The sequence below is a fragment of the Salmo salar genome, chromosome 03 (genome assembly GCF_965601325.2).
Source record: "Salmo salar chromosome 03, fSalSal1, whole genome shotgun sequence".
NCBI lineage: Eukaryota > Metazoa > Chordata > Actinopteri > Salmoniformes > Salmonidae > Salmo > Salmo salar.
This window is the reverse complement of record NC_138293.1, coordinates 13,815,573-13,879,123: the sequence shown is the minus strand read 5'-3', so window position 1 is coordinate 13,879,123 and position 63,551 is coordinate 13,815,573. Positions and strand designations below refer to the sequence as shown.

The window sequence follows — 63,551 nt, the reverse complement described above, 5'->3', positions numbered from 1 at the left end:
AACTTGCCTGACTGCTCAGTTGACTTGGCCCAGGCAATAGGGCAACCCTTAAGGTCCCTGCTACAACTAGGTTTCAGAGTTTTACCTGGTTACCATCAGGAGAAAAAAATGACCCCATCACTCTGGGACCTGTGGTGCCACCTTTGACTCACAAAAAGCATTATACTGCATACTCTGTTCTCGAAGATCCTTTGTAGGAGAAATAATATATAAAATGCTACCATATGTAAAAATCCACTGAAAATCTTATTGGTAATTCATCCCATACACAGACGCAAACCAGTTGATTTCTTGGCAGTGTCTCCCTCAGAGCATCCCAAACATAGACTTCCCTCAATTACTGGGGTGACAGTGACAGACAGACAGACAGACAGACAGACAGACAGTCATGCCCATACACATGTATGCACACACACACACACACACACACATGAAAGGAAGGACACCAACACCAACAATTTTTTATCAGCATATCGAATGCGCGATCCGGGCTGGCAAAACCCTAGATCATTGTTATTCTAACTTCCGCGACGCATATAAAGCCCTCCCCCGCCCTCCTTTCGTAAAATCTGACCACGACTCCATTTTGTTGCTCCCAGCCTATAGACAGAAACTAAAACAAGAAGTGCCCGTGTTCAGGTCTGTTCATCGTGGATTGATGACAGCATTCGCGCAAAAATGAAAGCGCGAACCACTGCTTTTAATCAGGGCAAGGTGACCGGAAACATGACCGAATACAAACAGTGTAGCTATTCCTTCCGCAAGGCAATCAAACAAGCTAAGCATCAGTATAGAGACAAAGTAGAGTCGCAATTCAACGGCTCAGACATGAGAGGTATGTAGCAGAGTCTACAGTCAATCACGGACTACAAAAGGAAAACCAGCCCGTCGCGGACCACGATGTCTTGCTCCCAGACAAACTAAACAACTTCTTTACAGTGCCACTGACACAGCCCGCTACCAAAACCTGCGGGCTCTCCTTCACTGCAGCCAACGTGAGTAAAACATTTAAACGTGTTAACTCTCGCAAGGCTGCCGGCCCAGACGGCATCCCCAGCCGTGTCCTCAGAGCATGCGCAGACCAGCTGGCTGGTGTGTTTACAGACATATTCAATCAATCCTTATCCCAGTCTGCTGTTCCCACATACTTCAAGAGGGCCACCATTGTTCCTGTTCCCAAGAAAGCTAAGGTAACTGAGCTAAATGACTATCGCCCCGTAGCACTCACTTCCGTCATCACGAAGTGCTTTGGCAGACAAGTCAAGGACCATATCACCTCCACCCTACCTGACACCCTAGAACCACTCCAATTTGCTTACCGCCCCAATAGGTCCACAGACGACGCAATCACACTGCACACTGCCCTAACCCATCTGAACAAGAGGAATACCTATGTAAGAATGCTGTTCATCGACTACAGCTCAGCATTTAACACCATAGTACCCTCCAAACTTGTCATTAAGCTCGAGACCCTGGGCCTCGACCCTGCCCTGTGCAACTGGGTCCTGGACTTCCTGACGGGCCGCCCCCAGGTGGTGAGTGTAGGTAACAACATCTCCACCCCGCTGATCCTCAACACTGGGGCCCCACAAGGGTGCGTTCTCAGCCCTCTCCTGTACTCCCTGTTCACCCATGACTGCGTGGCCATGCACGCCTCCAACTCAATCATCAAGTCTGCAGACGACACTACAGTGGTAGGCTTGATTACCAACAACGACAAGACGGCCTACAGGGAGGAGGTGAGGGCCCTCGGAGTGTGGTGTCAGGAAAATAACCTCACACTCAATGTCAACAAAACAAAGGAGATGATCGTAGACTTCAGGAAACAGCAGAGGGTGCACCCCCCTATCTACATCGACAGGACTGCAGTGGAGAAGGTGGAAAGTTCCTCGGCGTACACATCACTGACAAACTAAAATGGTCCACCCACACAGACAGCGTGGTGAAGAAGGCGCAGCAGCGCCTCTTCAACCTCAGGAGGCTGAAGAAATTCGGCTTATCACCAAAAACACTCACAAACTTTTACAGATGCACAATCAACAGCATCCTGTCGGGCTGTATCACCGCCTGGTACGGCAGCTGCTCCGCCCATAACCGGAAGGCTCTCCAGAGGGTAGTGAGGTCTGCACAACGCATCACCGGGGGCAACCTACCTGCCCTCCAGGACACCTACACCACCCGATGTCACAGGAAGGCCAAAAAGATCATCAAGGACAACAACCACCTGAGCCACTGCCTGTTCACCCTGCTATCATCCAGAAGGTGAGGTCAGTACAGGTGCATCAAAGCTGGGACTGAGAGACTGAAAAACAGCTTCTATCTCAAGGCCATCAGACTGTTAAACAGCCATCACTAACATTGAGTGGCTGTTGCCAAAATACTGACATCTCTAGCCACTTTAATAATGAAACAATGTATGTAATAAATGTATCACTAGCCACTTTAAACAATGCCACTTTATATAATGTTTACATACCCTACATTACTCATCTCATATGTATATACTGTACTCTATACCATCTACTGCATCTTGCCTATGCCATTCGGCCATCACTCATTCATATATTTTTATGTACATATTCTTATTCATTCCTTTACAGTTGTGTGTATAAGGTAGTTGTTGTGAAATTGTTAGATTACTTGTTAGATATTACTGCATGGTCGGAACTAGAAGCACAAGCATTTCGCTACACTCGCATTAACATCTGCTAACCATGTGTATGTGACAAATAAAATTTGATTTGATTTGACCTGACACATAGGCACTACAAGTAGCCTGGCAGAGGAAGTGGAAGATGGTTTTCTGGATTTGAAGTCATTTGTATGTGTTTGCCAGGAACTATACTATGACTAAACAAAAACTGGTCAAACAAGATTGTTTAATTATGTCACGAGTACAGAGCTACTGCTAAATACCTACGGGCCCTGCCACATACCTGTATATTCAAGGCAGAAGAGAAACCTAAGTCCAAATGCTGATGTGGATACTTTTCTAAGAGCAATGGGGGATACATATCAACAGCGCACCTATTGACTTTGATGGGAGTTTGTTTGAAAAATAAATATTTATCTTGCCACAAAATGTTATCAGAGAACAAATCCGATTGAGTAAGAGGTTAGACCTGAGAAAATGAGCCTGATAGGTGTAACGTTAACCAAGAGGTGAAGGCCTAACATAAAAATAATAGGGGAGACACTCAGTGCAGCTTTATCTTAACCCTTTTTGGATGGCTGAAATGGTCTCAGGGGGCTCCTTCCACTTTAGCCGTGATGCAACCAAACCAGCTTGTTTGACTGTTATATAACTAACTGCCAAATGTTCCAACAAACTCGCTTGGTTGCATAGCAGCTACTTCCACTAGACCCCAATTGACAGCTCTCTAACGTTACTTCTCTCTATTTTTCAAAGATATGTTGCAGTAACTGGGTTGCTGTCAAATGGTAATTTTGTTTGATTTAAAGTTAGTTTATCTTGTTGTGAATTAAGGGCAAAACAAAATATTAATTCCACAATCTGTAGAATTGTAGCTGTAGGCTAAAACTTTTATTTGCAAAACGTCCTGGCTAGGCTACATGTTATGTTACTGTAGCAACGATTCCTCTCAATCTGTGACTGTAGTCTACAGTGTAACATTCTGAATAACCTACAATGTAGCTGGAAACACCATGAAACAACACAATGTTACAACATAATAATGTAGCTAACAATAATGTAACAACATTGTACATACAATGTAACGACATAAGCTATAAGACTTGCAGATAAGCTTCATTACCTTATTAACTTCTTTAGAAGTGTAACGTTACTTGCTGGCGCGCAATCTTGACCCAAACGTGTTCAGAATGAAGGTAAACACAGTCGCAACTTTACCTGTAGAATTCAATTGGAGAGGTGAGCGGTGAGAGGTGAGAGGTGAGCGGGGGAATATGATGACGACACCTCATTCGAATAAGTGTCTCTCACTCTCCTTGTCCAACTCTAGCAGACTTCTGGCAGAAAGACTTGATAGTTGCCCCATTTCTCGGTCCAATGTGGTCTCAGAGCATTTCGTATTATTCTGTATGTACATTTCGAGACATTTCATTTGTATGATACGTTACCCTTTGTATGGTATGTATTCATTTGTAGATGTACATCATCCATTTTATATGATATGTTACGACTTACAATTCGTATATATGTTTCAAATTGAAATTCGTACACTATGTTACGAATTTGCTATAGTGTATGATATGTTCTGAATTCCAATTTGTTGGGGCTAATGTTAGCAAGAGGTGGCTAACGCTAACGTTACCTAGCTGGCTAATGTTAGCTAGGTTAGGGTTAAGGTTAGAAGACAGGGTTAGGACAAGAGATTTCTACCATGCTAAGTAGTTGCAAAGTAAAGTTACTAAAAAGTAGTAAATAGTTGCATAGTTGCGAAATAGGTAAAATTCTAAAGTTGTCCGTGATGAGATTTGAACATGCAACCTTTGGGTTGCTAGACGGTCACGCTTTTGCCTTAAGTAACCTTCTGTCTTATGTAAACATACCAAACGTAACATATCATACTAATTTGAGTGTCCCGGATTTATATTTACCATGTTACGTCTAGTCTGAGACCAGTCTGCTCTGTCAACAGAGATGCAAATGTAGAGAGAGGTTCTTTATGTACACTTGGCTCAAACTACCTGCCCCTCAAGTAGTCAGAAGTAAATTGCCAATGGCACTGCCCATACTCTCACAGACACCATAATGGGACAGATACAATGGTGTGATGTCTATGGTTTCAGTCAACTTTTTCTTCATATTGTTTTGGAACTTGAGCCTCAATAAAACTTTAAATTGATTTACACCTGCTGGATCGGCATGTTAACATTGACTGTCTGTCTGCAGTGTAGCAGAGTCTCTTACACTAGGCCTATGTCATCCTGAAGTCTAATCCCTGCTCTCTACACATTTTTTCACCAGTGGATTTTACATATATACTGAACAAAAATATAAACACAACATGTAAAGTGTTGGTCCCATGTTTCATGAGCTGAAATAAAATATCCCAGAAATGTTCCAATTTTGCTTCCGTCCCTCTCCTCGCCCCTACCTGGGCTCAAACAAGGGACCCTCTGCACACATCAACAACTGCCTCCCACGAAGAATCGTTACCTATCGCTCCACAAAAGCCGCAGCCCTTGTAGAGCAAGGAAACAACTACTTCAAAGTCTCAGAGCAAATGACGTCACGAATTGAAACGCTATTAGCGTGCACCTCGCTAACTAGCTAGCCATTGGATGCATATCTGTATTCCCAGTCATGTGAAATCCATAGATTAGGGCCTGATTAACTTATTTCAATTGCCTGATTTCCGTATTTGAACTGTAACTCAGTAAAGTCTTTGAAATTGTTACATGTTGTGTTTATTTTTGCACATTGTAGTTTCCAGAAGATACCGACCCCAGTACTATTATGCTTGTTTACACTGAGCTGCACTGGGGTCTGACCGCAATCAGAGTTACATTAAGACACCATGGAGCCAGAACGAGATATGGGTCAAAAAACAAACCTCAATGTAGTTATGGGATATGCTACTGTACTAAATGTTACCTTTATCCACACTGCTCCATCGAGAAGATTGAAATACTGCTACTTCTTGCCTCAGTGCTAGCCTCTTTTACAACCCGAGAGTGAAAGACTTACACCATCTTCTCTAACATGGAGGCTCAGCATTCCCGAACAGTCCCGTTACAAGTCAGAGTGTTGAATAAACTTCATTTTAACTTACTGTTTTACCGCTGGGTTTTGTCCTTATGTTGGAGGTAATCTGAGACACAATATCCACCGGGAAGTGTTATTAACCCAACTTTCAGTATGCTGGTTTTTATAATTGGTTTATATTTCTGGTTTATATTTTCAACAGTCACACAATTCACACATTACAAACACTTGCACAATATGTAAACAATGGCCAAGCTTAACCAAACCACAGAGCGAATGTTGTCCTACACAATCAGCTGGAAAATTTCACCAGCACTTCCAGCTGATTGCAAAGGGAATGTGCTTTGATTGACAACGTTCGCTTACATTCAGCTATTGTTTACATATTGTGCATCTGGTGCAATATGTCAGGAAATTGAAAATACAAGTGACAGAACCTACCTGCGTCGCAAAAAGTCAGGTAAACAATACTTTCCTGTAGATATTTTCTCTCCACTTCCTATCCTCAAAAGGACCAACCGGTAAAGTGTAAATATATTTTTATTTAACATTCTTCCTTGTAGCGACTCTTGCATGTTTTTTAACACTTCTTTCAGACTGAATATCCATGGGGTAGCCATGGTAACAGTCTGATGTTTAAGCAACCTAGGTGCTTGTTTACTAGGCTGATAAATCAGACTGTGGTTCCAGCTTTCTGTTTACACAGCCTGAAACTAAGCACTGCAAAAACTTTCCTTACAAGCCAGAATGTTGAATAAAATGACATTTGAACTTCCCCTACCCGTTGTCTGTGCAGTTGGTCCTTCTGCTGGTTGAAATTTGAGATATAATATCTACAGGAAAGCATTGTTTACCTGACTTTTTAGAGCGCCGGTACTGCCATTGAGATTTCTATCAGCTGGCACATGCGCAAAACCATGTAAACACACAACTTAAATTAGTATGCATGCATCGTGTGCATGTATTTCTGTCTTGTGCATGTGCCTTAGGTCAGTTTTTCAAAACTCCAGTCCTTGAGTACCACCAACAGCACACAATATTGTTGTTACCCAGGACAAGCACACAGACTGAACTTAAACTAATAAACTAATCATCAAGCCCTCAATGAGTTGAATTAGATAAGTTTTGCAACAACAAACGTGTGCCGTTGATGGTACTCAAGGAGTTGGGAAACACTGCCTTAAGTGATGAGCAAACAAATCTTGATTGCCAGACACAGAGACCTGCGTTTTAAAGTCGGTTTGTTTTTAATAATACTTCCTGTGGATATTTTGTCTCAAATTTCGACCCGAATAAGAACCGACCCCATGGATAATCGACAGTAAGTTCAAATAAAATTGTATTCAACATTCATGACAGACAAGGGATGTTTTGTTATTTTTCCATATAAAAATGCGTGACTATGCTATACAGGCAATGGAAAGCATAGTCACATTCGGGACTAGTTGTTTACCTGCAGTCTCCACAGGTACAATAATCTGAGCCATAACATCAGAGAGCTTGCTCAAAAGATCTGTGATCTGGATGAAAAGGATGGCTTCAGAGCCCACAGCACAGGTAAACTACTTGAGAAACAGTATCACTGTGACCTACTAAATTCGAACTCAGGTCCCCTTGCACCCATAGGAAACTGTCTGTCATCTAAAATGAACGTGTGGTAACACAGTTTTACTACAGAGTGATGATGGTGTCTAACATTTGCATCTCTTCTTAAGTACGGCACTGGGCTGATCCCTACCAAACAGAACTTGACTCTCACAGAGAAAGTCACAGCCTCTTCATTCTGCTGGTGAATGAACCCATTCCATCTCTCAATACCAAAAGTAGATTTAGATCACGTTATTCATCAATTGTACACAAGGTCCAACGGAAATTTGACTTCTGCTTTATCCCAATCCTTCTGGAAGACACATACTTACACAGGTTGGAGCAGGGGGCTGCCACACTGGGCACCCATGAAACAGTTATGGGGAAGGTTAAGCAGTGGTGTAAAGTACTTAAGTAAAAATACTTTAAAGTACTACTTAAGTAGTTTTCTGTACTTTAATATTCATATTTTTGACTACTTTTACTTCACTACATTCCTAAAGAAAAGAATGTTCTTTTTACTCCATACATTTTCCCTGACACCCAAAAGAACTTAGCAGGACAGGAAAATTGTCTATATCTCCATCTGATTTCAAGGTGGTGGCTGCCCACCATAACGGTTAGCTTACAAATGGCTCAGAACCTGAACATGAATGATGAATGTACATGAACGATGTAGAGCTGTGTGTACGTGTGCTGTGGCAATGTGTTTTTCAACCTTCTGAAATGTCAATTAGATTGTGCTTCTGTGATTATCTACAGTATTTAGTGTTTGTGGCATTGACTGTACCTTAGATGTGCATGTGGGACCAGAGATTGTCACAGACCTAGCTCTCCTTGTCACTAGGTAAGTGTTGGGTTTCGATTTTGTCTTGACTACTTTTTTACTTTCTAACATCTTGTCATTGCTCAAACCAGCTGCACTGTCCCCAAATCCTACATTATTTATTTAATCAGAAATATGATATATGTGATATATATGATAAATATAATATGATATATGTGATAAATATATAATATGACTTTGTAACCTGGATTGACTCTTCAAAGATTAACTGCATGTTTGACCTACAATGATGTGAGATCACTATCAACATAAACTGCACTTTGTCACACTTACCTTGACAATATGTTTGAAAGCTCAAAAGTTCCAGGCATACGTTTGGATGAAATAGTCTACGATGGTAAATAGTGTTGTACAAATGGGGATTCTGATGGACTCATTGGTGCCTTTTGTTTTCCAGAGGGAGAATCTTGTGGTGCAGACCCATTGACCGACTGGGTCATTGAATAGGCTTGCATGCTTATGTGTGCATTTCAAGTATGAGCATGTGTGTGCGTTTAACCATGCGACTATTTTTTTGGAGTGTTATTTCTAATTTCATCATGTAGTGTTCCACATTTTTATTTTTTCAATCTGATAAACATTGAGAAGATAGTAAATATACCTTTCAACAAATAATTACTTACAATTATGTATGTCTTGTAAACAAACTCAAGGTAACAAGTTGTTTCACACTTAAGACCATTTACATATAGAATTTTCCTTCAGAGACATGGTAAAAAAAAAAAAAAACACCTCGTAATGTAAACATTGATAACGCATTTTCAATCCCTTTTATACTCCAGCGAATGGGATTATACAAACACTATGAATGCACAGAAAGCTACACCTCGCTCACATTAGCAACCACAGGTCAGTATGTGTCCATACAGGTATGCGACATGACACACAGCTGAAACAGACATGAGTCCCACCCTCCCCCTAAGGCACCCATGTACAAGGTCCCACCCTCCCCCTAAGGCACCCATGTACAAGGTCCCACCCTCCCCCTAAGGCACCCATGTACAAGGTCCCACCCTCCCCCTAAGGCACCCATGTACAAGGTCCCACCCTCCCCCTAAGGCACCCATGTACAAGGTCCCACCCTCCCCCTAAGGCACCCATGTACAAGGTCCCACCCTCCCCCTAAGGCACCCATGTAGGAACTTAAGCTTTGCTGTTAACAGAAACCATTAATATATTACAATTGACAGTTTGAATATTTGGTTACAAAGGGAACCCAGACTATCTCCTCTTTCACAGTCCTTATGCATCAGATCCACCAGAAACGCACATAGACGATAAGTGTAATGAAGAAGACTGCCCCGGCTGCTATCTTGGCATAGGTGGATCGGGTGTTGAGGTACTTGGCATCGCTGCGGTACTTCTTTGAAAGGCTAGACAGATTGCTGGCTTTGGTGTCGAGAGCTGGAGGGGAAAAAAATGTCTGATTAATATTTAGGACCATAATGTAACCAATAGCTGCATTATATCTAACCGTGAATGTATGCAGGCTTCAATAATAAATTAATAGGAAAGATGTGCAATTCCTGACATCAAAATACAATTAAAAGTAGAAAACTGATATTTTCAAAATGTGCAACAAGTTTCTAATACAAGAGAGAGTATATATAACTGCGAATCTCAGTGTTTGGAAAATCACTGTTTTAACTTTCATGTCATCAGATAGAACTTAAAAAAAAAAAAAAGGATTCTACAAAACTTAGAAATAATAACTCATGTATGAAAGTGATGGTTGCCATTTAATAGATATTGCAATTCAACAACTGATGTCACTGAATATGGGACCAGCTCCATGTTAGACAACTATACAGTTGAAGTCGGAAGTTTACATACACCTTAGCCAAATACATTTAAACTCAGTTTTTCACAATTCCTGACATTTAATCCTAGTAAAAATTCCCTGTCTTAAGTCAGGTAGGATCCCCACTTTATTTTAAGAATGTGAAATGTCAGAATAATAGTAGAGAGAATGATTTATTGCAGCTTTTATTTCTTTCATCACATTCCCAGTGGGTCAGAAGTTTCCATACACTCAATTAGTATTTGGTAGCATTGCCTTTAAATTGTTTAACTTGGGTCAAACGTTTCAGGTAGCCTTCCACAAGCTTCCCACAATAAGTTGGGTGAATTTTGGCCCATTCCTCCTGACAGAGCTGGTGTTACTGAGTCAGGTTTATAGGTCTTCTTGTTTGCACACACTTTTTCAGTTCTGCCCACAAATTGTTTATGGGTTTGAGGTCAGTGCTGCGTGATGGCCACTCCAATACCTTGACTTTGTTGTCCTTAAGCCATTTTGCCACAACTTTGGAAGTATGCTTGGGGTCATTGTCCATTTGGAAGACCCATTTGCGACCAAGCTTTAACTTCCTGACTCATGTCTTGAGATGTTGCTTCAATATATCCACATAATTTCTCTTCCTCATGATGCCATCTGTTTTGTGAAGTGCACCAGTCCCTCAAGCAGCAATGCACCCCCACAACATGATGCTGCCACCCCGTGCTTCACGGTTTGGATGGTGTTCTTCGGCTTGCAAGCCTCTCCCTTTTTCCTCCAAACATAACAATGGTCATTATGGCCAAACAGTTCTATTTTTGTTTCATCAGACCAGAGGACATTTCTCCAAAAAGTACAAACTTTGTCCCCCATGTGCAGTTGCAAACCGTAGTATGGCTTTTTTTTAAATGGAGGTTTTGGAGCAGTGGATTCTTCCTCGCTGAGCGGCCTTTCAGGTTATGTCGATATCAGACTCGTTTTACTGTGGATATAGATTGTTTTGTACATGTTTCCTCCAGCATCTTCACAAGGTCCTTTGCTGTTGTTCTGGGATTGATTTGCACTTTTCGCACCAAAGTACATTAATCTCTAGGAGACAGAACGCATCTCCTTCCTGAGCGGTATGACGGCTGCGTGGTCCCATGGTGTTTTATACTTGCGTACTATTGTTTGTACAGATGAACGTGGAACCTTCAGGTGTTTGGAAATTGCTCCCAAGGATGAACCAGACTTGTGGAGGTCTCACATTTTTTTCTGAGGTCTTGGCTGATTTCTTGATTTTCCCATTGATGTCAAGCAAAGAGGCACTGAGTTTGAAGGTAGGCCTTGAAATACATCCACAGGTACACCTCCAATTGACTCAAATTATGTCAATTAGCCTATCAGAAGCTTCTAAAGCCATGACATCATTTTCTGGAATTTTCCAAGCTGTTTAAAGGCACAGTCAACTTAGAGTATGTAAACTTCTGACCCACTGGAATTGTGATACAGTGATTTATGAGTGAAATAATCTGTCTGTAAACAATTGTTGGAGAAATTACTTGTGTCATGCACAAAGTTTGCCAAAACTATAGTTTGTTAACAAGAAATTTGTGGAGTGGCTGAAAAACAAGTTCTAATGACTCCAACCTAAGTGTATGTAAACTTCTGACTTCAACTGTATGTATGAAAACATCTGATAAACTATCCCTTTTAAATGAATGACGTGTATTTTATGTCTGTATGGTGGGTTTGATGCCAGGGCTGTGTACTGTACGAGGTATGAGTATTATAAATTACCCGATAGGGCCTCTCCTCGTTGCAGGACCTCTTCAATGTTTGCCACCATGATCCGCTGGACATCCTGCAGTTCTGTGTTGATGCTGCCCAGGTTCCTCCGTGCCCTGCTGTCAATGTAGTTTCTTTTGGTTTTCTGGATGTATGTGTCTGAGGATAGAGGAAGGATGAGACGCAATTACACACCAAGTGTTGGTTTATGGTGCATCTCAATTACATTAAGTCATTTAGCAGACCCTCTTATCCAGAGCGACTTACAGGAGCAATTAGGGTTAAGTGCCTTCCTCAAGGGCACCAACAGATTTTTCACCTTGTTGGCTAGGGATTCGAACCAGCGACCTTCAGGTTACTGGTCCAACGCTCTTACCTCTAGGTTACCTGACACCCTACTCTAATGTGGCATCCTGTAGTTGTCTACTTGTCTCTGCACTGAATCAAAAAACATGGAATGGGGGAAAGCAATATAGCAGGGAATTTGCTTTTGCCAGACTTATTTAGTTGTTGGTTTTTACATCAGTGTGGATTAAGGAAAGGAATTATGAAGGAAAGGAATTATGAAGGAAAGGACATTTCCCAAATGCTTTTTGTTTGCCTGGGATGTCTTAACGGGACGATAATGAGTGAAAAAAGAAAACCTCTCACCAAACTCAATGAAAGAGTACGGCCTGGAGACTGTGGGGACTTTCTTTCCATGCTGCTCATGGAATTCTGTCTGGAGGTCTTCCAGGTAACCAAAGACCAGCTTCTTGGGAAACACAGCTTCACACAAGGCCAAGTAGCACACACCATGTTCTAATACATAGCTGGGGAGACAGACATTAGTATGTTAGTGGAAAGTAACAGAGTTATAGTGAAGCTTGATTGAGATTTCCACATAGACCCGTCCAGTGACAGGTTAGGGAGTTATCGTAAAAGGGTAGTCGTCTCCAGAGTTACTCCTGACCACGTAACCAGACTTGCCTAGTTTACTCACAACAACACTCTGGGCCCTGAATGACACAGCAGACACACTGCAGTGCATACTAAATGAACGGCGAGGACAATCGGAACATCACGTTAACTTCCTTAATACCACCAAATACACCAAGATAATAATGAAAGTATTATAAACACAGATTTAGGAGGAGGTCCTAGAGAGTTCCACCTTTGATTATCACACAAGACTGCTACTTGACTGGTAAATATAGAATGGTGGGTAGGCTGTATGCAAAATTTAAATTACAATTGTGCATAGAAGATTAATCATGTTACTAAGTGTTAGTGTTTTCAGTATGCTGGTTATTCAAATGTAAACAAGGATGTGTTCTTAAGGCCTCATCAGCCTGGTTATTAGTTGGTTATTATCAGTTAGTCAATAGTTAATTAATAAGTCACTTTTTTGGTATAATTTTGCATGTTCAGCCTAGTAGAGCCTGTAGTGTGTGTGTGTCTAGTCCATCCAACTACGATCCTATTGGCTGTGTGTGTGAAAGAGAAATTCATCTTCATTAGCTTATCATACTGAACAAAAATATAAACAACAATTTCTAAGACTTTACTGAGTTACAGTTCATATAAAAGAAATCACTAAATTGACAAATTGTTTAGGCCCTAATCTATGGATTTCACATGACTGGGCAGGGGTGCAGCCTTGGAGGGCATAGGCCCACCAACTTGGCAGTCAGGCCCACCCACTGGGGAGCCAGACTCAGCCAATGAAAATGAGTTTTTCCCCACAAAAGGGATTTATTACAGACAGAAATACTCCTCAGTAACCCCCCTCAGACGCTGCCGCACGTGAAGAAGCCTGATGTGGAGGTCCTGGGTTGGCGTGGTTACGTGTGGTTTGCGGTTCTGAGGCTGGTTGGACATACTGCCAAATTCTCCAAAACGACATTGGAGGCAGTTTATGGTAGAGAAATTAACATTAAATTATGTGGTAACAGCTCTGGTGGACATTTCTGCAGTCAGCATGCCAATTGCACACGCCCTCAAAACTTGAGACATCTGTGGCATTGTGTTGTGTGACAAAACTGTACATTTTCAAGTGGCCTTTTATTGTCCCCAGCAAAAGGTGCACCTGTGTAATGATCATGCTGTTTAATCAGCTTCTTGATATGCCACCTGTCAGGATTATCTTCGCGAAGGAGAAATGCTCACTAACTGGGATGCAAACAAATTTGTGCACAAAACTTGACAAAAATAAGCTTTTTGTGCATATGGAACTTTTCTGGGATTTTTTATTTCAGCTCATGACACCAACACTTTACATGTTGCGTTGATATTTTTGTTCAGTGTAGTATCCTTCCTCAACAATATCACTCTGGATGCAGTAGTGACTATGATATTATTTAAGACAAATGTAAAAGATAAATAAAATAATATATTAAGAAAATCCACTTCTAACAATACTTACTGGAAAGACATGACCCCAGCCTCCAGGGTACATCGGTTGGGGCTCTGGGCATTGAGTTTGCGGCAGAGCTGCTTAGCCTGGCTCTGGTAGTGTTGCAAGTCTCTTCCTGACTAAATATAGGTGAGATAAAGCGGTATAAAATAACACGTTAGCAGTTATAACAAACAGCTACACTATATCTGATAGAACGCAAATGGGAAAAATAAAATGTTTGCTAGTAGTATTCAGCAGAATATGATACAACTTAGCCTTGCTAACTTTACAAAAACGATTTAGCCTTCTAACAAGCTAGCTAGTTAAGTTAGGAAGTACGCTACATGACCAAAAGTATGTGTACACCTGCTCATCGAACATCTGCACACACTTCATCAGTCTCTCATTCACAATTTGACAACCACTTGATAATATACTCAGACTATTCTCAATTTAATCTGGTCTTTACCTATAGCCTACTAAAATACACTACATGACCAATGTGGACACCTGCTTATCGACCACCTCGTTCCAAAATCAAGGGCATTAATATGGAGTTGGTCCCCCTTTGCTTCTATAACTGTCTTCCTGAGAAGGTTTTCCAATAGATGTTGGAACTTTGCTGCCATTCAACCACTAAGAGCATTAGTGAGGTTGGGCACTGATGTTGGTCGATTAGGCCTATCTCGCAGTCACCGTTCCAATTCATCCCAAAGGTGTTAGATGGAGTTGAGGTCTGGGCTCTGCCAGTCAAGTTCTTCCACATCGATCAACAAACCATTTCTGTATGGACCTCGGTTTGTGCATGGGGGCATTGTCATGCTGAAAGAGCAAAAGGCCTTCCCCAAACTGTTACAACAAAGTTGGGAGCACAGAATTGGATGAAATGTAATTTTATGCTGTAGCATTAAGAGTTCCCTTCACTGGAACTAAGGGGCCTAGCCCAAACCATGAAAAACAACCCCAGACCATTATTCCTCCGCCACTAAACTTTACAGTTGGCACTATGTACTGGGGCAGGTAGTGTTCTCCTGGCATCCCTCAAAACCAGATTCATTCTGTCGCACTGCCAGATGGTGATGCTGATTCATCACTCCAGAGAATGCGTTTCCCCCTGCTCCAGAGTCCAATGGTGGCGAGCTTTACACCACTCCAGCCGACGCTTGGCATTGTGTATGGTGATCTTAGGCTTGTGTGCGGCTGCTCGGCAACGGAAACCCATTTTATTAAGTTCCAGACGAACGCTGCTTCCAGAGGCAGGTTGGAACTCAGTAGTGAGTGTTGTAACCGAGAACAGATGCTTTTTACACGCTTCAACACTCGGCGGTCCCGCTCTGTGAGCTTGTGTGGCCTACCACGTTGCGGCTGAACCGTTGTTGCTCCTTGACATTTCCACTTCACAATAACAGCCCTTACAGTTGACCAGGGCAGCTCTAGCAGGGGAGAAAATTGACTAACTGACTTGTTGGAAAGGTGGCATCCTATGACGGTGCCACGTTGAAAGGCATGGAGCTCTTCAGTAAGGTCATTCTACTGTCAATGTTTGACTATGGAGATTGCATGGCTGTGAGCTCAAACAACTGTCAGCAACAGGTGTGGCTGAAATAACCAAATCCCCTCATTTAAAAGGGTGGTGTCCACATACTTTTGTATATACAGTGCATTCGGGAAAGTTCAGACCCCTTCACCTTTTCAACTTTTTGTTAAGTTACAGCCTTATTCTAAAATGGATCAAATCGTCTCCGCCATCAATCTACATAATACTCCATAATGACAAAGCAAAAAGAGCTTTTAGAACTTTTTGCTAATTTATTAAAAATAAAAAAAACGAATCACATTTACATAACTATTCAGACTATTCAGTACTTTTTTGAAGCATCTTTGGCAGCAATTACAGCCTCGAGTCGTCTTGGGTATGACGCTACAAGCTTGGCACCTGTATTTGGGGAGTTTCTTCGTAGGTTCCTGCCTTTCTAGGGAGTTTTCCTAGCCACCGTGCTTCTACATCTGCATTGCTTACTGTTTGGGGTTTTAGGCTGGGTTTCTGTATAGCACTTTGTGACATCAGCTGATGTAAAAAAAGCTTTATAAATACATTTGATTGATTAATTTCTCCCATTCTTCTCTGCAGATCATCTCAAGCTCTGTCAGGTTGGATGGGGAGCGTCGCTGCACAGCTATTTTCAGGTCTTTCCAGAGATCAAGTTCACTTCCCTGACCAAGGCCCTTCTCTCCCGATTGCTCAGTTTGGCCGGACGGCCAGGTCTTGGAAGAGTCTTGATGATTCCAAACTTCACCCATTTAAGAATGATGGAGGGCACTGTGTTCTTGGGGACCTTCAACGCTGCAGACATTTTTTGGTACCCTTGCCCAGATCTGTCTCGAGAAACAATCCTGTCTCGGCGCTCTACAGACAATTCCTTCGACCTCATGGCTTGGTTTTTGCTCTGAGGGTATACTTATGTAAATAAGGTATTTCTGCTTTTTCTTTTTTTATAAATAAAAAAATGTCTAATAACCTGTTTTTACTTTGTCTTTATGAGGTATTGTGTGTAGATTGATGAGGGGAAACAATTACTTGATCCATTTCAGAATAAGGCTGGAACGTAACGTGGAAAAAGTGAAGTGTCTGAATACTTTCCGAATGCACTGTAGTATAGTGTAGCTCTCAAACTCCAGGTATTACTCTGACTTCTCCCTAGAGTTCTCAGCCATTAGCTTCACCGAAGACTGATTCAGGTTAACTACAATCCCAACACTGTGATTTAACACTTAGAAACATCAATAATCATTGCTTGTAATATGGCTTTTGAAACATATGGCCCTTATCTTTCAACAGCGAGAAAGAATCCTTCAAATAAATAAAAAAAAGACACTTACGGTCTCAGTGATGCACAGATGCATACTAGAGGACGACTGATTAATCGGCATGGCCGATAATCAGTAATTGGCCTTTTTGGACGCCGATTATGGCCGATTACATTGCAATCCATGAGAAAACTGCGTGGCAGGCTGACCACCTATTACGTGAGTGCAGCGTCAAAAGGCCCTTGTGGCTGCAATGAGCCAAGGTAAGTTGCTAGCTAGCATTAAACTTTTCTTATAAAACAACAATCAATCTTCACATAATCACTAGTTAACTACACATGGTTGATGTTACTAGGTTAACTAGCTTGTCCTGCGCTGCATATAATCAATGCGGTGCCTGTCAATTTATCATCGAATCACAGCATACTTCAACTTTTCCAAAAGGGTGATGGTTTAACAAAAGCGCATTTGTGAAAAAAGCACATTTGTTGCACAAATGTACCTAACCATAAACATCAATGCCTTTCTTAAAATCAATACACAGTAAATATTTTAAACCTGCATATTTAGTTAAGATAAATGCATGTTAGCAGGCAATATTAACTAGGGAAATTGTGTCACTTATCTTGTGTTCAGTGCAAGCAGAGTCAGGGTACATGCAACAGTTTGGGCCGCCTGGCTCGTTGCGAACTGTGTTTTTTCCTAACAAAGACCGTAATTAATTTGCCAGAATTGTACATAATATTGAAGGTTGTGCAATGTAACAGCAATATTTAGACTTAGGGTTGCCACCCATTCAACAAAATACGAAATGGTTCCGTATTTCACTGAACGAATAAACATTTTGTTTTCGAAATGATAGTTTCCGGATTTTACCATATTAATGAGCAAAGGCTTGTATTTCTGTGTGTTTATTATAATTAAGTCTATGATTTGATAGAGTAGTCTGACTAAGCGGTGGTAGGCAGCAGCAGGCTTGTAAGCATTCATTCAAACAGCACTTTACTGCGTTTGTGAGCAGCTCTTAGCAATGCTTGACAGCGCTGTTTATGACTTCAAGCCTATCAACTTTCGAGATTAGGCTGGCAATACTAAAGTGCCTATAAGAACATATAATAGTCAAAGATATATGAAATACAAAATGGTACAGAGAGAAATAGTCGATGCGTCATAATTCCCTATAATAACTACAACCTAAAACTTCTTAACTGGGATTATTGAACCACCAGCATTCATATGTTCTCATGTTCTGAGCAAGGAGCTTAAAGGTTAGCTTTTTTACATGGCACATATTGCACTTTTACTTTCTTTTCACATTATTTAAACCAAATTGAAAGTGTTTCATTATTTATTTGAGACTAAATAGATTTTATTTATGTATTATATTAAGTTAAAATAAAAGGGTTCATTGTTCATTCAGTATTGTTGTAATTGTCATTATTACAAAAATATAAATTTAGAAAAATTATTGGCCGATTAATCGGTATTGGCTCTTTTTGGTCCTCCAATAAATCGGTGCTGAAAAATCATAATCGGTCAACCTCTAATCCATACAGCTTCCACTTCCTGAGTCACACTGAGCATAATAAGTAATGGTGCCGGAGGAGATGGCTGCCGTTTTACGGTCTCCTAACCAATTGTGCTATTGTGTGTATTTTGTCGCGTTATTTGTAACTTATTTTGTACAATGTCTCTTATGACCGAAAAGAGCTTCAAGATATCAGGATATCGGACGCAAAGGATTTACTTCGGACACCCGACAAGAACCAAATCCCTGTGATTCACATTAGAAAGAGACGGAGATATCGGGGACGTAGGTCGGGTGCCTTGTAAGGATCCGACAGCGAGTGGGTAATCTGCCTCTACCATCAGTCCTATTAGCCAACGTATAATCATTGGATAACAAAATAGATGAACTACAATCACAAATATCCTACCAACGTGACATTAAAAACTGTAATATCTTATGTTTCACGAGTCGTGTCTGAACGAGAACATTAATAACATACAGCTGGCGGGGTTTACGCTGCATCGGCAAGATAGAACAGCCATCGTCGGTAATACAAGGGGTGGCGGTCTGTGTATATTTGTAAACAACAGCTGGTGCACAAAATCTAATAGTAAGGAAGTCTTAAGGTTTTGCTTGGCTGAGGTAGAGTATCTCATGACAAGCTGTAGACCACACTATTTACCAAGAGAGTTTATCTATTTTCTTCGTAGCTATCCATTTACCACCACAAACCAATGCTGGCACTAAGACCGCAACCAATGAGCTGTATACGGCCATAAGCAAACAGGAAAAGGCTCATCCAGAGGCAGCGCTCCTAGTGGCAGGGGACTTTAATGCAGGGAAACTTAAATCAGTTTTATCTAATTTCTACCAGTATATTATATGGGCAACAAGAGGGAAAAAAAATAAATAATAATAACTCTAGACCACCTTTACTCCACACACACAGACGCAAACAAAGCACTCCATCGCCCTCCATTTAACAAATCTGACCATAATCTTATCCTCCTGATTCCTGCTTACAAGCAACAATTAAAGCAGGAAGTATGAGTGACTCGTTCAATAAAGAAGTGGTCAGATGACGCAGATGCTACGCTACAGGACTGTTTTCCTAGCACAGACTGGAATATGTTCCAGAATTCTTCCAATGGCATTGAGGAGTACACCACATCAGTCACTGGCTTCATCAGTAAGTACATCGATGACGTCATCCCCACAGTGACTGTACATACCCCAACCAGAAGCCATGGATTACAGGCAACATCCGCACTGAGCTAAAGGGTAGAGCTGTCGCTTTCAAGGAGCTGCCCTCCGACGAACCATAAAACAGGCAATGTGTCAATACAGGACTAAGATTGAATCGTACTACACCAGCTCTAGCACTCGTCAGATGTGGCAGGGCTTGCAAACTATTACAGACTACAAAGGGAAGCACATTTCCCAGTGACACGAGCCTACCAGACGAGCTAAATTACTTTAATGCTCGCTTCGAGGCAAGCAACACTGAAGCAGGCATGAGACCATCAGCTGTTCCAGACGACAGTGTGATCGCGCTCTCCGTAGCTGATGTGCTAAAGACCTTAAAACAGGTTAACATTCACAAGGCCACACGGATTACCATGACTTGTACTCCGAGCATGCACTGACCAACTGGCAAGTGTCTTCACTTATATTTTCAACCTCTCCGTGACGGAGTCTGTAATGCCAACATGTTTCAAGCACACCACCATAGTGTTCTTGGGCACAGGGACTAAGGTAACCTGCCTAAATGACTACCAACCCATAGCACTCAAGTCTGTAGCCATGAAGTGCTTTGAAAGGCTGGACATGGCTCACATAAACAGCATTATTCCAGAAACCCTTGACACACTCCAATTTGCATACCGCCCCAACAGATCCACAGATGATGCAATCTCTATTGCACGCCACACTGCCCTTTCCCACCTGGACAAAAATAATACATTTGTGAGAATGCTATTAATTGACTACAGCGCAGCGTTCAAAACCATAGTGCCCTCAAAACTCCTCACTAAGCTAAGGACCCTGGGACTAAACACCTCCCTGTGCAACTGGATCCTGGACTTCCTGACAGGTGGTAAGGATAGGTAACAACACATCCGCCACGCTGATCCTCAACACGGGGGCCCCTCAGGGGTGCGTGCTCACTCCCCTCCTGTACTCACTGTTCACTCATGACTGCATGGCCAGGCACGACTCCAACACCATCATTAAGTTTGCCAACAGCGGTAGGCCTGATAACAGACAAAGATGAGACAGCCTATAGGGAGGTCAGAGACCTCGCCGTGTGGTGCCAGGACAACAACCTCTCACTCAACGTGAACAAGACAAAGGAGATGATTATGGACTACAGCAAAAGGAGGACCAAGTATGCACCCATTCTCATCAACGGGGCTGTAGTGGAGCAGGTTGAGAGCTTCAAGTTCCTTGGTGTCCACATCACCAACAAACTGTTATGGTCCAAACACACCAAGACAGTCATGAAGAGGGAACGCAAAGCCTATTCCCCCTCAGGAGACTGAAAAGATTTGGCATGGGTCCTCAGATCCTGAAATAGTTCTACAACTGCATCATCGAGAGCATTCTGACTGGTTGCATCACTGCCTGATATGGCAACTGCTTGGCCTCCGACCGCAAGGCACTACAGAGGGTAGTGCTTACGGCCCAGCACATCACTTGGGCCAAGCTTCCTGCCATCCAGGAGCTCTATACCAGGCGGTGTCAGAGGAAGGCCCTAAAAAGACTCCAGCCACCCTAATCATAGACTGTTCTCTCTGCTACCGCACGGCAAGCGGTACCGGAGCACCAAGTCTAGGTCCAAAAGGCTTCTTAACAGCTTCTACCCCCAGGCCATAAGACTCCTAAATAGCTAATCAAATGGCTATCCAGACTATTTGCATTGTTGTCGTCCCCCTCTTTTACGCTGCTGCTACTCTATTATTTATGCATAGTCACTTTAACTCTACCTACATGTACATATTACCTCAATTACCTCGACTAGCCTGGGCCACCGTACATCGACTCTGTACGGTACTTCTTGTACCCCCTGTATATAGCTTCGCTACTGTTATTTTATTGCTGCTCTTTAATTATTTGTTATTTTTAACTTAGCTATTTTTTTTAACTTAACACCCGTTTTTCTTAAAACTGCATTGTTTGTTAAGGGCTTGTAAGTAAGCATTTCACTGTAAAGTCTACACCCGTGACAAATAAAACTTGATTTGATTTTCTAGATAGCTAGCTAACTTTAACACCTTGTCTTCAGTATGTTTTCCGTAAACTTGCGCTGTACCATGGAGATATGGCCATGTGGGAACACTAACCCTTACAAGGTCCGTATAATTTTTTTTTTTAAGTATGTTATTTCTAGATGATATGAAATACAAGGTCCTTATAACGATGTGTAAATGTTCAGATTGACAGAGCACCCACATATAGAAGACGCCTTCGTCAAATAACTTATGTGCAATGTAATGACACCGAGTCGTGATCGAGGGCTAACGTTAGCTAGGAAACACATTGTATTCATTCAAACCTGCTCGTCTTCTTGCATCGATGCAGCAAGCGGCAGTCCATCTGCTACCCGAGCGATCATTGTCAGCAAAACCATATTGACCGAAATCTCTCAAATTCACACTACAGATTGAGTTGTAGGTGTTTACTGGCTGTGCCAAAACTTCCTATAAACTTGGCTGCGTAGCTTCTACTGTCAAATCTGACGCGCTGGATGTGTGAGCTGGCCGGAAGTCCGTGTTGTTGCGTCCGACTGCATATCCGTTTTTTTTGCAACTTTCTTACAAATAGCCATAACTGTATCGTTTGTCAGTTATACAATAACAAACGCAACGGAATTTGTTGCAAAAAAAACCCTGACAATATGTTGTAAGGTAATTTTGTTTAGATTTTTTGTCTCATGAAGTTCGATTATCCAGACCGGACCAGACAGTGAGCCAGACGGATAGCACCTCGATTGCTTATGTCTGATGGTGTATTGAGAGATGCAGATGTCCCTGATGCCGGCGCCTGTCCTTTGAAGCTGCTCGAACGCCTAAGAACCAATACAGGCAGAACCATGAACAGATCCTGTAAAAAATGGTAAATTGACTCATGTTTGTCCTTGCGATAACATTGTATATTTGTATTTTGTCTTGTCCAGTCGTTTTGTTTGTGTTAAGGTTTGCTGGCTCTTTGTATAGGGAATCGTTGTGCAATGGAACCGTGTTCTTATTGGATTTTCTTTTGTTATTATACTCAAAAGCTGATATTCAGCTTTCTTTCGTTTTTTTCATTTAAATTCGATTCAATTTTGGTCCCGTTTTTCCAGCTCTCGCTTATGAAATAAAATAATAATAGCCTGCCTATAAATAAAGCTCAATTGATAGCATCCTCGATGCATTGAAATAGCCTGATGATGGCAAATATGACCATATAGCTATCCCAATATAGCCTATTGCATGTTTGCACTACAAACAATCCGTCTCCATTTGAGGGCTCATGTTATAAATTTTTTTATCCGTGCTCTTGACCATCAACAAACATGCCTCAATAGCACACACAACCAGCCATTATTTATATACTCTCTCGTCTACCATTCGCACAAGACATGGCTGGTAACTTGATTGGGTCACGAACGCATATTCCTAATTGTCACGTCCCTCCATTTGCTGGTGGCGCAATCCGTCTCGCAGAAGATTACCCCGCACGTTGGCACCATTGGCATCGCGCACGCCTTTGAATGGCCCATGGTGTGAGGTGCAGCTGGCACACCATGTGTTGTGATTGGAGCTCACGACTGCGCATCGCTAAACCGTGTGTTGGGATTGGACAATTAAAAAACAAGGCCTCTTCATAAAACAAGGCCTCTTCATATATTCATGTAGACTTAGTGAAGTCCTTGTCCAGTGGGTTATTATTGGATATTTATGATTACTTTATCATGGTGGAACGTTCATTTGGGTGGCCTGCTAATAGGTAAGTTAATTGACTAGTCACTGACACAAGGTCAGATATTTTCCCATCCTCCTGATGGTTAAGTTCAGATCTGTGGTTATGGGCCACTTCTATCTGGAATGTATATCCTTCACCACCACTCCACCCTACTCTTCACCCCCACTCCTCCCCTTCCAGCAGCATACCACCCTGGTCTGCATCCCACTTCTGGCTTGCCTCTGTCCTACACACTGAAGAAGGCTGTGAAGCCGGAACGTTTGTGTACGCTATCCCGGACACAGTAAAACAATTTTTTTTTAAAACATTGAATAATGAAGTAATCATTATGAGACATATTTTTGAGTGCGAACCCATTACACCTCTTTGTTTGCCTCTGAAGCTAAGCAGGGTCGGTCCTGGTCAGTCCCTGGATGGGAGACCAGATGTTGCTGAAGTGGTGTTAGAGGCCCAGTAGGGGGAAAGTCTTCCCTCTGGTCTTAAGATCAAATCCCAATGCCCCAGGGCAGTGATGGGGACATAGCCCTGCGTAGGGTGCTGTCCAAGATGGTGGATAAATTAAGATAGTTCAACTCAGGTGTTTATCATTGATTTTTTTTTTTAAAGTTCCTGTCTACTTAAGGGAGTGGCTCTCCCTTAGACACCAATGCGATAGCAGCTGGGTCTGGTCAACTTAGTTCATTGACTTCCATTTCGGATGAGACGTTAAACGGGTGTCCTGTCTCTCTGTGGTCACAAAGAATCCTATGGTACTTATTGTAAGAGTAGGGGTGTTAACCCCGGTGTCCTGGCTAAATTCGCAACCTGTCCATATTTCAATCATTGTCACATAATCATCCACCTCGTTTCTAAATGGCATATATCACTCCTCACCTCTCCACCTGATAGCTGATGTGTGATGAGCGTCCTGGCGCAAATTGGTTGCCGTCCATCACCCAAGTTGGTGCTACACATTAGTGGTGGATGAGGTGAGCTTCCTCCTTGCTACAGTAGGTAAAGCACTTTGGGTGTCTAGAAAAGCGCTATGTAAGTCCAATAAATGAATTATGAATTATTCATATCTTTGTCTCCTTTTACCTCCCTCCCTTCCTCTAGGTCAGCCTGTGATGTGTGTGGGTGAGGAGATGGGCTGCACCTCGGCCAAGCAGGTGTTGGCCGTGCCCAGTGGTGAGGAGGGCCGCAGTAAAGCCTACAGCAATGGGGATGTTCTTTCTGGTCAGTGCTGGAAACACATCCACCTGGGTTGCGTTCAGGAGACTCAGACCATCCATTCATATCGGAACATGCTGTAAAACAAAAATGCGTGTGTCTCAGTAGAATATGGAATTCTATGTTAGTTTCATTTGTTACAATTCTCTCTGCAATGTTAGGAACATTTCGCCTCACTGAATACACCCCTGATTTACAGACAGCACACTGTGCCAACATGCTTTACCGCTCCGAGGTGAAGTTTCCCTTGGAACAGGTCTAGGATCAGCTTCCTCTCCCCCAATCATAACCTAACCATTAGTGGGTCAAATGAAAAACCGCTATCCACACAGTCCCAATAGGGTTCACTTTGGTTGTTACAATGAAACAGCAGTTTCAGTAAATTATTCAAACCAGGAGGAGTTTCTTACAGTGGTTGGAACCGGTTCTGGGAACAGAACAGAAAACAGGAAAATAATTAACATTTTCAAGGAACGGAACCGGGAACGAAAGTGATCCATACTGGTCTGGTTATTTTAAAAGCATGGGAACCGGTTAATAACGTTATTTTACATTCCAGGCATTTTTTTCTAGTCCCACAAAAAAACGCAACAAAGCGCTTATGGAAAGCCCTTACTCTGTCACTCGGAAACGTATTCCAGTGTCTGCCTCCCTGCCTGCCAGCTGAAAATCTTTGCCAATGTGTGTGCATGTTTAGGCTACCTACCCATCCCCCCTCTGAAGCATAGGCTACTGTACTGATGCTACCATACTGACATTACCATAGGCTACTGTACTGATGCTACCATACTGACATTACCATAGGCTACTGTACTGATGCTACCATACTGACATTACCATAGGCTACTGTACTGATGCTACCATAGGCTACTGTACTGATGCTACCATACTGACGTTACCATAGGCTACTGTACTGACGTTTCCATACTGACGTTACCATAGGCTACTGTACTGATGCTACCATACTAACGTTACCATAGGCTACTGTACTAACGTTACCATAGGCTACTGTACTAACGTTACCATACTGACGTTACCATACTGACGTTACCATAGGCTACTGTACTGACGTTTCCATACTGACGTTACCATACTGACGTTACCATAGGCTACTGTACTGACGTTACCATACTGATGTTACCATAGGCTACCATACTGATGTTACCATAGGCTACTGTACTGATGTTACCATAGGCTACTGTACTGATGCTACCATACTGACGTTACCATACTGACGTTACCATAGGCTACTGTACTGATGTTACCATAGGCTACTGTACTGACGTTACCATAGGCTACTGTACTGACGTTACGATACTGACGTTACCATACTGACGTTACCATAGGCTACTGTACTGATGTTACCATAGGCTACTGTACTGACGTTACCATAGTCTACTGCACCTACATTACCATAGGCTACTGTACTGATGTTACCATAGGCTACTGCACCTACATTACCATAGGCTACTGTACTGATGTTACCAAAGGCTACTGCACCTACATTACCATAGGCTACTGTACCTACATTACCATAGGCTACTGCACCCACATTACCATAGGCTACTGTACTGATGTTACCATAGTCTACTGCACCTACATTACCATAGGCTACTGTACTGATGTTACCATAGGCTACTGCACCTACATTACCATAGGCTACTGTACCTACATTACCATAGGCTACTGCACCCACATTACCATAGGCTACTGTACTGATGTTACCATAGTCTACTGCACCTACATTACCATAGGCTACTGTACTGATGTTACCATAGGCTACTGCACCTACATTACCATAGGCTACTGTACTGATGTTACCATAGGCTACTGCACCTACATTACCATAGGCTACTGTACTGATGTTACCATAGGCTACTGTACTGATGTTACCATAGGCTACTGTACTGACGTTACCACACTGATGTTACCATAGGCTACTGCACCTACATTACCATAGGCTACTGTACTGATGTTACCATAGGCTACTGCACCTACATTACCATAGGCTACTGTACTGATGTTACCATAGGCTACTGCACCTACATTACCATAGGCTACTGTACTGATGTTACCATAGGCTACTGTACTGATGTTACCATAGGCTACTGTACTGACGTTACCATACTGACGTTACCATACTGACATTACCATACTGACGTTACCATAGGCTACTGCACCTACATTACCATAGGCTACTGTACTGATGTTACCATAGGCTACTGTACTGACGTTACCATTGGCTACTGCACTGACGTTACCATACTGACGTTACCATAGGCTACTGTACTGACGTTACAAACGTGATTCAGAAGACAGGGAAAGAGATTCTTTATTAGCTAGAGAAGAATGGATTAACTTGTTCAATGCTATTAAAGGATACTATAGGCCTAGTTATCACGTTTCACGCTGGATTTATTAACTACAAATAGGTAAGACGTGTTTAACTAGCTAGCTCAAAGGACATTCAAAGTTCCTCCATAGAAGCCGGTCCTCCTAGGTAGAATTCTACGAACCTAATTCAGATAATGCATGCCATAACAAGATGCTCAACGCTCTCTCCTCACCCGCAAAATTTCAGTCGCATCTTGCGCCATAAGGCTACACTGTCCATCACGCATGGAAACAACTAGTTTGCCTGCTCAATTCGCACTGATTGGTGAAGTCATTTAGTATTAATGACACATTTACAAGTACAGTGAAATGCCTTTCTTGCAAACTCAAAACCCAACAATGCAATAATCAATAACAATGTAATGCTAGAAAAAAAAACACACGAAAAATATGAAGAACACAATAAGTAAATAAGCATATTATATACAGGGTCGGTTCCAATACCATATTTAGAATGTGCAGGGATACTGGAGTGATAGAGCTAGATATGTATAGGGGTAAGGTGACTAGGCATCAGGATATAAGATAAACAGAGTAGCAGCAGCTTAATGAGCTAAATGTTGTTTTTTTAACTTGATTTCACAGGTTAAAAAAGGAACAACATGAACCTGCATTTTTGGGGGTTCGAACCGGTTCAGAACTTTATTTTCCAGTTTGGAACAGTGGAAAGGACCACATTTTTTTGTGGTTCTGTTCAGAAAAATAATTTTGGTTCCAATCCTTGGTTCCTAATATGGGTCCCATATTTTCCATTAATACCAGTCATTTTATCTTGTTCCTATTGACCTGTAAAATGAGGAACAAGAAGACCTTGTACTACTATTATGACATTATGTTCTGATGAGGGTAGTACCCACAATGGCTTGTTTATGGCTGCATGTCTGTTGTCAGGTCATTCTCTCTTTATTAGGTCATTGGCTGTGCATCATGCATCTGTTTCCCTTTCCTCTAATCTCTCTGCTTAGTGTGTGTGTGTGTGTGTGTGTGTGTGTGTGTGTGTGTGTGTGTGTGTGTGTGTGTGTGTGTGTGTGTGTGTGTGTGTGTGTGTGTGTGTGTGTGTGTGTGTGTGTGTGTGTGTGTGTGTGTGTGTGTGTGTGTGTAAGGGGGGGGGGAACAGGAGCTGTCCTGCTTTCCAACCATTGTGAAAAGAGAATCTTCTTTGAACAGTTAATTTGAGCATGTCATTATTTGTCAAGTATTGACCTGGATGTCACTGATTATTCTGCTGATTACTGCAGCTCCTCCTCTCCACTTATCTGGATGAACAGTCGATTACTGATCAATCTAATTGATGGGGACTGTCATGAATATATGCTCTAATCAGTCATCCTCTAATCTGAAGCGTGCAAATATCAAATAAAAATGTACTGTCACAAGGAAAAATAAGTTGACGTTGCTGGTAGTGTTAACAATGGCAAAAAATATAAATGCACTCTGGCATGTTTTTTTTTGTACCCAAATTCCTCATACGCCTGCTCTTTTTACAGAGGAGTACAAGAAAGGCGTGGCAAGTGTGAAGTATATAAATAGAGAAGAGGACAGACTAAACTGCGACCAGGACAGCACGGTGAGAAAGACTGATGTTAACTTACTCATTCATCATACAGTTTGACACACACTTTTTCAAATCGTTTAAACAAAAAATGTCATTTTTTATTTAACCAGGTAGGCCAGTTGAGAACAAGTTCTCATTTACAACTGCGACCTGGCCAAGATAAAGCAAAACAGTGCGACACAAACAACAGAGTTGTACATGGGATAAACAAACATAGTCAATAACACAATAGAACAATCTATATACAGTGTGTTCAAATGTAGTAAGGTTAGGGCGGTAAGGCAATACATAGGCCATAGTGCCAAAATAACTACAATTTAGCATTAACACTGGAGTGATAGATCTGCAGAAGATGATGTGCAAGTAGAGATACTGGGGTGCAAAGGAGCAAAAAAATAAATTACAATATGGGGATGAGGTAGTTGGGTAGTCTATTTACAGATGGACTGTGTACAGGTGCAATGATCAGTAAGCTGCTCTGACAGGTGATGCTTAAAGTTAGTGAGGGAGATAAGTCTCCAGCTTCAGTGATTTTTTTGCAATTTGTTCCAGTCATTGGCAGCAAAGAACTGCAAGGAAAGGCGGCCAAAGGAGGAGTTGGCTTTGTGGATGACCAGTGAAATAAACAGTTGAAGTCGGGAAGTTTACATATACCTTAGCCAAATACATTTAACCTCAGTTTTTCACAATTCCTGACATTTAATCCAAGTAAAAATTCCCTGTCTTAGGTCAGTTAGGATCACCACTTTATTTGAAGAATGTGAATTGTCAGAATAATAGGAGAGAATTATTTATTTCAGCTTTTATTTCTTTCATCACATTCCCAGTGGGTCAGAAGTTTACATACACTCAATTAGTATTTGGTAGCATTGCCTTTAAATTGTTTAACTTGGGTCAAACGTTTCGGGTGGCCTTCCACAAGCTTCCCACAATAAGTTGGGTAAATTGTGGCCCATTCCTCATGACAGAGCTGGTGTAACTGAGTCAGGTTTGTAGTCCTCCTTGCTCGCAGTTCTGCCCACAAATTTTCTATAGGCTTGAGGTCAGGGCTTTGTGATGTCCACTCGAATACCTTGACTGTGTTGTCCTTAAGTCATTTTGCCACAACTTTGGAAGTATGCATCAGTCCCTCCTGCAGCAAAGCACCCCCACAACATGATGCTGCCACCCCTGTGCTTCATGGTTGGGATGGTGTTCTTCGGCTTGCAAACATCTGCTTTTTTCCTCCAAACATAACGATGGTCATTATGGCCAAACAGTTCTATTTTTGTTTCATCAGACCAGAGGACATTTCTCCAAAAAGTACGATATTTCTCCCCATGTGCAGTTGCAAACCGTAGTCTGGCTTTTTCATGGCGGTTTTGGAGCAGTGGCTTCTTCCTTGCTGAGCGGTCTTTCAGGTTATGTCGATATAGGACTTGTTTTACTGTGGATATAGATACTTTTGTACCCGTTTCCTCCAGCATCTTCACAAGGTCCTTTGCTTTTGTTCTGGGATTGATTTGCATTTTTCGCACCAAAGTACGTTCATCTCTAGGAGACAGAATGCGTCTTCTGCCTGAGCGGTATGAAGGCTATGTTGTCCCATGGTGTTTATACTTGCGTACTATTGTTTGTACAGATGAACGTGGTACCTTCAGGCATTTGGAAATTGCTCCCAAGGATGAATCAGACTTGTGGAGGTCTACAATTCTTTTTCTGAGGTCTTGGCTGATTTCTTTTGATTTTCCAATGGTGTCAACCAGAGGCACTGAGTTTGAAGGTAGGCCTTGAAATACATCCACAGGTACACCGCCAGTTGACTCAAATGATGTCAATTAGTCTATCAGAAGCTTCTAAAGCCATGACATAATTTTCTGGAATTTTCCAAGCTGTTTAAAGGCCCAGTCAATTTAGTGTATGTTTAAAAAAATATATATTTCACCTTTATTTAACCAGGTAGGCTAGTTGAGAACAAGTTCTCATTTACACCTGCAACCTGGCCAAGATTAAACAAAGCAGTGCGACACAAACAACAACACAGAGTTACACTTGGAATAAACAAACAGTCTATATACAATGTGTGCAAATGAGGTAGGGCAAGGGAGGCCATAGTGACAAAATAATTACAATATAGCAATTAAACACTGGAGTGATAGATGTGCAGAAGATGAGTGTGCAAGTAGAGATATCGGGGTGCAAAGGAGCAAAATAAATAACAGTATGGCAATGAGGTAGTTGGATGGGCTATTTACAGATGAGCTACGTACATGTGCAGTGATCTGTGAGCTGCTCTGACAGCTGGTGCTTAAAGCTAGTGAGGGAGATAGGAGTCTCCAGCTTCAGTGATTTTTGCAGTTCGTTCCAGTCATTGGCAGCAGAGAACTGTAAGGAAAGGCGGCCGAAGGAGGAATTTACTTTGGGGGTCGGCAGGTGTGGGCAGCAATCGGTTGAAAGCATGCATTTAGTTTTACTCGCATTTAAGAGCAGTTGGAGGCCACGGAAGGAGAGTTGTATGGCATTAAAGCTCGTCTGGAGGTTTAGTTAACAGTGTCCAAAGAAGGGCCAGAAGTTTACAGAATGGTGTTGTCTGTGTAGAGGTGGATCAGAAAATCACCGGCAGCAAGAGCGACATCATTGATATATACGGAGAAAAGCGTCGGCCCGAGAATTGAACCCTGTGGCACCCCCATAGAGACTGCCAGAGGTCCGGACAACAGGTTCTCCGATTTGACACACTGAACTCTGAGTAGTTGGTGAACCAGGCGAGGCAGTCATTTGAGAAACCAAGGCTGTTGAGTCTGCCGATAAGAATGCGGTGATTGACAGAGTCGAAAGCCTTGGCCATGTCAATGAAGACGGCTGCACAGTACTATCTTTTGTCGATGGCAGTTATGATATCATTTAGGACCTTGAGCGTGGCTGAGGTGCACCCATGACCAGCTCGGAAACCAGATTGCATAGCGGAGAAGGTACGGTGGGATTCGAAATGGTCAGTGATCTGTTTATTAACTTGGCTTTCGAAGACTTTAGAAAGGCAGGGTAGGATAGATATAGGTCTGTAACAGTTTGGATCTAGAGTGTCTCCCCTTTGAAGAGGGGGATGACCACGGCAGCTTTCCAATCTTTAGGGATCTCAGACGATACGAAAGAGAGGTTGAACAGTCTAGTAATAAGGGTTGCAATAATTGTGGTGGATAATTTTAGAAAGAGAGGGTCCAGATTGTCTAGCCCAGCTGATTTGTAGGGGTCCAGATTTTGCAGCTCTTTCAGAACATCAGCTATCTGGATTTGGGTGAAGGAGGCTTGGGCAAGTTGCTGTGGGGGGTGCAGAGCTGTTGGCCGGGGTAGGGATAGCCAGGTGGAAAGCATGGCCAGCCGTAGAAAGATGCTGGTTGTCTTGCAGACCCCTATGAGGTCATTGCTAAAATCCCAGATCTTTTTGGCCGTCTTGCCGACCCCTATGAGGTCATTGCTAAAAATATAAAGGGCGGGGTAAGTTCTAAGGAGATGTGTTCCATTACAAAATGTGGATACTTAATATATTGGCCAGAACTCATCTATTAAAATCTAATCAAATTTGTATTTTTCACATGCTCCGAATACAACAGGTGTAGACCTTGCTTACTTACAAGCCCTAAACAAATAATGCAGTTTAAAGAAAAAAATAAGAAATAAAAGTAACAAATATTTAAGGAGCAGCAGGATCAGTGATAGCCCTGTGTGTGTTTCAGGAGAATACTGCCCTGCTCACCACGGTCCAACAAACAGACGACACAGGATCAAATGGCAATGGGAAGACACAGTGAGCTCAACCAACTATTTTTGTTGTCACTCACAATGCAGGGTTTTCCCTCTCCCTTTCCATCCCTGAACTAACAGTGTTGAATTGGAACTGTCTTGTTTCTTTCTCCACAGGATCCATTCTTCAGAGAGCCAGCAAGAGTTCTTCAGGATGCTGGATGAGAAGATAGAAAAGGTGAGTTCAATGATCTCATAGGGGTCGGCAAGACGACCAAACAGATCTGGGATTTTAGCAATGACCTCATAGGGTTCGGCAAGACGACCAAACAGATCTGGGATTTTAGCAATGACCTCATAGGGTTCGGCAAGACGACCAAACAGTGTCTGGGGTGGGGTGGTTAGATCAGTGTCTGGGGAGGATTTAATTCTACTCAATCTTCTGCTTTGCTTTTTCAGGGGCAGGACTACTGCTCAGAGGAAGAAGATATGACATAGCACTGAGGTCCACCATCTGCTCCCGAGAGGAAGGATTTGTCCAATGGTATGGACGGACTGTACCACATAACCCTTACCCAACGGCCCTCTTCCTTTTAGACCATTTCGAGGATGGAGGGGGAGACACATTGACCCAAAGCAAGCACCTTTGCCCGGCCCTGTGTCTATATCTACAACCCTGACTCCACGTAACGGATCTACGAGTCCAATGCGACAATGTTTTACCCCCAAAGGAGCAATGTTACAAGACATGGCCGGGACTACTTTCAGCACCAGGCCTATTATACTGAACGGCTCTCCAAGTCTGTCGCCACAGTAACCATGGACAATAAGTACAGCAGCCGCTCGACTCTGTGACTGTGGTCCATTAAAAGACAATGGAGGTCCAGTCATTTTGAACCCATGGATTGACTGAGACCAGTCCATCATGGTTATTCGTAATGGCTTAAAGGAACATTTGTCATTCCTCATCTGATTCTGATTGGATGATGAACAATGGAGGTAATTGGGGGGGCAGAGGAAAATGAATCTGGAAATTATTCCTGGGTCGTATTCATTAGGCACCAAATGGAAGAAAACAGACTGAAACAGGGAAGAACTTCCAATAAGAAACGCTAGTTGACGTTTTCCTTTGCAAAACATTTGGCTACGGTGTGCCTTAATGAATGCAATCCAGGTGGCTGAAACCTTCAGCGCATTGCAGATAGAAACTTAAAGTAATAGAGCTGGGGATTCTCCCATCATCGTATTGTATCATTGATTCTCTTATCAGTGTCTCTCTATGTAGCGTATTTCTATCTGCAATGTTCTGCGAGTGTCACCCCAATGAACACACCCCTGGAGGGGAAACCGGGGTTGGTTACTTCCTGCATTCCAGGATACTTTTTGAATTTTCTTTTCTACAGTATGTTTATAAAGTGCATTCGGAAAGTATTCAGACCTTCACCTTTTCCACATTTTATTATGTTAGTCTTATTCTAAAATTGATAAAATAATGTTCCTCAATCTATACACAATACCCTGTAATGACAAAGCGAAAACTGATTTAGACATTTTTGCAAATGTATTAAAAATAAAACGCAGAAATACCTATTTACATAAGTATTCAGACCCTTTGCTATGATACTCAAAATTGAGCTCAGGTGCATTCTGTTCACATTTATTTTCCTTGATGTTTCTACAACGTGATTGGAGTCCACCTGTGGTAAATTCCAAAATATTTCTGCAGCATTGAAGGTCCCCAAGAACACAGTGGCCTCCATCATTCTTAAATGGAAGAAGTTTAGAACCAACAACACTCTTCCTAGAGCTGGCTGCCCGGCCAAACTGAGCAATCGGGGGAGAAGGGCCTTGGTCAGGGAGGTGACCATGAACCTAATGGTCACTCTGACAGGAAGGAAAGATTAACAGAGCAAAGTACAGCGAGATCCTTGATGAAAACCTGTTCCAGAGCGCTCAAGACCTGACTGGGGAAAAGGTTCACTTTCCAACAGGACAACAAACCTAAGCACACAGTTTTTGCTTTGTCATTGTGGGGTATTGTGCATAGATTGATAAGGGGGGGGGGAAACCTATTTAATTAATTTTAGAAATTGACTGTAACGTAACAAAATGTGGGAAAAGTGAAGGGGTCTGAATACTTTCCGAATGCACTGTATGTGATTCATAGTCGGCCCATGTCTTCTTACTTTACTACGTAGAGTATTCTTGTTTAATGTCAATGCTCAGGGTTGAAGTGTTCTAGTCATTGTTGTTTTGTAGTCAAGCCTACCTCTTCATTAGGCTTTGTTGCACCAATTGTACACACATGCGCACACACACACACACACACACACAGCACTCTGTCAGTATCAGTTCTTACCTGTTAATAAGACCATATCAGTGTTCAATCTAAAGACAGTATACTGTATAAGGAGCATAGTCAGATTATGTAGTGCTCCTTGCATTTGTTATCATGCTCATTTTTGCTTGTTCGTTTTTCATGTTCAATTTGAGTTTTTCTAGTAAAATAAAGTGTTTTCAGGTCACTGTAATATAATTAGTCAAACAAAATGGTTTCTCATATGGTCCTTGTGGTGTTACTAATACTTCATAATGCACAGGCACACCCAACATTGTGTTTACTCTTTATCTGTCAATGTCAAATGACGGTCTAGCAATGATATCACTGAGGCATCCATGGTATCTTTCATGCCCTCTACAGTTTAAAAATCACAACTGCATTTAAAGTAAATGGGTATGGAATCGGCACAAAACAAAACAGTGTTGCAGTAACTATAACCAGCTGAACGACTTCTAAGTGGTGTCATATGGAAGTAGCCTTCTGCAGTCTGCTACATAAGCATGTATTGCTTCATGGATGTACTGTATGGAGATTTAATTCAATACAACGTATGTATCCTCTGGCAATTTTATGTCCAACTGCAATCCAGTGTCTGATTGATTGTCTCTCAATTGTCCGAGAAGCTATAACACAAACCCTCTGGTCCACAGAGACTGTAGCACCTTTTAAAGGCAGTTATGGCTGTTGTAATATTTGTCATATTTATCTTGACGCAGTCTCTCAGGGTCTGTCATACTTTATGTAGGCTAGCTGTTGAGCCTTAAGAAAGTCGCTATGCCCAGGTTCCCAAAAACAGTTCAGAAAGGGAGCAATGAAGCTAGGCACGCGCCCTGCCAAATTTAATGAAAACACTGGCACTTTGGTTCATCATTACGAGACCACAACAGCCTGCCATTCAGTCTGTGGTTCTCTCCTGGTCACTGCAGAGTTCATTACCAGACCATAGCGGTCTACTAACGGTCACTGTGGTTCTTCTGCGGTTCAATGTTGCTGCCGTCTTTTGCGGTGCTGCCGGCGGCCCTGGTCCTGGATGCCCACGGGGGGGTCAGGGGTCAACAGGCCATCACACATCCTCTGGTAGACAAGGCTGGAGTCAGATGCCACCACACACAGGAGCATGGGCGAGCCTCTGGCCAGCACTGACCGCACACTAGGAGAGGGAGGAGAAGAGGTCAGAGATGGACCAAATCATAGATATGTATAAAGAAATGATCTTACATTGAAGAAAATGCACAGTAATCACACTCCAGTTTCCGTTCGCCTACATTCTTTGGGGCTGGCTGCGTTCATTATCCGCTGGTGTTCCGCAAGTGTTGCAAAATGTTGATTTGTGGCGTAATCTAACGTTGGGTCAATTCCATTTCAATGACAGTCAACAAATTCCAACTCCAAATGTTCCTCATTGAAAAGTAGGGTACTTCCTGAACTGACTAGAATATAAATGGAATTGACTGCAACCCTGTAGCATAGCATCAGTCTTTTATTTTTGTACATTAATTCATTCCTTTCTATGTTCGCTGCATTTGGAGGTGTTATAGCTGAGTGGGTATTCGATAAAGAGGCCCAGTCTTATCTCACCTTCTGTGGCACAGGCCTCTGTGTACAGGTAGTGGGAGCACCGTCTGAGTGGGCTCTCCTTCCTTCTCCCTTCCCTCCAGCAACACCAGTCGCAGCTCGGAGCACCCCACTCCACTCACCTCCTTCCATTGACGCACTGTAGTGGAAAGGACAGAGATGATTCGCTGGCTAGCTAGCTGTGGGCACAGTCAGGAGCATGATAAGTAACTTGCTATACACTAGGTACACCTGGCTAATAATAGGTTTTCATTGCAAATTACTTAGTTGACATTTTATGTAGCCTAGGTAGGTTTATCCAACTGATATCATCTGTAGCACTAGCCCTTGCATGTCCCCTTTTGCCTTGTGAGGGAAATGCCCCGAGGCTGCCCAAATGCTCTGTCTAAACGCAAATATGCCCCGCCTGCAATATGGTTTTGGAACTTAACTTTCATATGAGCAAGAAATGTATTTTTTTAAATATAAAAAGCTACACTTACTGCACACAGTTCAGCAAAGTTGCAATTGTTTACAGACAGATTATTTCACTTCTAACTCACTGTAACACAATTCCAGTGGGTCAGAGGTTTACATACACTAAGTTGACTGTGCCTTTAAACAGCTTGGAAAATTCCAGAAAATGATGTCATGGCTTTAAAAGCTTCTGATAGGCTAATTGACATAATTTGAGTCAATTGGAGGTGTACCTGTGGATGTATTTCAAGGCCTACCTTCAAACTCAGTGCCTCTTTGCTTGACATCATGGGAAAATCAAAAGTAAAAATCAAGAGCAATTTCCAAACGCCTGAAGGTACCACGTTCATCTGTACAAACAATAGTACACAAGTATAAACACCATGGGACCACACAGCCGCCATACCGCTCAGGAAAGAGACGTGTTCTGTCTCCTAGAGATTAATGTACTTTGGTGCAAATCAATCCCAGAACAACAGCAAAGGATCTTGTGAAGATGCTGGAGGAAACAGGTACAAAAGTATCTATATCCACAGTAAAACGAGTCCTATATCGGAATAACCTTAAAGGCCGCTGAGCAAGGAAGAAGCCACTGCTCCAAAACTGCCATAAAAAAAACAGACTACGGTTTGCAACTGCACATGGGGACACAGCTCATACTTTTTGGAGAAATGTCCTCTGGTCTGATGAAACAAACTGTTTGGCCATGATGACCATTGTTATGTTTGGAGGGAAAAGGGGGAGGCTTGCAAGCCGAAGAACACCATCCCAACTGTGAAGCACAGGGGTGGCAGCATCATGTTGTGGGGGTGTTTTGCTGCAGGAGGGACTGGTGCACTTCACAAAAAAGACGGCACCACGAGGAAGGAAAATTATGTGGATATATTGAAGCAACATCTCAAGACATCAGTCAGGAAGTTAAAGCTTGGTCGCAAATGGGTCTTCCAAATGGACAATGACCCCAAGCATATTTCCAAAGTTGTGGCAAAATGGCTTAAGGACAACAAAGTCAAGGTATTGGAGTGGCCATCACAAAGCCCTGACCTCAATCCTATAGAAAATTTGTGGGCAGAACTGAAAAAGCGTGTGCGAGCAAGGAGGCCTACAAACCTGACTCAGTTACACCAGCTCTGTCAGGCGGAACGGCCCAAAATTCACCCAACTTATTGTGGGAAGCTTGTGGAAGGCTACCCGAAACGTTTGAACCAAGTTAAACAATTTAAAGGCAATGCTACCAAATACTAATTGAGTGCATATAAACTTCTGACCCACTGGGAATGTGATGAAAGAAATAAAAGCTTTAAAAAAAAAAAAATCTATCATTCTCTCTACTATTATTCGGACATTTCACATTCTTAAAATGAAGTGGTGATCTATATATATATATACACTGCCATGCACTTTGTTTAAATGTTATTTAACAAGGCAAGTCAGTTTAGAACAAATTCTTATTTACAATGACAGCCTACCTAAAGACAAAAGGTCTCCTGCAGGGACGGGATAAAAGAAATAAGTGTGTGTGTGTGTATGTACACACACACACACACACACACACACACACACACACACACACACACACACACACACACACACACACGCCTTGGTAAATAAAAGGTTGGTGGGTTCGAGGCTTAACACTTGCTGGAAATATGGAATGGTCCAATGGAAATGTGAGCGCAAGGAGAGAGCATGTGTCATACCTCGACTGGAGGCTGTCTTGTAACTTTGCTAAACTCCGTACATTAAGTGGATCTTTTGTATTTGAAAGATAATTTCTTGGTAGTATGAAAGTTACAAATGTTTCCAAAACCGTATTGCATGCGTTTTGAAACGTTAAAACAGAGCGTCGGGATTGTAGTACACATTGAGTTGTCCTCCATACCTTCCTTCAGCTGAAAACCCAAAAGGATGTAAGCCCCCTTGGGTAGCACTCGCCTGAAAGGTCAAGTAGCTAGCTTGTGATGATGCGAAACACAGAGTTGATTGTCGATCCAATTCATGGTTAACTAACCTTCAGCAAGATCCAGGTACACCAAGAAAGCTGCATGCACTTGAGCACCGTCTCCAACGTCTAGGTTCATCAGATGCTGGTACTATGAGCATGAGGGTAAAAGTTTAAAACATTGGCTGATACTGCATCGGTTGTTGTTCATGCCTAACGTCAGCTTGGACATGTTTGTTGATGGCATTTGGCACTTACCATTGGATGCTGTAAAATCCAATTAGGGGGAAGTGGTTTCTCAATTACATCCTCGTCTGTTTTCTTCGTCAACTCCGACATATTTCCTCGTCTATATTTTGTAAATCACTTTAAATCCCACACATACACTGTGACGCTGACAACGAGTGAAAGCGCCTCACTCCCATTTAGAACGCTAAAGTACTGCAATGTAAACGGTCCGGGTAATTGTTTTGCCGGTATTATAAGTTCCGGGGCACTTCTAACTCCCTTTCTTTAGGTAGATATGGAGATGTGTGTTAATTATGATTTTTTTTTATTTTTTTTTAAGTTAAACTAACAAAATCAAGTATTTGATTAGGTGTAAAACTTCAGTAAGCGGTTAGTGTGTACAACCTAATCATGGACCTGGTCTACAGCACCAGACAGGCAGGTTCTTCTTCTCATAGATCTGAATCTCTTTAGTTAAATGTATGCCTTGGGAGAGTAACTTCTTACTGAAAAACTGCATTGCTATTCTACGTGCCAATTGTATTTATTGTAGTAAGTGAGCTTACTTTTAATAGTTAGTCAGTACTTATGGTTTCAGTGAAAAACAGAACACATTTGCAAAGAAATTACACATTTAATGTAATTACACAACTACAAATACCTCGGTGTCTGGTTAGACTGTAAACTCTCTTTCCATACTCACATTAAGCATCTCCAATCCCAAATTAAATCTAGAATCGGCTTCCTATTTCGCTACAAAGCATCCTTCACTCATGCTGCCAAACATACCCTCATAAAACGGACTATCCTACCGATCCTTGACTTCTGCCATGTCATTTACAAAATAGCCTCCAACACTACTCAGCAAATTGGATGCAGTCTATCACAGTGCCATCCGTTTTGTCACCAAAGCCCCATATACTACCCACCATTGCGATCTGTATGCTCTCGTTGGCTGGCCCTCGCTTACCTCCGTTATCCTACCTCCTTTGCACACACTGTATATAGACTTTTTCTATTGTATTATTGACTGTATGTTTGTTTATTCCATGTGTAACTTTGTGTTGTTGTTACTGTTGCACTGCTTTGCTTTATCTTGGCCAGGTCGCAGTTGTAAATGAGAACTTGTTCTTAACTAGCCTACCTGGTTAAATAAAGGTGAAGAAAAAAAAATGTTAAAAACAATGATAAAAAGTTAACAACACACAACTAAAATTACTATTTTGCTTGGAAGGTGTATCTGGTTTTCATCTGCCTGAGCAACTCAGTGAGCCTGAAAAATAAAGACAAAAAAATAAGGGGAAAAAACTGTTATTTACAACTGTGTTGACAGCATGTGTTGCTACGATATTAGAGAACTGAAATACAGAATAACAGTACAACAGTGACTGGTAATGCTTACAGGCTCCTTCTCCTTTCCTCTGTCACCCTCTCAGTGCTCTCCAGAGTCCACGGAAGCAGCCAGTTCCTGCAGCATTCTTCCTTCCACCTGTAGCAGTAGAGAGGCTGGTGGAGGACTCCTCTCCAAGGAACAAAGTGTTTCTGGTGGTCAGTACCTCATTACTGATAGGCAGCTTACTTGTTGTATCATTGTTCACAGCTAGAAATGTGCCGTCCTGAGGGCCCACAGAGCTCACTGGCAGCTCTCCAGGGGAGATGAAGGGAAACCTTAAAATCACCTATAAGTGACTTTGTTGAGCTTCACAGTCAATTGTAGATATTTTTGGATGATTTGGACATTATGAGCGAAAAAAGCTCATATCAGTTAACATTAGCATGTGGAAACAGTTCCAGGGAAACTAAACCAAAGAATGGATTGCTGTCATACTTTGTCCATAGACTGCTTACGGGGTAAGGAAACCAATGTGTCATTTTGTAATTAGTGAACTATCCCTTTAAAACATACCAATAAGCCTGTAATGGGGAATTCTGTTTGATGAATTCCTCTCCTGTATTTGATGTACTGTAACTAAGTACTGATGTTGGTACATTTGACCTGTTAATTAAACTGCCAGTATCAAATATCAGCCAGTGTTGAGTGTTATGGTTCAAGTTTGACGCCACACTGAGCGAAGGGCACACTGAAATTGTGACACTGTGTGAATCTGTAGCCGCTGATGTTGTGTTTACAGAACATTTGTTACTGTCTGATTAAAATATAAAGTGCCTTCTCAGAGAAGGACTGCTAGACATTTTCTCTGCTTCTGTGCCGGAGATGTCTCCCTTTTGTAACTTGTTATTTAACCTGATTTATGATTGACAATATCCGCGCCTGCTCTTCTCTTTTACAACTATACAGAAAACCCTAAAATCCCCTATTACAATACTCCACCAACGTTAGACAACTATACAGAAAACCCTAAAATCCCCTATTACAATACTCCACCAACGTTAGACAACTATACAGAAAACCCTAAAATTGCTGAAATAAAGTATATGAAATCAATTAAATAATAGTGAGATTAACTGATAACTGACACAGGCATGTTGGTGTAGAGGGAAGATCGGAATGTTGTGAACCCAGAGGTTCTGAGTTCAAAACCCAGGTGAGGACATGTTGAATAATAATTACTGTATGAACATGCACAATGTAATCATGTATGTTAAATATGTGAGTTGAAAACATTGTAAGTTACAGGCTCTGGGTGGATCAGTGGTTCACCGATCGGCTTGGCAACAGTAACAAGGGGTGGCATGTGAAGAGATGTTTTTTTGGGGGTGGCAAGAATGTTTCTTTGGGACCATCAGGAGACGTTGTAAAAACGTATTTAGGGACGTTGGAGGAACAAGCTGGGAACTAAACAAACCTCCAGAGGGCCATAACCGAACATCCTACTTTTTCAACATCATGAACACAGGAATGTTCTTGCAATGTTCCTATGAAACATGTCTACAACATTAATATCTTATATTCTGAGAACATGGTAACTACGTTCTAGGTCAATTCTATTTGACATTGAGGAAATGGTCTCTTGGAAACGGTCCTTGCACATCACTGGAAATGATCATATGAAAACGTTATGTAATGACATAATGAGACTTTTAAGGGAACATTCTCTAAAGTTGTGAGAACGTTTGTATTTAGCTGGGATAGGCCTAAATTGGTAGTCCTACACCGAAAGGAAAACCCCCAGAAAACATAAATAATAAAACATATTTGGGTGGATAGATAGTCGGCTTACCAGCCGTTCACCGGTTGTCTTCACACTGTCTGCATCTCACCTACCAGATCAGTGCCACATACTCGACTTGCACCATTCATCCACTCTCAGCTGCAGTACATGTAGTTCAGGAGGGAGATAGAGCACCCTTAAGGAAATAATGCCGTTTGAAATTGTGGGTTTCGGATTGCTTTTCTTGATTTTGACCGCGATACTCCCATTCAACACATGTACAGAAGACTTGATAACTGAACCCGTAGAACCTGTCCTGCCCGAGTCTTCGTTGCTGAAGCCCAAAGTATTGCTCAGTATCCTTGCGCGCAATGCGGAGCACAGTCTTCCCTACTTTTTGGGGTGCATCGACAGGCTGGAATATCCTAAGGATCGTATCGCCATCTGGTAAAACATGTTCAGTTTAATATTTTGTTCCACATTGTTTATTACTTTTAGACATTTAACCCTTTGAAAATCCTTTAAATTATGTATCATATCCATGGTTAGTCAGAGTATGGCTAGCTCATTGAGTGATGTAAACTAAAGCAGTCACGTATTGTCACATTGTTGCCCATTAATTCCAGAAGACACCACATGCTTACATTTTGGGAATATTGGGTATTTTTGTTTAAAGAGCATCAGATTTTAGTTTTGAATTGAAAAATTCCTCAGTTCCACTAAGGACGTTACTGAGGTGGAGTTCGATAGATTATTTACAGTGTCACCCAGCCCTATGGGCTAATTATAACTGCATTTTACCATAATAAATGAATCAAATATATATCAATCCCTGAACGGAGGGCACTTTCATTGGGCAAAACCTATTAAAAACCAGTTGCTGTCAGTGGATTAAGTGGCCCGAGTTCAACCTCTCTACCCGAAATATTCAGAGATGAATATGAGATGAATGTGAGAAGAGTAAATAGTGGTCTTGGAGCAGAGAGAGAGGGTGAGATGTGACGTGGAGTGGCACAGCACCAGGCAGAGAGAGAGAGAGAAAGAGAGAGAGAGAGAGAAAGAGAGAGAGATAATAAAGAAGTCTATGCTGATGTAATACAGTAATATGTTTTTATCTGAAGACACTTACAGTAAATCACATGCTATGTAGAAATCTGGTGTCCAGACTCTCTGTTCATCATGCTTAAATCTAGGTTTAATCTGTGTCCGGAAACCGGGTCTAAGGCTCATATGGGAATCAAGTTTAAAACCATGGTGTGGAAAGAAAGCACCATGCTCCAACCAACAGAGCTATCTAATCCAGCCAGTAGCTCTAGTGGGCTGATGCTCTAGCCACTTTGTTCCAGTGCTGCTGCAGACCACAGTGTGGACAACACCACAGCCATGCTGCAGGAGTGGATCAGAGGGGTGCAGAGCCAGTATCACTCTGTGAAGTGGACACCCATGGAAGAACCAAGGTGAGCACACTCTGAAATACATCCTTCCATTTTCTCCACATTCACTTTACATGTCTTCTTCTCAGACGACTCACCTTTCCCTGTGAAGCTGGGGTGTTCATAACTATCAAGGACCCATATTGTGCACTCTTGTCATTCAATATCTATGTCAACAAAAGTCAAGAATAAAGACCTCTCCACTCATTTCTCTCCTTCCATCTCCCCCTCTCCCCTAGATCGCATGTGGGTGAGTTGGGGCCGAAGCACTGGCCTAACTCTCGGTTCACCCACGTGATGGAGCTAAAACAGGCTGCTCTCAGATCTGCCAGGGCTCTCTGGGCTGATTACATACTGGTGAGGTCACCCATAACTCAACACAGTGGGATAACAACAGTCAGTAGTAGGTGTCATTAGGCGCCGAGGCATCACATTTTGAGATGGCAAACTGTTTTGTTTTAGGCACTGTTTACTGTTACAGTAACGACACTTTCATTTTTTTAAAGCTGTAACTGGACGAAAGTACCACCAATAGCCAATTGCGAATTCCCCTCACTTTACTTGAGCCAGTTCGCAGAAACCCAGAATTTCCACTGAGATGATTCCTTCTTCAATCAGTTTGTGGACACTGACAACTTGCTGACCAACCGGCGGGTGCTGACTGAGATGATAGCAGAGAATTTAACGGTGGTAGCGCCCATGTTGGAGTCCCACGTCCTCTACTCCAACTTCTGGTGTGGCGTGACACCACAGGTACACCCTTCATTAATCTCTGTAACAATCTCTCCAACTTCTCCAACTTTTTCTGGCCCACAACTGGCCCCATTCTCAGAAGACAACTTTATTGTTTAGCTGCCACCCAAATGTTTATTCAATCAAGCATAACACTTGTCTATCTGTCTGTCTGTCTACCATGCCAAGCTTGTCTGTCTGTCTGTCTGTCTGTCTGTCTGTCTGTCTGTCTGTCTGTCTGTCTGTCTGTCTGTCTGTCTGTCTGTCTGTCTGTCTGTCTGTCTGTCTGTCTGTCTGTCTGTCTGTCTGTCTGTCTGTCTGTCTGTCTGTCATGCCAAGCTTGCCTGTCTGTCTGGCTGGCTCTGTTAGTGTCATGGTGGAAAGGGTTTTGGTAGGGGCAGGGAAACAGATGGAGCCATTCCTCTTTGATGATTTGCCTTCTGTCATCTTCGCATCACCACTCCCCTAGCCACTTTCCCTTAGTGATATATGACCGTATGATTGGCTCTTCTGTCCTTTCCCATTTTCTTTCTTCTGGTTTGTCAGTTTTCTATGTCATTGATAGTCAATTCAATTAGCATTCACAGTTTTCTATGACATTGATAGTCAATTCAATTAGCATTCACAGTTTTCTATGGCATTGATAGTCAATTCAATTAGCGAGTATGTCATTTTTTACATATACAGTCGTGGCCAAAAGTTTTGAGAATGACACAAATATTCATTTCCACAAAGTTTGCTGCTTCAGTGTCTAGATATTTTTGTCAGATGTTACTATGGAATACTGAAGTATAATTACAAGCATTTCATAAGTGTCAAAGGCTTTTATTGACAATTACATGAAGTTGATGCAAAGAGTCAATATTTGCAGTGTTGACCCTTCTTTTTCAAGACCTCTGCAATCCGCCCTGGCATGCTGTCAATTAACTTCTGGACCACATCCTGACTGATGGCAGCCCATTCTTGCATAATCAATGCTTGGAGTTTGTCAGAATTTGTGTGTTTTTGTTTGTCCACCTGCCTCTTGAGGATTGACCACAAGTTCTCAATGGGATTAAGGTCTAGGGAGTTTACTGGCCATGGACCCAAAATATTGATGTTTTGTTCCCTGAGCCACTTAGTTATCACTTTTGCCTTATGGCAAGGTGCTCCATCATGCTAGAAAAGACATTGTTCGTCACCAAACTGTTCCTGGATGGTTGGGAGAAGTTGCTCTCGGAGGATGTGTTGGTACCATTTTTTATTCATGGCTGTGTTCTTAGGCAAAATTGTGAGTGAGCCCACTCCCTTGGCTGAGAAGCAACCCCACACATGAATGTTCTCAGGACGCTTTACTGTTGGCATGACACAGGACTGATGGTAGCGCTCACCTTGTCTTCTCCAGACAAGCTTTTTTCCGGATGCCCAAAACAATCGGAAAGGGGATTCATCAGAGAAAATGACTTCACCCCAGTCCTCAGCAGTCCAATCGCTGTACCTTTTGCAGAATATCAATCTGTCCCTGATGTTTTTCCTGGAGAGAAGTGGCTTCTTTGCTTCCCTTCTTGACACCAGGCCATCCTCCAAAAGTCTTTGCCTCACTGTGCATGCAGATGCACTCACACCTGCCTGCTGCCATTCCTGAGCAAGCTCTGTACTGGTGGTGCCCTGATCCCGCAGCTGAATCAACTTTAGGAGACGGTCCTGGCGCTTGCTGGACTTTCTTGGGTGCCCTGAAGCCTTCTTCACAACAATTGAACCGCTCTCCTTGAAGTTCTTGATGATCCGATAAATGGTTGATTTAGGTGCAATCTTACTGGCAGCAATATCCTTGCCTGTGAAGCCTTTTTTATGCAAAGCAGTGATGACGGCACGTGTTTCCTTGCAGGTAACCATGATTGACAGAGGAAGAACAATGATTCCAAGCACCACCCTCCTTTTGAAGCTTCCAGTCTGTTATTCGAACTCAATCAGCATGACAGAGTGATCTCCAGCCTTGTTCTCGTCAACACTCACACCTGTGTTAACGAGACAATCACTGACATGATGTCAGCTGGTCCTTTTGTGGCAGTGCTGAAATGCAGTGGAAATGTTTTTGGGGGATTCAGTTCATTTGCATGGCAAAGAGGGACTTTGCAATTAATTGCAATTCATCTGATCACTCTTCATAACATTCTGGAGTATATGCAAATTGCCATCATACAAACAGAGGCAGCAGACTGTGAAAATTAATATTTGTGTCATTCTCAAAACTTTTGGCCACGACTGTACACTCTGTGGCCAGTTTATTAGGTACACCACCTCCTTTCACTAAAATGGATTGCTCCTACAGACAGTGAGTCACGTGGCCTTGGCTTGCTATATAAAGCAGACAGAAAGGCATCGAGGCATTCAGAGACTGTTTGGTTGAACGTTAGAATGGGCAAAACAAGTCACCTAAGTGACTTTGAGTGTGGTAGGATCGTCAGTACCAGGCGCGCCGGTTCCAGTATCTCAGAACCCGGCGGCCTCCTGGGCTTAACACACATGACAGTGTCTAGGGTTTATAGAGAATGGGGAAACAAACAAAAAACATCCAGTCAGCGGCGGTCCTGTGGGTGAAAATAGCTTGTTGATGAGAGGTGGAAGGAGAACGGTAAGAATCGTGCAAGCTAACAGGCGGGCCACAAACAGGCAAATAACGTCTCAGTACAACAGTGGTGTGCAGAACGATATCTCAGAACGCACAACTCGTCGGTCCTTGTTAAGGACGGGCAATTGCCGCAGACGACCACACAGGGTTCCACTCCTATCAGCTAAAAACAAGAAGAAGCGGCTCAAGTGAACGTGTGATCACCAACACTGGACAATTGAGGAGTGGAAAAACATTGCCTGGTCCGATGAATCCCGGTTCCTGGTGTGTCATGCTGATGGCAGTCAGGATTTAGCGTAAGCAGCATGAGTCCATGGCCCCATCCTGCCTGGCGTCAACGGTACAGGCTGGTGGTGTAATGGTGTGGGGAATGTTTTCCTGGCACACGCTAGGTCCCTTGATACCAATTGAGAAATGTTTCCATGCCCCAAAGAATTCAGGCTGTTCTGGAGGCAAAGGGGGGATCCGACCCGGTACTAGATAGGTGTATCTAATAAATTAGCCACTGAGTGTAGATGATGATTTATACATTTAATGCTCATGATTTATACATTTAATGCTCATTAAATGTGTTTTCTTTTGTTAATTCATTATATTATAGCATCTTGCTTTTGTGTTCGCTCATCATTGTATTTAAAGACTTAAATTATTCACATTTCCAGAGAGCATACCATTGAAGCTTTTTCTTCATTAAATGCATTTATGTCAAGGGGCCACAGAAAATGTAACGATGGGCCGAATTTGGCCCTGGGGACTCTATTTAAGTTTCTCTGATCCACTGTGTCTCTCCCTGCCCTCTTAGGGTTACTACAAGCGCACCCCTGAGTACATCCCCATCAGGAACTGGAAACGCCAGGGCTGCTTTGCTGTTCCCATGGTGCACTCTACCTTCCTGGTGGACCTGAGGCGGAGCGCCACCCGGGCGCTGGCCTTCCACCCTCCACACCACGATTACACCTTCCCCCTGGATGACATCATGGTCTTCGCCTTCTCTGCGCGGCAGGCAGGTCAGTCATAGAGTCATAATGAATTGTGTTTAAATGCTCAGTTTCCTTACTGTGTATTGAATGTGTTGAATCTTAGTTCAAATAGTCATTGTTTTCTTTCAAATACTTTAGTTGCGTTTGATTGAGCTTGTCTGGCGCAGTGGAACCAGTGGAATAGCCGGGCTATGTGGCACTCCAGGCAGGCTCAAACAAACACTCCATTATTATTTATATGTATTATGTTTTGTGTCTAATGCTAAACCTGTGACTCCATACAGATGTGCAGATGTACATATGTAATAGAGAGCATTATGGGTATCTGCCACTGCCTCTGAAGCAAGAGCAAAGTCTGGAGGAGGAGGTGGAGAGCTTTAGCCACACCATGACCGAGGCTCTGAGTGAGTAATCTGATGCACACACACACACACACACACACACACACACACACACACACACACACACACACACACACACACACACACACACACACACACACACACACACACACACACACCCATGCAGACAGCCACCCACCCACCCACACAGACACCCACACACACACACACACACACACACACACACACACACACACACACACCCACCCACCCACACACTCCCCTCACTATATTTTAACGTATCTCTCCACTCTTGACTTTCTTTCTTTCCTGCTGTTTCCTCTCCTACAGACCAGTCTCTGTGATTCCGTTTGACTTTCACTTTCACAGCCGTGTCAGAATTCTCACTCTTCCGTTATCTCTTTTGCTTCTCCATCTCTCCCCGTCTCTTCAGAGAATCCCTAAACTGGTCATTAATGAGAGACTGACGAATTCCCTTACAAATCATAGATGGGAAATGTCTTAACACAGTGTGATCTGCTTTTATCTTTTATCTAGTAATAAGAGTCTAATACAGGTATTTTTCTTCAGTCGATTACCTCATGAAGCCATCCAAATACATGCACCATACAGCTAAACCTCTGGAAAAGATGGGATTTGATGAGGTACTGAGAATGTACTTACAGTATATCTACACTATTGTATATCTACACTACTGTATATCTACACTACTGTATATCTACTGTATATCTTTAGTCATCCACTGTCATTGTTTGAAAGAAATCACAGAAACGTCTATTTCATACAAATCATGAGAAAGGTGATAATGGATGGAACAGTCGGATTTTAGTGACCTGTTCTCCCCGCCTTCATTCTAGATCTTTCTGATTAATCTGAAGCGTCGCATTGACCGGCGGGATCGAATGCTGAGCACCCTTGCCGTTCTGGGCATTGATATCACACTGACAGAGGCGGTGGATGGCAAGTATGACACAACAATCCAAAAGCACTTTACATAACCTTCTGCACCTCTTATTTCAGAAGGAAATAAAATACATTTCCTGCTATCCATACTGAATCCTCACTCCTCTCCACTATGGTTCCACTCGGACTCCTGAGTGGCGCAGTGGTCTAAGGCACTGCATTTCAGTGCTAGAGGCGTCACTACAGACACTGGTTCGATTCCAGGCTGTATCACAACCGGCCGTGATTGGGAGTACCATAGGGCGGCGCACAATTGGCTCAGCGTTGTCCGGGTTTGGCCGGGGTAGGCCGTCATTGTAAATAAGAATTTGTTTTTAACTGACTTGCCAAGTTAAATAAAGGTTACATAAAACATTTTATAAAGTGAGCATGGATTCCTCAAACATGAAACTTTGATGTATTATCAGTATCTTAATTTTCCTTTGATCTTTTGTTCTACCGTTGTGAATTGAATCAGAAAAAGAACAGGTGCCAACACTGCACAGGTGCAAACTTGTAGTAAATCTAGACTTACGCACCTGGGCTGGGTTTGAACATTTAATTATGTTTTATTAATCTTTTCTTTTCTTCTCTTTTCTTCAGAGCCCTGAACTCCTCCCAGCTGCAAGCGATGGGCATAGACATGTTGCCTGGGTACAAAGACCCGTATTCGGGGCGCGTGCTAACGCGAGGGGAGATCGGCTGCTTCCTCAGTCACTACAACATCTGGAAACAGGTACATGTCTAGTCTATACACGAAACAGGTACACATCTAGTCTATACATGAAACAGGTACACATCTAGTCTATACATGAAACAGGTACACATCTAGTCTATACATGAAACAGGTACACATCTAGTCTATACATGAAACAGGTACACATCTAGTCTATACATGAAACAGGTGCACATCTAGTCTATACATGAAACAGGTGCACATCTAGTCTATACATGAAACAGGTACACATCTAGTCTATACATGAAACAGGTACACATCTAGTCTATACATGAAACAGGTGCACATCTAGTCTATACATGAAACAGGTACACATCTAGTCTATACATGAAACAGGTGCACATCTAGTCTATACATGAAACAGGTACACATCTAGTCTATACATGAAACCGGTACACATCCAGTCTATACATGAAAATCGATTCTATACACTTGCAAACGTTGCGTAAAAATACTAATAAATCTTTATAGCTAGCACTTTTATTGTTAATGGTACACCCCTTTCCTGCAGTCAAATGACCAGATCTCCCTCTAGTGGCCTTATGGGTGGAATGTTCATAGTTAATAAACATTCCTTTCTTTTTTGGGCCCAAAAATCCGGTGTTTTTATGTCAAACAGTTTTGTTATATTTCAGTCTTCTGTGATGTATATAAAGTGTAATATTGGGAAGCAAACTCAAAATGGAGTACATTTAAACTCTATATCTGACATGGTACAGGTGTTTTTAAGCTCATAACCATGTGTGTGAGGTGTATATTTTTGTTTCAAAGTAGATGTGTTTAAGACCACCAAGAATCACTCTGTGTAACCCTGATTTAGCCCACTGCAGTAAAAGGATAATGATCTGTAACAGTGCTCAAACTACTTTAGATGTAAAGATATAAGATAGAAAGCAATGTCACTTGTTTTAATGTATCAAGTATTTGGAAATTCAAACCCTGGCTCAGTGGCTGTCCTGTGGTGCATGACTCCCCCTAGGTGGTGGAACAGGGACTGCAGCGTGTGCTGGTGCTGGAGGATGATGTGAGGTTTGAGCCGCGTTTCCGAAGCAGACTGGTGACCATCATGGAGAACGTGGACCGAGTGGGACTGGACTGGGATCTGATGTGAGGGCTGATTGGCTGCATACACACTCGAACATAGGCAGGCAGACAGACAGACAGACAGACAGACAGACAGACAGACAGACAGACAGACAGACAGACAGACAGACAGACAGACAGACAGACAGACAGACAGACAGACAGACAGGATGCCAACGTGTGTCTGATCTTAGGATGCAGCATAATAGTGTAAAATGGCTTATTTTTCTAGGAATGCTTTATAAAATGAATGGAAAGAGGTTGACGTTTCTCTCTCCCTCTCTCCCTCAGCTACGTGGGACGTAAGCGGCTGCAGGTGAAGCAGCCGGAGCGCTGGGTGGAGGGGGTCAGTAACCTGGTATACCCTGACTATTCCTACTGGACCCTGGGTTACGCCCTCTCCTTGCAGGGAGCCAAGAGGCTCCTGGGAGCCCGGGCCCTGGGCAAGATGCTACCTGTGGATGAGTACCTGCCTGTCATGTTCAACAAGCACCCAAGGTGAGTTCCAGTGGTCGGACAGGCTTTTGTCTTTTAACTGCAGTGTCCACATTCTCACTCTAGCACATGCTTGTTGAGTGACATTTGTCCCTGCAAACCCAGTGTTTGCTGATCTTTAGAGACTAAGTAGAGATTAAAACGGTGCAAACAATATGGCGGTGGTTCCAGGCAGATCTTCCAATGGGCCTTTTGGAGCTAGGAGAAGGGGTTGTTTTATACCGGGCATGTGTTGTTGTTTTTTAATTCTCCTCAACTTTCCTTGCCCTCAGGGAGGAGTACATGGCCCAGTTTGAGCAGAGGGACCTGCTGGCGTTCTCTGTGGAGCCGCTGCTCCTCTTCCCCACCCACTATACTGGCGAGCCGGGCTACTTCAGCGACACAGAGACCTCCACCATCTGGGACGATGAGGCCACAACCACCGACTGGGACCGGCAGAACACCCAGCGAAGCAGCAAGCAGGACGGCCAGGGGCGGCCTATGCCCCCAGGCATCGCCAAGGAAGGAGGAGGCGTGCCCCCACCCTCATCTGCCAGCACACAAAGAGATGAACTCTGAGGAGTTGAGGTCACATAAACACACACGTTACGCCTATGATTAATAAATGAAATCTTACATTGCCATACTGGCTGGCAACATTCTTATCTCTTGCTTGCTACGGCTAATTTACAGTCACGTCAAACAGTGCAGCCAGAATAACAACAGTAGCTGCATTTGCATTTGTTTAAGCTGTTTTCTAGTGAACTTTATTTGGATACATGCATAACAATGAGCTAATGTGGCGCGATTTCGCCTGGCATATCATTTTTTTATTTAACCTTTATTTAACTAGGCAAGTTAGTTAAGAACAAAATCTTATTTACAATGATGGCATTGACATTGTGCGTTCACAATGCATTCACAATGACATTTTGCTCTCTCGTCAGGACACTGTTGATCAGAGGAGCTAGCCAACAACACACCTAACACAATCACTTCAAACTGAAGCTGAAAATACTGCAAACTAGCTGCACCTCGTTTTGTTTGACCTTTTTTCAATTGACATTACTTTGTATATATCCATCAAAATGATGTCAGCTGATTCATGATTTCGACTGGTTTAGAAACGCTGCCTGCCCGTCTGTCTCATCCCGACTCCCGACATGTTCATTACTATGGAACAGCTGGAGATCTAATTTTAATATTGAAACAATGTTGCAAATGTCGGCAATATTTATACAAATCTCCTCTGTTGAAAACTAAATGTTAGTCTAAAAGAAATGTGAGATAATGTCTAGATGCTTTTTATAGTGGAGATCAAGTTCATAACTTGCCTGACTGGGCTGATGAGACAGTGGATTGTGCAGTCAGATGGAATAAAGTAAATAGGCATTTTAATGTCATAGATTTAGCCGGTGGTAATGTGTGGAATAGACACCGGCTAGAATGCGGTTTTAACCAATCAGCATTCTGGATTAGACCCATCCGTTATATAATCAGGATTAAAAACTGGGTGGTTCGAGCCCTGAATGCTAATTGGCTGACAGCAGTGGTATATCAGACCGTATACCATGGGTATGACAAAACATTTATTTTTACTGCTCTAATTACGTTGGTAACCAGTTTATAATAGGAATAAGGCACCTTGGGGGTTTGTGGTATATGGCCATTATATCATGGCTAAGGGCTGTGTCCAAGCACGCCGCGTTGTGTCGTTCATAAGAACAGCCCTTAGCCGTGATATATTGGTCATATACCACACCCCCTCATGCCTTATTGCTTAATTAAAGAATGATGCATTTTAACTGTCTGCAAACATTCCAGCTGATTGTATTAGTTTATGGGATACACACATATTCAATATTTTATAGGGATAGTTCACCCAAATTACAGAATTACATATTGGATTCCTTACCATGTAAGCAGTCTACGGACAAGGTATGACAGCAATCCATGCTTTGGTTTTGTTTACCTGGCCACTGTTTCCAAATGCTAACTTTTTTTTTGCATCTGTGGCACAAATCCAGTGCAAGTCAATGGTTCTGATTTTAGCATTTTTCTATCTTAACGTCCAAATCATCCTAAAGTATCCAAAAAGCTCAATGAAGTTCCTTAAATATCATTTGGACATGAGACAAGAAAATGTACTTACACAGGTACCATCGACTTGCAGAGGATTGGTGCCAGATTGTAAAAATATTGCAGTTGTCAAGTAAACAAACCAAATCATGAATCAAGGATTGTGGTCATACCTTGTCCAGAAACTGCTTACAGGGTAAGGAAACCAACATGTCATTTTGTATTTTGGGTGAACTATTCTTCTCAAGGGATTGATCAAATTGTCCTTACTTTGAAAGCCATCTACAGACAACCTTCCCTTCAACTTCACAATATTCACAAAAAAGTGGATATGTCAAGTATAACTCAACATTTATATACAGATACAAGATAAAGTCACCTGTTAACAAGAAAATAACACATACAAAACATTCAACTTAAGGTTTTTGTTTATTATTAAAAAGCACTGGCAGTTTTGTATCAAGCAAACAATGGAACCAAACAGTTAGTATATGTTCCATATCACAAAATAATAAGCTATGGGAAAAAATGAATTAAAATTATAAATCGCAATAAATTAATCCTTAAAATAATAGCAACAATACATGATTACACTTGGGTGCTGCACAGGAAATATGGAAGAAATGTTTCAAAGACACCTGAGAGTATAAATATCAAAGAACAAGTCGCAGCATTTATTGAATTAGTTCCAAAGGTCCTCTTATCTACGTAACCAAAGCTCAAATAAGAGGTTTCTTAAAGAGTTATTGGTGTAAAAATTTGGCTTAACAAAATTCTAAAAACATTGGTTCTATACAAACAATGCAGCTGTGTATATTTGTTTAATTAGTGTACAGCGGGAAACAATTAGCATAGTATGCCCCATAAGGTGTTCAGCGCGATTAATTCAATTGTTTGAGATATGGTTATGCCCCCACCAGCCAGATTTAGTGGTTTGTAAAATGTATATTGAGTTATTGGCAACTTTATCTGAAGGGAACCTACATAAGCACTTTATAACCCATACAGTACACATTTATAAGCAGTTAATGAATAGTGCATAAATGCTTGTTTGTTAACTGCAAATAGTGACAAAACTGAAATATCAACTTGTTAACATAAGCATTTATGCAATGTTCATGTACTACTTAAGAATATGTTATGAATGGGTTATTAAGTCCTTATGTAGGTACCACTGAAATGAAGTTACAAAATGTAACGCAGTAGGTCCAAACTAACTGATATAAGTAGCATTGTGCAACATGAAGGGTAGTGATACATACTGAACACTTGTGAGATGCCAAAACTGATGATCAGCACTATTGAACACCAGGGGTACGTAATATACTATGAAAAAGTGTTAAGCACAGTCAAAACTCTGTACGCGGAGCATACATGAGAATATAGACAAGACGACTAAAGAGATGTTTCCCTGGCAGAGTGTAGTTTTCACTTGAAGAACGCAGGAAGTTCAAACCTAAGGCTTGATTGTGTTTAGAAGCATTTCATGAGAAAAGGTGAGTTTCTTAATGGACTCCATTTTTTGTCCAACTACTTTCCAAGGGAAGACAAGTATTACACAAACATTGCGAGGTAAATTGTTACCCTTTGTGAAATAATCATAAATTTGGCGCGAGGCAGACTTGCTGTCAGAAAATTAAACAAATACATTTGGAAAATGATGAGATCCATGGAGACATTTTCAATTCATTTGAAAACATAGCAAACACTCTTACTAAGTCATATTGTGGCTTTGTTTGAAGTAGTCCATTTTTGTTCGATAACTGCCAGCAGTTACCAAGAGCTGTAAACAGATAAGAACTTGTGAAAATGTGTACAAATGGCAAAAGCATTTCAACTTAAAGTTGAATACAGGTACATCCCATTACAATGGAACTAACAGTGATCAAATGATGCAGCAAGAATGATCAATTAAAGTCAGTTTGTTAGTAAAGACAAGGAAGGAATATACTGGAGGGACAGTATGACGAGAGAGGTGCCTTAGTCATGCAATTCAATCGTTCTGTGGAAGAAATGACAGTTATAAACAAGGCTCTGAGAGCATAGTGTCTGAGAAAAGCCACATAGATAGAAACAATTCATTATGCTCAGCAAAGAAACAGTTAAAAAACAAACACATAATAACCCCAATCTATCCTTTATCACACTTTCCTAAAGCACTTAGACAAATGTGGCTTACTAACCTAACCATCCGTTATAATAAGTATAATGAATTCACATGTATCTTTATCAAATTCCACAGTGTTCAATTGTAGAAGCATATTAACACAGTGACTACCTATCACACAAATTAGCCAAGTAGCTAGCATTAAAAGCAACCTCTGGTTAAAAGTGGAATATTGCATATGTGTATTTGTAATGCGCCAACGAGTCGGCGTAAACCTGTATAAATGATTTAAACTGTAAACATGGTGCAACAATAAGTATGAAATAGTTTAAGGCTTTCTGAATTTCCTGAAGTGTTGTTCACTGAGATAAAGTAATTATGTCCATTTAGATGGACAGAGTGAAAACAGTAAAAAAGTGTCTTCTCTTTCTAACAAAATGTAATTACAGACACGCGCTTTACTCACAAGCAGCGCTATCCTATCCATGTGTATAGTCTGTCACCCCTAATATAAGGACTACAATTCATCACAAGTATTACTTCCTCTAATATTTGTTCACGATATTCTCTACAATAGAAGGTTAAAGGATATATACATTTGCATCCGTGACGGACATAATAATACGTATATCATTGGTCAAGGTTTCATGGATAGTAAAAAGAAAAGTCGATCTAGAATTAATAAGGATGGTGTGTAACCAGCTAGTCTTTAGCGGTTTAAACCATTCATCATCATTACTGAAAGTTAAGTTGACCCTGAATTTAAAATGATAATACAGTAAATACGATATTACAACAAAACAAAAAAAAAAGATAACTAAGCCAACTAAATTCCAATGACAAAAATGCATGGAATGTGCAACCTCTAGAAACTGAGGACATGTCATCAGCAAGGCTGCTACACATTTAGTTGACCTCAGCCTCTCTACGCCTCTAGTTAAATATCCAAAATGGCGCTAGCAAGAAAGGAAACAGCCACAGTAAAAAAGCATGGAGCACCATCTCTCTAAAATAAGCCGGGAAAGGAAGGAAAACATTTGGCTGATGCGTGTGCTGAGACTGCGGAGTGAAGACAAAGAGAATTCCCTGCATGTGTGAGTGTTTTTCAGTTAAATGATTTCAGTTTTATAGTTGAGCGTTGAGACTGGTGTCGTCTTCATACGTCGGGTGGGTGGTGAACGTGCACCCACCTAGATACTGTTGTGTGGGGAGTTGTGACAGACAGGCCTGGCTAGTGGATCTGATTGGTTAGGACCACTCCCTGTGACCCTTGCTGACCCCAGCCCTAGACGTGGGAGTGAACCCACTGACCCCTGCACTCTACTGGCTCATGGCGGGGCTGGACGCCCCCTGTCCCCCAGGGGACGAGGCCTTGCGGCCCAGCATGGACGGCTGGAAGTCGGGGTGGCGGCGGGCGTGCTTGATCAAGTGGTCGCTGCGCATGAAGCGCTTGTCGCACAGCGGGCACAGGAAGCGCTTCTCGCCTGTGTGTGTGCGCGTGTGGCGAGCCAGCTCGTCCGAACGGGCAAATTTTTTCTGGCAGTCGGGCCAGGTACAGGGAAAAGGTCGTTCACCTGATGAAGGGAGACAGAAAGAGAGACATTCAAATTATCATACTGAGTGTGGCACAAATGTCAGACTGGCAAATATTGCCCTGCTCGTACCAGTCACTAACACTAGATATGCAGCGGTCGGTAGTAAGCTAGATTCTTGGCAGACTCCAGTATACCCATCAAGTTAGTAGAAAGTGTATAAGATTAACAGCAGCCATTTTCTTTCAACTCAAAAAGGTCATCCACCCCTCTGCTCTATTTAATGCACCAAATCAACCTACGTTATAAAGAAAAACTTACTCTGGTCATGGTTCATATTGAAGAGAGACATTTTGAAAAGTGAATGCAAAACGTAGACAGCAATAGATATTGACACTCATAGGGCAGACTAACACCAACATACAGTGGGCGGCCATCTTAGAAAGGTGCCCTCAACACATCCAAAAGAGATAGATAGAGGACTCTAGTGCCCAAAAGCCTGTTTTAGCATGGCCAGCGCATATGAGGACTTTCACCATTTTGAAGTATCAAATAAAATTTTATTTGTCACATTTGCCGAATACAACAGTTGTAGACCTTAAAATAACGGGGCTATATACAGGGGGTACCGAGTCAATGAACGGGGCTACAAGTAGTCAACTGGGTGGGACTTCCTATGGGTGAAGGAAGAATCACATAACATAGAATCAATTCCATCCAGGTTACCAGGAGATCGGCCAGTGAATTATTCTCGTGAGGAAACATTCCATAACTGTAGGTGGCAGTAAATCAACAACCTTGGCCTTGTATCTGTTCAAACAACACACTCTAGGTGGCAGTGTGCACCCTTTCAGTTTGTTTGCCAACTCAGAAGTAGTAGATGAAGAAAATTGACTACTTCAAAATGGAGATGGCCTCAATAGTATATGCCATTTAGCAGGCACTTTTATCCAAAGCGACTTACAGTCATGCGTGCATACATTTAACTTATGGGTGGTCCCAGGAATCGAACCCACTACCCTGGCTTTACAAGTGCTGTGCACTACTGAGCTACAAAGGATCAATAGAGCTCCCAAGACAATTTTCATGGGAATATTCTAAAATCGGCATAAAACATTTTCCCGCCAGAGATGCGTTACCAACAAACTGATTTATTGCGAATAAAAGTCTGTGCGTGATGAGGTAGTGCACATAAAAATAACTTGTGGTTAAATTCCCATGCAGCAAATAAAAAATACAAGCTAAATGGGTTTCCATCGCATTTTTAGTTCTACTGATGGATTTGTCACAAAAACTGTTGCATTATATAGCAAATGTGCCGACTCTGGTCTTGGCACGTGTGCTCTAGCCAACACCTCACATATACAGTGAGGGTAGGCTACTTCGATGATGATATGGATAAGAGCAAGATTTTAACTTTTGTTTTGTAAACGGCAGCCTAGCATCGATGATCATGTCACCAGAATAAGACCCTCGATATTTATTGGAAAGGAGCATCAAACTCATCACTGTGCACGTTCACCACCATGTGAAGTTCATCATAATTTATTCAATCTGTAGCCGAATAAACTGCTTTCCCGAGTCGTAGTGGGACAACAACACAACATATCATCGCATGACTACAAGTTTACATCGATGTGATGGTCATTATATCCATTTTTGCGAATAAAGGAGTTTCCACCGTTGAGGACACCCTTTATGTTGACTAGACTTTAATGCATTATTAAGGTATCCACAATGTGCAGCCTCCTACGCCTATTTTGTGGCCCTAATACAATAGAGTAACATTGCTAATAGGAGTTAACCCAGGACAGACGCAGGGGTGCCAGGAGCTATATTCAAGACCGCAACACTTCCACTCACTGGTCATGGCTAGAAGGGATACCGATTTTAGTTCGCAAGTGATTCTGTGGAAATCAAATGAAATTCAGTCTGCTGTAGAACTCGACGCTGTGTAAAAACACAAACTCTCGTCGTAGTGAACGGGACTATGACGTAATGTGACGAAACCCTTCTCTCCGTGATCCACTCACTCCCGTTTTGTGGGCGTTCCCTAACGATTTGTTCCCGTTCTAATCCATCACTGACCCTGAACACCCCCCCCCCCAGGACTGTGCGGACACCTGGGCAATGGACACCTGATGCATCTATACACCGTTACAGCGCTAAACATACCATTTTGAATGGGAAAACTATGACAGCAATGGCTGATTTCAAGAAAGATGTTTTCGAAAAAGACGTGACTGTTACACGATGGCCACATTGATGCGAGGTGGGATTAAAAGATTTGGCTGTTTGAGCTGAAAGAACCACCGAACCTGCGCAAACGCCCCGAATGTTACATTTAATCTCGAACTCACTTCGTATGCAAATCCAACCTAGTTGCAGCATGTTCGTCACTAGGCTTTTTTTCGTCCAACCCCATTCTTTTGTTCGATTACTTCTTTGTTATGAGCCCTCTGTTTGAGTTTTTCCCCTTTTGTTCTGGGAGTATTGTAACGTTACTAACTCGCGGGTAAACGACTCGTCTCGCCCACCCAATCGACAGTGTCCCTGTGAAGAAAAACAGTTTTCTTCAGGCAGAAATATGATACTTGTAGATATGAGTGACTCACAAAGGGGGGAGTGCTTAGTAAGTATGGACAAACTTGAAGTTCTGGATCAAATTGCATAATAAAATGACATTTGTGGAGACTATAGCTAATTCCCCCCCAAAATGTACAGTTAAGCTATATAACAGCCAGCTATATAATTGTACCTGTATGGGTTCTGATATGGGCTTTCAGATGAGATGATTTTCCATAAACTCGGTCACAGCCGTCGTAAATGCACTGATGTCGCTTTACTGGGGACCGAGGCGCCCCTCCTCCCCACTGCTGTTGAGTAGCATTGTACTGTCCAGGAATTGGAGTAGCAGAGGGGGTCATGGTTGGGGTAGTTGAGTCAGACAACGTGGTGTAGCCGCTCTCCCCACATGAGGAGTTGCTGCTCTCCGAGTAGGCCGACATGGACCGGAACTTGCCGTGGAGGTCCGTGAGGATCCCGGCCACCGTCATCATGTTGGCCCCTTCGAGTCTCAGCGTCTCACGCACCTCCCTGTCCTCGTTCGACCCTTCGGGCTCCCCAGGATGAACGGCCTGGGGAGGAGGCTGGGCGGCGGGGACAACCGGGGTGGGTCGGTGTAGGACAGGACCGCTAGAGATCGACATCAGACATTCGGCGGCTAAGTAATCCGAATACGCAACCATCGACATTCTTGTTTTATGTCGTTGACTTTTGCAAGTCCTTTGTAAAATTCTGTTTTGTTTTCGGTGTCGTTTTCGAAGGGGACTAGCCAGAGATTTCGACCTCGTTATGTCAGACGAACTCGTTGAACCGACCTTTTCCAGCTATCCCTATACCGTCACAAAGCCTTGTCGATATGTGTGCTCGAAATTATATAAAACAAAAGCAAAAAACTATACTACCAAAACGTGTCCGTTCCTCCAGCCCCACATGCATGCTTTACATCATCCGAGGGCTCATTGTGTCTGCCTCTGAAAAGCCGGTCAAACCTACGCCCACCGATACAGAGCAACACGCACAATCTGACGTTGCGGACTGACGTGAAGAGCGGGCGTGGTGGATGTGTGTCTCAGTGGGTGGAAGCGACCGATACAGCAGCGTGGAAAGGTGGTGCTCTGTGCTTGAGTTGAGGGTGTAGCCCTACTATAAATGCTTTATCACATTTTATGACTTCCTCTTACACCCTATTTCTCCTTTGTCATCAACATATATATGAAGGACTAAAAATACGTGTGCTATTTCAGCAATAATTATTTTCTTTTTTTTTAAAATTCCATTACCATAGTACATCATTATTTATATGCTGTATATTAGACTTATGGATTCTTTTACTCTTTTGAAAGTCGTAATTCTATTTTAAGGTCTAGTACCTAAGAGCAGAGGCTAGACAAAGACACTAGATGTCTCTCTTGTCCCTCTTCTTCTTAAGCTTCTGCTCACTTCCAGATATAGCATCACATAAACAGTCACACCCCATTTTCTCTGGCTGGCTGTTTGTGAAGCCATCTGTCGCACCATAATTACTCACTTGGAGGCTTAACCAAATCTGACCCCAACAATGAACTGGTGGATATCATCGTGCAGTAATAGAGACGCAATAGAGCCTATAGGCAATACGATTAATGAAAATGACCGTTATGTGCACTCCCATCTTAATATAAAAACATGGACAACCGTTGATTACAGTGTTATGGGTGGGTTATAAGGGTAAAGATGTATAGAATATTTGTGTCACAGAACATACATCTATTGTATTTGCAACAATATGACAACCAGGTTGCCATAACATTGTCGATTCTCACTAAAAAGCAACAAACATAAAACTTTAAAATCCCGAATGTGAGTTGTGCTTTTCTGTCACCCTTCTTTAGCCATAGGGCGGTTTATATACCCTAGAGTGTTTTTGCATTGAGGGGAGGGGGGGTAATGTTGTGTCAAATGACTGGCTCAGTGGATGTTTGTAGCTCCAGGCTGGAAGGTATTTCCTGATTGGATACTGTGAGTAGTGCTGGTCACTGTGGAAACAGGAGCAGGCACAAGCATGGCCATTCACTGCCTGTGTGAGAAAAGGGACTGTTCTTCAGTCCAACTACTGTACTTACATGTGGAGTCTTGGAAGCCAGGGCTGCTGCAGTGACTTGAGAATGCTATATGGCACCAATCAGGTCTTCGAGGACTGGAGTTGCCCACCCCTGCTATATGGCACCAATCAGGCCTTCGAGGACTGGAGTTGCCCACCCCTGCTATATGGCACCAATCAGGCCTTCGAGGACTGGAGTTGCCCACCCCTGCTATATGGCACCAATCAGGCCTTCGAGGACTGGAGTTGCCCACCCCTGCTATATGGCACCAATCAGGCCTTCGAGGACTGGAGTTGCCCACCCCTGCTATATGGCACCAATCAGGCCTTCGAGGACTGGAGTTTCCCACCCCTGCTATATGGCACCAATCAGGCCTTCGAGGACTGGAGTTGCCCACCCCTGCTATATGGCACCAATCAGGCCTTCGAGGACTGGAGTTGCCCACCCCTGCTATAAGGCCATGTCTCAGCTTGGACACAGTAAGATATCTATGGTTTGTGATTGGATTTGTGATTTGACTTATTCCTAAAAGTTTGTTCTCATTTCGGACAGGGATGACTGACTGTTTTTCAGTGAAGAATGGACAGTAACTGTTGAGACTTTTTAAAAGAGGCGAAAATGAGTTCCTACATTATGACTACTGGCATTTGCAAATTAGACATTTCAATTGAGTGAATTCAACATTGAATCTGGGGTTTTCACTGAGTTTTTAAGCTTGTTTAAAGGGTTTGTGTGTAGATTTTGGGATTTTAAAAATATTTTTCTATAGTACTTCAGATGGATCATCAGTTTTTGTAATCCCGAATGCATCGGTGAGAACGAATTGAATGAAAAGTCATGCAGTACGTTCTTAAGTGCTTTTTTATGGTGACACTTCATAATAACTTTAATTTACAAGCTGTTAATAGATGGCTTTTCTTTCCAGCAAGTCATTAACACATTCCTTATAAATTATCTATTAATAGCGTATTAACGAATGTTATTATAAAGCGTTACTGTTACATGTTTTGAATTGAATAATATAACTACTTCTCTGTTGACATTCAGTATTTATTTTCCATATAAAAACAAGCTTTCTAAATGGTCTGTTATTTGATGGCTACAGCTTCCTCATCACCAGACAACTCGTTGCAGAGAGGGGTGAGTTACACCTGCGGATAAAGCATGACGATAGCCACTACTCTACAAGGCTCTATCTCAGGCCGAAATGGACTGGCTCTCAACTGTGTGCTGGATATTGACCTGATTTCCAAGTGTCACATTATGGTGATTTTTTTGGGGTGAAAATGTGACTTTGGGAAACCATCAATGTAAAATCCTTGAATTCACCTTGAAAAGAACATTTTACAGGCCAATAATTATTTCACTTTTGGAACTCAGTTCCCCCGAGTTCCTCCTCGTTTCCAGCCCTGAATATAATGAAAAATGGGAAATTAATATGATATGGGACTTTTAGTGATGTTCTTTTCTATGCTCCCTATAGATCAGGAATCCCCAGAAGGAACATTTTGTGCATTTTGAGGTAAATCTGAAATGACAGCATGAATATTGATTGCTTTGTGCGTTTTGTGTTCTTTCTCTTCCTTGCTCGTATGCGGGTTTCCCCCTTGATTTTATGTGCTGTGCTTAATACAATGTACCCATTGATTTTCTTCTGTTTGTGCTATCAAATTATTAATTATTATGGATGATTTAAGTTACAAAAGCACATATCATCCACAATAATTCATGATTTTGTCACAAAATAGTGCATAAATGATACAAGCACAGTAGTACCCGATAATTCTAGAACATTGCAATTGTTTTTCCATGGAATGTAATACTCTGTACGACAACCATCATGAGTCTGTATCAAGTGTGCCAAAGCTGGGCTGAAACAACAGCCTGACATCCTGCAGCTTCCCAGAACCACGTTTGAACACCTATGTCGTCAAATCATATTGTATAGTCGACAATCCTCGTGACTTTTTTCCA

At 42.3% G+C, this 63,551-nt stretch overlaps 5 protein-coding genes across 5 annotated transcripts; 2 read left to right on the top strand and 3 right to left on the bottom strand.

The window, feature by feature from the left end:
- Positions 1-9,282: 9,282 nt before the first annotated feature.
- LOC106598838 (vesicle-trafficking protein SEC22b-B) lies at positions 9,283-22,198 on the bottom strand. The gene is made up of 5 exons (XM_014189848.3): positions 21,916-22,198; positions 14,072-14,181; positions 12,319-12,479; positions 11,680-11,826; positions 9,283-9,530 (listed from the first exon to the last, which is right to left on the bottom strand). The coding sequence occupies exons 1-5, from the start codon at positions 21,988-21,990 to the stop codon at positions 9,376-9,378; spliced, it is 648 nt and encodes a 215-aa protein (XP_014045323.1). The 5' UTR covers positions 21,991-22,198; the 3' UTR covers positions 9,283-9,375.
- A 114-nt stretch (positions 22,199-22,312) lies between these two features.
- Positions 22,313-35,106, top strand: LOC106598840 (uncharacterized protein C1orf21 homolog). Its single transcript, XM_014189849.3, has 6 exons — positions 22,313-22,475; positions 24,423-24,542; positions 28,418-28,497; positions 32,199-32,269; positions 32,383-32,443; positions 32,665-35,106. Exons 2-6 carry the CDS (start codon positions 24,434-24,436, stop codon positions 32,701-32,703), a joined length of 360 nt encoding a protein of 119 aa, XP_014045324.1. The 5' UTR covers positions 22,313-22,475; positions 24,423-24,433; the 3' UTR covers positions 32,704-35,106.
- tsen15 (TSEN15 tRNA splicing endonuclease subunit) lies at positions 34,848-38,934 on the bottom strand. The gene is given in 4 exon segments (NM_001140759.1): positions 34,848-35,696; positions 36,125-36,260; positions 38,589-38,670; positions 38,778-38,934. Coding segments are annotated over 4 exon segments (468 nt in total). The 5' UTR covers positions 38,859-38,934; the 3' UTR covers positions 34,848-35,527.
- A 2,992-nt stretch (positions 38,935-41,926) lies between these two features.
- LOC106598837 (procollagen galactosyltransferase 2) lies at positions 41,927-51,857 on the top strand. Its single transcript, XM_014189846.3, has 12 exons — positions 41,927-42,307; positions 43,207-43,317; positions 43,533-43,650; positions 43,912-44,046; positions 47,439-47,643; positions 47,901-48,020; positions 48,549-48,622; positions 48,836-48,942; positions 49,524-49,656; positions 50,636-50,763; positions 51,031-51,237; positions 51,507-51,857. Exons 1-12 carry the CDS (start codon positions 42,069-42,071, stop codon positions 51,790-51,792), a joined length of 1,863 nt encoding a protein of 620 aa, XP_014045321.1. The 5' UTR covers positions 41,927-42,068; the 3' UTR covers positions 51,793-51,857.
- A 1,845-nt stretch (positions 51,858-53,702) lies between these two features.
- On the bottom strand, positions 53,703-60,526 carry zgc:153115 (C2H2-type zinc finger protein). Its single transcript, XM_014189843.3, has 2 exons — positions 59,690-60,526; positions 53,703-56,973 (listed from the first exon to the last, which is right to left on the bottom strand). Exons 1-2 carry the CDS (start codon positions 60,183-60,185, stop codon positions 56,720-56,722), a joined length of 750 nt encoding a protein of 249 aa, XP_014045318.1. The 5' UTR covers positions 60,186-60,526; the 3' UTR covers positions 53,703-56,719.
- Positions 60,527-63,551: the final 3,025 nt, after the last annotated feature.

What these genes read in the sequence shown, in the direction of transcription:
- LOC106598838 (XM_014189848.3), bottom strand. Translation starts at nt 21,990, where the DNA reads ATGGTTTTGCTGACAATGATCGCTCGGGTAGCAGATGGACTGCCGCTT. An exon ending in CGATGCAAGAAGACGAGCAG is followed by an intron (nt 14,182 to 21,915) that starts GTTTGAATGAAT and finishes ACCTATATTTAG; the next exon opens with TCAGGAAGAGACTTGCAACA. An exon ending in GCTGGGGTCATGTCTTTCCA is followed by an intron (nt 12,480 to 14,071) that starts GTAAGTATTGTT and finishes CTGTCTCCCCAG; the next exon opens with CTATGTATTAGAACATGGTG.
- LOC106598840 (XM_014189849.3), top strand. Translation starts at nt 24,434, where the DNA reads ATGTGTGTGGGTGAGGAGATGGGCTGCACCTCGGCCAAGCAGGTGTTG. An exon ending in ACTGCGACCAGGACAGCACG is followed by an intron (nt 28,498 to 32,198) that starts GTGAGAAAGACT and finishes TGTGTGTTTCAG; the next exon opens with GAGAATACTGCCCTGCTCAC. An exon ending in AATGGCAATGGGAAGACACA is followed by an intron (nt 32,270 to 32,382) that starts GTGAGCTCAACC and finishes CTTTCTCCACAG; the next exon opens with GATCCATTCTTCAGAGAGCC.
- LOC106598837 (XM_014189846.3), top strand. Translation starts at nt 42,069, where the DNA reads ATGCCGTTTGAAATTGTGGGTTTCGGATTGCTTTTCTTGATTTTGACC. An exon ending in AAGGATCGTATCGCCATCTG is followed by an intron (nt 42,308 to 43,206) that starts GTAAAACATGTT and finishes ACTTTGTTCCAG; the next exon opens with TGCTGCTGCAGACCACAGTG. An exon ending in ACTACAACATCTGGAAACAG is followed by an intron (nt 49,657 to 50,635) that starts GTACATGTCTAG and finishes GACTCCCCCTAG; the next exon opens with GTGGTGGAACAGGGACTGCA.
- zgc:153115 (XM_014189843.3), bottom strand. Translation starts at nt 60,185, where the DNA reads ATGTCGATGGTTGCGTATTCGGATTACTTAGCCGCCGAATGTCTGATG. An exon ending in CCATATCAGAACCCATACAG is followed by an intron (nt 56,974 to 59,689) that starts GTACAATTATAT and finishes TCCCTTCATCAG; the next exon opens with GTGAACGACCTTTTCCCTGT.